We start from the raw sequence: 70,847 nt of genomic DNA, 5'->3' as shown, positions 1-70,847 counted from the left end.
TCTTATTGGGTACTGAGAATTCTTCATGGGCTGTGCTTATGAGTCCTTTTTTTGTGTTATGTTTTATTTTTTTCTTATCAGTGTTGGAGATGAACCCAGGGGGCTTTGGGCACATTAGGCAAACATTCCAGCACTGAGCTACATTCCCAGCCTGTGGAGCTAGACTTCTTAGAGGCCTGTACCTCTCACCACTTTGCATGCCTTCTTTAATCCCAGCACTCGGGAGGCAGAGGTAGGAGGATTGCCATGGGTTCGAGGCCACCCTGAGACTACATAGTGAATTCCAGGTCAGCCTGAGCTAGAGTGAAACCCTACCTTGAAAAACCAAAAAAAAAAAAAAAAAAAAGAAAAAAAAAAAGAAAGAAATAGCTTAACACTGCATTGGTTATGCCTACATCTAAAAGAAACAGCTTCTCTCTATATTTCTTTTTCTTCTGTTCTTTTCTTCTTTCTTTTTTTCAAGGCAGGGTCTCGCTCTAGCCCAGGCTGTCCTGAAATTCACTATGTATTCTCGGAGTAGCCTTGAATTCACAGAGAACCTCCTACCTCTGCCTCTCTGAGTGCTGGGATTGAAGGTGTGCGCCACCACTCCCGGCTTTTCTTTCTTTTTTGAGGCAGGGTCTCACTCTAGTTTAGGCTGACCTTGAACTCACTCTGTAGTACAGAAAGGCCTAAAACTCCATGGCAATCCTCCTACCTCAACCTGCTGAGTGCTGGGATTACAAGTGAGACACCATGCTGGGTTTAGCTTTTTTTTTTAAGGCAATGTTTTCATTTTCTACCACTCAGAGAATAACCACTTTACAGACACTCAAATCAGTCTTAGTTATGAAAGCAAAAAATAAGAAATAAACATTGCAAGGTGGCACATGCCTGTAATCTCAGCATTTGGTGGAGGCTAGATAATCAGGAGTTCAAGGTCATCCTCGGCTATATACTGAGTTCCAGGTCAGCCTGAGCTACATGATACCTTGTCTCAAAAACAAATTATAAACAACATAACGAAAGGAATACCACGTAACGATATTGTGAAGATTATGTTAGCAGTATAGGAAGACATTTAGGCAAAGGCTTTTGAATCAAAATGAAGTTTTGAATAAAAAGCCTTACACAGGCAGGGGAGATGGCTCAGGGGTCAAAGGCCCTTGCTTGCTTGCAAAGCCTGCCAGCCTACTGCCAGCACGGGTTCCATTCCCAGTACCCACGTAAGACAGATGCACAAGGTGGCATATGTATCTGGAGTTTGTTTGCAATGGCAAGAGGCTCTGGGGTGCCCATTCTCTATTTGCTTTTGTAGAAATCCAAGGCTCCTTCCAGAACTTTCTAGTGGAGTAGAAAGCTGATTTTATAGTCTGAGAGTTTATAAGAGGCTGGCTTTCCTTAGAATTGCTGTGTAGCTGAGGATGATCTTGAACTTTTTCTAAAAAACAAATATTTTTATCTGTTGATTTGTTTTTATCTTTAAAATGTCTTTCTTATTTATTTATTTGAGAGAGAAAAGAGAGAGAGAGAAAGAAGCAGATAGGGAGAGAGAGAATGGATGCACCAGGCCTCCAGCCATTGCAAATGAATGCCAGACACATGCACCACCATATGCATCTGGTTTATGTGGGTACTGGGGAACTGAACCTGGGTCTTTAGGTTTCACAGACAAGAGCCTTACTTGCTAAGCCATGTCTCCAGCCCTATTTACTTATTTTTAATCTTTTATTTTATTTATTTATTTACTTATGAGAGAGAGAGAGAAAGAGAATGGGTGTTCCAGGGCCTCTAGCCACTGCAAATGAACTCCAGACACATGTGCCATAATGTGCATCTGGCTTACGTGGGTTCTGGGGAATTGAACCCGGGTCCTTAGGCTTCACAGGCAAGTGTCTTAACCACTAAGCCATCTCTCCAGCCCAGTATTTCTATTCATTTATTTGTGAGCAGACAGAAATAAAGAGATGAGAGACAGAGAGAATAAGCACGCCAGGGCCTCCAGCCACTGCAAAAGAACCCCAGATGCATATGTCACTTTGTGCATCTGGCTTCACGTGGGTCCTGAGAAATTGAACCAAAGTCAGGCTTTGTAGGCAAAGGCAAGCATCTTAACCATCTCTCCGACCTGATCTTAAACTTTTTTTTTTCTTTTTTTTAAGTAGGGTCTCACTCTAGCCCAAGCTGACCTGGAATTCATTATGTAGTCTCAGGCTGGCCTCGAACTCACAAGGATCCTCCTACCTCTGCCTCCAACAAGCCAGGACCAAAAGCATGTGCTACAATGCTGGGCTGATCTTAAACTTTTGATCCATTTGCCTCCACTTTCAAATGCTGAGATTATAGCCTGGTAACAGCACACTGGGTTTTTTGCAGTGCTGAGGATCAGACCTAGGGCTCTTTACGTCGGGGTTAGACAAGCATTGTTCTGACTCAGCTAGCTGCATCGCCAAGTCTCCAGTTTACGTAGCTATTTATCCACGCTCTCTTATTTCCTTTAGTGATTACAAGCTGCCTTGGGTTGGGGGCTAATGGGGAGCTGGCTCCCTGGGTAAGAATGCTTGGCTCACACAGGAGATCCTGAGAGGACCTAAGACCACCTGAGTTCAACTTCCACAGGACCTGCATGAACAGCAGGGTGTGGCCAGGCATGTCTGCAGCCCCAGCCCTGTGGGAAACAGAGGTGACAATTACTGGGGCTCGTGAAAACTGTAGCTCTGAGTTCAGAGAGACTCCAGCTCAAGGAAATGTGCCGGACAGGACACCGGATGCACTCCTCTGGCCTCCATGCGCCTGTGAGCACATCTGCACGTATGCAGGCATGCGCTACATGCAACACACACACACACACACGTACATACGCACATGCGTGCACACGCGCACACATGTACATACATGCGCACACACGTACATACACACATACAAATGCACACACGCACGTGCGTGCACACACACACACAGACACACACATACACACAAAGAAAAGCCTTAGGATAAAGGTGAAGGTAATGTAAGACCAAAAGCTAGAAAAAAGAATCATTTGGGCTGGGGGTACGGGTCAGTCTGCGAAGTGCTTGCTGGGCGAAGCATGAGGACCTGAGCTCGGATCCCCAGTGCCCACATAAAAGCCGGCATGGTGGCTCACACCTGTGACCCCACGGCTGGGGAGACAGCGACAGGAGGATCCCCAAGGCTTGCTGAATAGCTAGTCTAGATGTATTAATGAGCTGTAGATTCAGTTTGAGAACCTGTCTCAAAAAATAAAGGGCCGGGCGTGGTGCTGCACGCCTTTAGTCCCAGCACTCAGGAGGCAGAGGTAGGAAGATCGCTGTGAGTTCGAGGCCACCCTGAGACTACAGAGTGAATTCCAGTCAGTCTGGGCTAGAGTGAGATCCTACCTCAAAACAGAAAATACAAAACAAAACAAAAACAAGTGGAGTGTGACTGAGGAAGACAATTATTATAGGGTCAGCTTTCACGTTGCAGGGATAGACTTTCAAACCAGCCACAGTTCATGGGAGGAATGGGGTTAATTTCAGGCTTACAGATCCAGGGGAGTTCCGTAATGAATAAAATAAGAAGCTGGCCCCCTTTCACAGAGCCAAGCAGAGAGACTCACTGCACACCGGCACCACAGGTGAACACAAAAACTGGCGGCAAACAGGGACCCAGGCAGAGCTCACCCGGTGCGGTGGTTGGATGCAGGGGTCCCCCATACGCTCAGGTGTTCTGAATGCTAGGTTCCCAGCTGATGGAGATGTGGGAATTAACGCCTCCTGAAGGCAGTCGGGGGCGGCTTATGGGCGCTATAGCCAGTGTCCCCTTGCTAGTGTTTGGCACACTCTCCTGTTGCTATTGTCCACCTGATGTTGGCCAGGGGGTGATGTCCACCCTCTGTTCATGCCATCATTTTCCCCTGCCGTTGTAGAGCTTCCCTTCGAGTCTGTAAGCCAAAATAAACCTCTTTTCCCCACAATCTGCTCTCTTGGTTGGGTGATTTCTACCAGCAATGCGGACCTGACCGCAACACTCGGCATACTTTAGGCTAGAATTCAGATCACCCAACGTGGACCTCTGGCCTCTACATGCATGTGGACATGCACTCATCCCCCCCCCCGACATATTCCCATAAACATCTCATACACACACATGCAAAAATTAAAAAAAAAAAAAAGGACCAGGAAGATGGCTCAGTAGTTAAAGGCACTTGCTTGCAAAGTCCTGGCTTAATTCCCCCATGCCCATGTAAAACCAGATCCACAAAGTGACATATGTGTCTCAAGTTCATTTGCAACAGCAAAAGGTCTGACAAGCCCATAGCATTTCCCCCCCCCTTACAAATAACAAATTTTTTAATATTTTATTTTTCTTTATTTGAGAGAGAGAAATAGGCAGGGAGAGAGAGAGAGAGAGAGAAAATGAGCACACCAGGGCCTCTAGCTACTGCAAACAAACTCCAGATACATGTGCCCCCTTGTGCATCTGGCTTACATGGGTCCTGGGGACTTGAACCTGGTTCCTTTGGCTTTGGAGGCAAGCGCCTTAACCACTAAGCCATTTCTCCAGCCCTATGTATACTTAAAAATATACATATACATATATATATATATATATATATATATGTATATATATATATATATATATATATGGATATATAAAGATTGAGTGTCACAAAAGCAAGGAATGGGAAGAAGATGACAGTGAATTTTTTTTTTTCCCCAATGTAGAGTTTCCAGGCTGACCTGAAACTCACTCTGTAGTCTCAGGGGATCCTTCTACCTCTGCCTCCCAAGTGCTGGGATTAAAGGTGTGTGCCACCACACGGGCCCTGAGAGTGAATGTTTAAATGAGAATTTAGCAGAGGAAAGCTACAACAGTGAACAAAAACCTTGGTGACAGAGCAATTTGTAAATCCAAAGGCAGCAGAGGCAAGATTAAGTCACAACCTGCTCGTGGCTGGAGTGTCTTTGAGAAAATTTTATAGCATGCCCAAGAAAGCTCTTCTCCACTAGTTTTGGATGTACATGATCTTCTTGGAAGGCAGCATGCCTTTCTTTCACAGACTCCTATATAATTTCTTCTGAATTTGTCATGTAATCAGATCCCATTTTGGGGCTGTGTGTATATATTCAGTGGTTTCCTTTACATTATATGAAGGAATAGTTCTCTGTTGTAACTTTTCTGCATCATTCCGTAATCCCCAATCTATAGTCCCTAAGTGAATGGAGATCCTTCTTAAATAGAAATGGAATTTAGGTCAAATTATGAAGCTTAGTGTCTTCTGTATCTTCTTTAGTGAGTAGGAGAGAACATAAAAGCCCCTTATGCCCCAAGTGAGCAGAACAAGAGATTAAAGTAACAGAAAATTGCGTGTGAGAGAGAGGGGGCCAGCAAGTAACGGCGAGGACAAAGCCAGGAGGAGAAATTCCACAGAGCTTTTTTTTTTTTTTAATATTCATTTGAGAAAGAGAGGAGGACAGAGACACAGACAGAATGGGCATGCCATGGCCTCCTGCCACTGCAAATGGATTTTTTTTTTTTTTTTTTTTTGAGGTAGGGTCTTACTCTGGTCCAGGCTGACCTGGAATTAATTATGCAGTCTCAAGGTGGCCCCGAACTCACGGTGATCCTCCTACCTCTGCCTCCCAAGTGCGGGAATTAAAGGCATGTGCCACCATGCCCAGCTTGCAAATGGATTTTAAATGCATGCATCAACTTTATGCATCTGGGGTAGTGGGGAATTGAATCTGGGTCATCAGGTTTTGCAAGTAAGCCCCTTTAACCAATGAGCCATCTCTACATTTCCCAGATAGTTTTTTTAAATATACAATTATTCTTTTATATTTTATTGTATTTACTTATGAGCGAGAGAGAGAGAGGATGGGCACTTCAAGGCCTCTAGCCAGTGCAAATGAACTCCAGACACATGCACCCCCTTGTGTATTTAGCTAATATGGGTCCTGAGGAGTTGAACCTGGGTCCTTTGGCTTTGCAGGCAAACACCTTAACTGCTAAGCCATTTCTCCAGCCCCAGATAAGAGTTTTTTAAAAAGTTATTTTAAAATTTTATTTATTTATTTATTTATTTATTTGCATGAGAGAGAGAGAGAGACAGACAGAGAGAGAGAGTGAGAGAGAGGGAGAGAGAGAGAGAGAGGGAGGCAGAGAGAGAGAGAATGGACTCACTAGGGCCTCCAGCCACTGCTAACGAACTCCAGACACATGTACCTCCTTGTGCATCTGGCTTACGTGGGTTCTGGGGAATTGAACTGAGGTCCTTTGGCTTTGCAGGCAAACACCTTAACTGCTAAGCCATCTCTCCAGGCCCCCCAGATAAGAATTTTGAAGTGGAGGATCAGCAACTAGAGAGGTGAAGCCATTTTCCTAAGATTTCAGACCAGAAATAATTCATTGAGACATTATATTATAAACATCTATATTACATATAAATTATATATATAATATAAATATATACTTATTTATATATAATATATTTATATTTATGGCATTTCTATTTCTGGGAAATTATTCTGCCATTGTTTCTTTCTAATTCCTTGGAAAGGGTTTAGGTTGATAGCCCCTGGAAATCCTGGAATGTTCTGGAAAGAAGTTTATCTGTGTGACTATGGCAGGAAAGCAAGGCAATGGCTGCCTCCAAGCTGAACAAGCCAGTTGTCTGTCGATCACTCGGACTGCATTTCCATTTCACTCAGTGCAGACAGCAGGCCTTTCCAGCGAGGCCAGCACCCTGTCTCCAAACAAAACTCCTGCTCCATACGGGTCACTGGACTTTGAGCAGCAAGGCTCAATCCCTCAGAGCACTGGGATGGGCTCACACGTCACGTGACCGTGTCCTTGGCCATGGCACTCCTACGAAAGGAGCTCCTCCTCAGCTGCTTTACTGTGGTTTTCACAGAGGAAGTGACCGTGGGATGGAGCGTGGGGTGTGGGCGCTGGCGCAGGGCGCGTTCAGCCCATCAAAGCCTGATTCACCAGAAGGTCGAGGGCCTCTGTTATTCCACTGTAGGCACCTGGGAGGTTCATGACCCGTCGATGGGTCTAAGCAAGAATTCCATGACAGGGACTAGGGACATGGCTCAGCGGTTAAAGCTGCTTGCTTTGCAAGGCCTGATGGCTTGGGTTCGATTTCCCAGCACCCACATGCACCTAGATGTAGGAGGTGTCACATGCATCTGGAGTTTGTTTGCAGTGGCAAGAGGCCCTGGCATGCCCATTTTCTCTCTCTCTCTCTCTCTCTCTGCTTGCAAGGAAATAATAAAAATGAAAATAGGCCAGGTGTGGTGGCCCATGCTTTTAATCCCAGCATTTAGTAGGAAGAGGTAGGAGGATCACCGTGAGTTTGAGGCCATCCTGAGATTTCATGATGAGTTCCAGGTCAGCCTGGGCTAGTGTGTGAAACCCTACCTCAAAAAATCAAAATAAATAAATAAATTCTACTGCAAAGGAATGGATCCAAGTCATTTCCAAGCTGAACATAGAGTAAGACTTTCGACCTGCAATGTGTTGGCATCCCTGTGCCCTCTCCCTTCCCCACCAAGAGGAGTTGATGCTTCATTCCTGTGAGCCAGCAGCGCTCAGTGAGCCCTGAGGAGAGAGCATGGGCGATGCTTCCTGCCCCTTCCATCATCAGCTTTCCTCTGGACCCAGGGAATCCTCTGTAACAGATGAAGGCTACGCTGCCCACGTGGACACCCACAGCTGGGTGGACAGGGACCATTCAGAAGAATTCTGTTCCCTCGTACCTAGCAACTAATCCCAGTGCAGTAAGGATGCAGTTTACAGTCTCTCTCTAGCCCAGGCTGACCTGGAATTCACTAAGTGGTCTCAGGGTGGCCTTGAACTCAGGTGATCTGCCTACCTCTTCCTTCCAAGTATTGCGATTAAAGGCCTATATCTCCACGCCCGGTCAGCACTTTGTTTAAAAGCAAAATCTAAATCTATGACTTAGAAACTTTGACATTCTGTGTTTGTGGACTTTTTTTTTTTGAAGAAATCAAGTGTTTAAGACCTTTATTAACAGGGACATTCTGTGTTGATTAATGATCTTGGAGTTGTTACTGTCGCTTGTTTCTGAGCCATTTGTCTAGTCAAGAAGTGTGTTTTGTCCTTTGTGTGTGAGGCTTTAGAACCATGCATCTGGGGACATCCCTCCATGGTGGCTTCACTGGGCACTTCTATTTCAGAAGGAAACGTTACTTTAAGGGTTCAAGGTAGATGCCCATCTGAGAGACAGACAAGGGACCAAGGGGTGGCACTCTGTGCTCATCACTTCATCTTAGTCCTGAGGAAGGACACAGCATGGAGAGGCAGAAATACTTCCTATGAAATGTCATGGTTGCATTAACCTGGGTCTCACTGTGAGCAGTGGAGCAGGATTCAGAGTCACCTCTTCTGCTGAGCCAAACTCAACTGGCTGAGTGGCCTTGAACAAGTCCTTAATCTCTCCAGGGTCCCTTTTCCTCTGGCCTTGGTGTGCTGAGTGGCGGACGTGGCCGTTTGTTGGATCAGCGTTTGAGTGCAGCGCATCCGCCTGGGCAGGCTGTGATAAGGGCTTCAATCCACCCTCTGTTCTCCTCGGCCTTGGCAGGAAACGCCAGAGGCAGCGAGAACCAGCCTTACCCTCTGGGTTGGTGCTCATTCCTCAGACATTGGGCAAAGCTAGGCTCCTACTATGAGCTCCCAGCATAGCTTCATTCATTGTGTGGCACACACAATTTATGTCATTTGTTGGAAGAGTACAGCTCTGCAAACCCCCAAAGGTATATAGAAGCCAGGCGTGGTGGCACACGCCTTTAATCCCAGCCCTTGGGAGGCAGAGGTAGGAGGATCACGGTGAGTTCGAGGCCACCCTGAGACTACATAGTGAATTCCAGGTCAGCCTGGGCAAGAGAGAGACCCTACTATGAATAATTTTAAAAAAGGATATATAATAAAGGGAACGTTACATACACACATACACACGCAGACACTACGGATGGTTCCAAGTTCTTTCCAAACCCGTCTCCAGTTCTGGAAATGATGCCCCCCCAAACATACCAGTGCTTTTTTGTTTTGATTGGAGAATTTTTATCCCCCACCCTGTATGTTCAGCTGATCTATAAATAGTGTTGACAAGTTGAAAAATGGTTAACACACTCAAATATTTGTTCAAGTTAAAGAAAGCTTTTTTTTTTTTTTTTTTGAGGAAAGCCCAACAGATTGGCTTTTTTTTAATTTTTGAGAGGAGTGCAAGAGAGAGGATGAATTGGCTCACCAAGGCCTCCAGCCACTGTAATAGAACTCCAGACGCGTGTGCCACCTTGTGTGCGTGTGCAACCTTGCACATGTATCACATTGTGCGTCTGCCTTACAGGGGCCTGGGGAGTGGAACGTGGGTCCTTACGCTTTGCAGGCCACCTCTCTGGCCCAAAGGTATCTTTTCTTAGAGGAGGAAAAGAACCCAGGCTGAGAATATCGACCTGTGGAGAGGCAGACCAGCAGACATAAAAGGCAGAATTTGCTTTTCCTAATGATACCTTCAGAACCAGTGAGTGAGGGATTTGTTCTCTCTACTGCCAGTTATCATAAAGTTCTGCCCTTTGGCTTTTCTAGGTAGTTTCACTCTAGCTCAGGCTGACCTGGAATTCACTATGTAATCTCAGGGTGGCCTCGAACTCATGGCGATCCTCCCACCTCTCCCTGCCAAGTGCTGGGATTAAAGGTATGCGCCAGCAAGCCTGGCTGTTGTTTTGCTCTTTTTTACAAAAGTATATTTATTTGAGAGAGCGAGAGAAGGTGCCACTGCAAATGAACACCTGGCACATGCGCCCCTTGTTGCCTCTGGATTTACATGAGGAATCAACCCAGGCTGTCACCGTCCAGCCTTGGCTGTGGCACGCTGGAGTCTTAATCTTCTTCCTGACCTCAAGGGCGGGCGGTCCTTCTCCGAGGTTATCACACGGGGTCAGACTCAAGGCGTGTGCCGTGGGGAGGCAGGGCTGTTCTCCCTCTTAGATCATGAATCTAAAAGATGTGCCAACCATTCTTGGAATTGGTATGATGCTTCAGAATTCACTGACCTCACCTGATCTCTGGGACTCAGAAAGGGAAGTTGGATGGCAAAGGCCGCTTTCACGGCCAAGTCATCTGCCAAATGACAGACACCCCCGCCCCATCCCCATCTTCCTGACAGACACCCCCGCCCCATCCCCATTTTCCCAGCCTCCATTCTTCACCCTGCCTTCTGTTCTTACGCTGTAAAATGTTTACAGCAAGTGGAGGAGTCCAAATAATACCTTGAAGTCACTCACACAGGCTAGCCCTGGGGCGCCGCCCACTACCTGGGAACACTGGAGCTAAGTTGACTTGCCTCTGAGCCTCTGCTGGGGAAACCAGAGCTGTTGTGAAGTTTAAAGCAATATTTGTGGCTGGAGAGGCGGCTCAGTGGTTGACACTCACCTGCAAAGCCTAAGGACCCAGGTTTGATTCTCTAGTACCCACATAAAACCAGATGCACAAGGGGTTGCATGCATTGCTTGCAGAGGCTAGAGGCGTAAAGTGTCCATTCTCTCATAAATATGTATTTTTTTTAACTTGGACTGGGCGTGGTGGCGCACACCTTTAACCCCAGCATTTGGGAAGCACAGGTAGGAGGATCATCATGAGTTTGAGGCCACCCTGAGACTACGTAGTGAATTCCAGGTCAGACTGGACTAGAATGAGACCCTACCTTGAGAAACCAAAAAGAAAAAAAAAAAAGCAGTAACTTGCAAAGTGGGCACAGGCCGTAGCTTATGAACCTACGCTCTGAAGACATTAGCAGTCGCCCTCATCCGGGCAGGCAATGAATGGCCTGCTCACTTCAAAGATGCCAGGACCTAGTCACCGGGGCGGGATAGGTGAGCCTCAGAGGGATTCTTGATTAGGTGAATTAGGTGGGAAGATACATCTTAAGTGCGAGTGATACTATTTTCTGAGCTGGAATCCTGGTGGTGCACGCCTTTAATCCCAGCACTTGGGAGGCAGAGGTAGGAGGATCACTGTGAGTTCTAGGAAACCTGAGATTACACAGTGAATTCCAGGTCAGCTTGGGCTAGAGTGAGACCCTACCTTGGGGAAAAAAAAAAAGGAGGGGGGGAGCTGAGCATTGACCCCGAGCTCCTGCCAACATGAACTGTAAACTGAAGTAAACCTGTTCTCCCTCAAATTGACTTATGTCAGGTATTTTGTCCCAGCGATAAGGAGGTAACTGACACAGGTGGTCTTAAATACATACCCTGCGGTGGCCTTTGAGACACTCAGGTTCCAGTCTGTTGATGGGTAGAACATCTGACTGAAGCCTTAGCCTGGGTGGCTCCTGACGGTGATTTCCGGTTTAAAGCTGGTTTAAAGCCAGATCTGGCTCTGGAAGTGACGCTGGGCTTAGGAAAGGTTTTGGTGACAGGCTGGGGAATGTGGGGGGGGGGGGGTTGGAAGACAGACTCAGCCTTATTTGCCTTGGTTAGAGGGACAGCTATCATGAAGCTAGGTCTCTGGCTCTAGGCTCCTATTTAGGTTCTTTGCTTAACAGCCTCTTTCCTTCAGCAGCTAATAGCTAATAGCTAATGAAAGGGTGTAAGAAACAGTTATGGGGTTGTTGAGATGGCTTAGCAGTTAAGGAACTTGCCCTGTGAAGCCTTAAGGACCAGGGTTTGATTCTCCAGGACCCGTGTAAGCCAGATGCACAAGGTGGGGTTTGCAATGCCTAGAAGCCCTGGTGTGCCCATTCTCTCTCTCAAATAAATATGTAAATAAAAAGAATAAATAAAGTTAGACATTTAGCTCTTTTGAATATTATACATGCATGCAAGTGGGTTTTCATTTTCTTCCACTATACTGTGTTTGTTTTTGGTGGGAACATTTTTTTTCCCTCTCCCTGGGGCACAAGTGAAGCTAACTGATGTTTATAATCTATTTTTGTTTGCTTAAGTGTCTCCCAGAGCTAGGGAAACAAATGATGGTATTTTCAGCTCCAATTCTGAGAAAATGAGCATGTATTGGAATGTAGAACTCACGTGAGTTAGAATGGAGGAAAAAAAGGGGGAAAAAAATAAAGCCCCAGGAAAGTAGTGCTGTTGGGCAGAAGCACAGAGGGGGACACGAGCAGATTTGGCACATTAACCCATCCCTGGCCGGAGCGTGGGCATGACATCACTGGAGACTTAGCAGAGCGCTGGCGGGAAACTCCCCAAAGCAGTGAGGTCACTGCACCAGGTCTCTTTGCCCAGGTCCCGCGGAAAGCTTGGCCACTTCAGCAGAGTCGAATCCTGCTGCCTTTGGCACTTCTGCCACGGGAGACCCAGCTGCCTTGGAATACCACCGCAGGAAACCCTGCACAGCAAAGGCAGGTAATCATCTGGCCGACAAGCTCACAGAAATGTCATGACAACGTACAAACGACAGGACCACCAGGTTTAGAAAATGTCTTACAATGTGCATTTTATTCCATGTCATTATACAATGTTTACATATACTTAAAACTCTTAAGAAAATGCTTTTTTCTTTACCAATGATGTATGTAGTGCCTAAATCTTTCACTTCGACAGAGACCTGGAAAGAGTGGAGATCCACACCGAATGCTATCCTGCACGGTCGTGAGGGGCTGCAAGTGTGTGGGTTGGAGAGGCAAGGGGGTTCTTAGGAGCAGCGTGGCTTTCAAACCCTTGGCTTTAATGAATACAGGTATACGAAACCCGGAGTCTCATCTCATTGCAAAACTCAAGACAAAATAAATTAGTGTTGGACAGAAGTCTAAATTGTACAATATCGAACAAAAGACCACAAGGGGACCTTTTGTTTAAAGTAGCACCAATCCATACCTGATCGTCCCCAACTTCAGTCTTCCCGTTGGCCCTACTGTTGGCACTCCGACTGCGGATCTTTCTGCCTTAGTGAGGATCCCTAACAGACTAAGCGGACTGCGTGGCTAAACTCTACAAAACGTGGCAATGCCAACCTGGGAAATGGCACACTGGAATCAGGAGTGTCCTGACACGGGCTTGTCTTTTTGTGTCTTTTCCCGCCCCCTGCCCTAGCTGGCTCTTCGCAGATGTTGTCAGTGACAGTGGTAAAAGTAAATTAAAAAAAAAAATGCATTGAAGGGGTTTTCACGGTAAGCAGGTGTTTAAAAACAACACAACAGAAAGGAAATGAAAGCGTGTGGCCGCGGCTAGGGAGGTTTTCACATGTTGTTTAGCTCCAGTAATGTCTGATCCAGCATCTGATGCATACTAAGGTTCTCCTCCTTGGCATGGGCCACTTTCTCTGTGGTGGGATTAGAAAATCAAGTCATGAATAGCTGTGCTTCGGACACAGTGGCGGTTCCTACACGTAGCAGGTAAACATCAATCACAAACACAGGATAAGGTGATTAGAAGTAGGCATGCTTTAAGACACCACTCATTTCCAGACAAGACCAGGGAAGGGAGGGGACGGCTCTGCCCTGCAGGAACCCCGGGCATGGCTCTCAGCAAACGGGTGCGCCTGCACCAGCTGTCCACCCTGAGGGAGAACTGCAGGGTGCGTCTGGTGAAGGGGCACCTACCGTATGCCATGGGAATGGGGAGAAGCAAGAACCAAACACGGGTGCAGCAATGTTACACACACTGGAGAAGTTAACACCGGCAGACACTTCTGAGTTACAGGCAGTTAAAGGTCTGGGAGTCATGTTGTAACAACACAACCTCACAGAAAATAAAGATGACATAAATAGGTTTCTGACAACTTTTTAAATGATTTATTTCGGTTGCTCATAAACAGCTGTCAACAAGTCTCATGCATACTTCATTAGGACATTCTCTTAATATTTTTATAGTGTCCTGTATATTATTAGCATGACATTCTCATCAAGTTCCAACAAAACTGTTAAACTGAATAGTGCGTACCTTTCAGACAACCAGGGACTTCTGACATGAACTCCTGTTTTCAAAAGTTATTTTGCCCAAGCATAGATACATTTAATCATATTTCAAATGCCATACCATATATGAAGAAATCAGCAATACAAATATGTAATATATATATTTAAATCAGGACTCACAGTTGTCTTGGGAAATTAAAAAAAATTTTTTTTGGTCCTCTTTATGAAACAGTTCAAAGAAGAGGTCCTGCTATTGCAAAGAGAGCTAAATCGGCAGGTGTAATTACATGTTCATATACATAATGTATGTTTTATCATAAAAGCTGTTTGGGGATTGAAGAGAAGTTAATCAATCCAGGTTCACAGAGGAAAGTACAGGCAAAGCTAGCCTTCCAACTGATTCCTACCATTTGCATTTCTGCAGAAAGCAACTGTTTTCAACCCTGTCAGCTGAAAGCTGGACAGTCTTAGAGATTTGCTGTACATGGGCTCCGTTCCTAGAATGCAGCCCAAGTTTTTCCACATTTAAGTTTTTAGTCCTCATTCAGGGCAAGCTTTAGTTCATTAGTTAGGCGGCGGTTTTGCTCAAGTTGATGGTAGAGTTGATCTGGACAGGCCCAGCAAGCAGGTTAGCAGAGAAGAAGAGACAGAAGAGAGGTTAGCGAGACTTGGTTAGAGGCAGTAGACACAGAACACAAGAGATATCGACGGGACAGCAAGCGTCCACCCTTACCCCACGGTCTTCTGTCCCGTGCCTTGCAAGGGTGGACAGTTTTAAAAGGCCTGGCAGAGTGAGGAAGGGAAGGAACCTCTCCCTTGATGGGGAGAAGGAAAAGGGGGTGCAGGACATGAGGAGGAGTGAATGTTTGACCCCGCCCTATGAACCGAGCCATGTGCAGTTTTCTGGCAACAGATGTGAGGACAGAGGGCAACCAACGCCATTGACCCCTTGCTGGGGCTTGGGGGCGATCGACTACCTGTGCCCCTGGCCAGCCTGTTTCTGCCCACTCTTGCTGAATGCCACATCCCTTCGGCACAGGATGCACGCTTTGCTTCCCCCCTCTGGTGGTACTGAGTGGCCGTTGTCCCTGCCCCTGCGCTGACAGGTTTTGAAACACACAAGCTCAAGGGCTGAGCTCTCATCTGACTCTGATAGCGTGTTACCCTAGTCAAACAGCAAAGAGCCAGCCACTGACCTCCACTCAGCACTGATCTGTTTGCCTCAAGAGGACGGTGTTCATGTTTGGCGTTCCTGAACGTGCACGAGTCACTAAGACGTCCAACATGTTCAAGAAGCCCAGCGTGGCACACACCTCACACACACCTGTGGTCTGCTCATGTGGCAAAGGTGGCCAACCCACAGGACTTGCCCATCTGATGATTCAGGGGACATCCAAAGACAAGCAAGAGTCTGGGACACACCAGTCCCAGAATATGACTGGGAGATGTGGGAATGCTGTGACCGTGTGGACTTACTCTGTTTGACCTCAGGACAGCTCACAATCCTAGCTCCTAGGGAGAACATGCTGGCTGAAGCAGCCCCGGGCCCTGTTGGGAAACTGAGCAGGTCTACCAATTTCCTTTCATGAATGGTAGGGGATGGGGGAGACACAACGCTTCCTGTGACAGGACATGCTCAGCACCTGCCGCCCTTCACTTACTCATTTCAATTTTCTGAATATTCAACCCCCCCCCATCAGTAGCTAGAAGTCGGAGTTTCTCTTCTTTCTTGGCTCAAAACATACATGACTATTAGCTTAGACTCACCTCGCTCTTCTGTCCCTGCACACGGCCAGCTCATCCCACACCCCAGCTATCTTCCAGCATCCCCCATATGGCATTTACTTGGGGGTTGCAAGATATAAATCCCCATTACCACATTCCCACTATTGTCATGGGAAACTGCTGCTGAGAGCAGGTGGCACGTTTGTTTGCTGAGCTCAAATGTTCAGTCAGCTGGAACAAGAGCATTGGGGAAATCTTAAGAGAACGCAGAAGACTACTAGAAATTTAAGCTTAAATGACATGTCCTGGGGCGGGGGGAGGCTGTCCCCTTTAGCTGCCCTAGAGCTGGTTAGTGTGCTAAGGTGATCTCAGGGCAGGGACTGGACACACTAGTGCAATGGTTTTCCCTATTCTACACTGAACCCCGGATGTCTGAGGCCTCTGGTGCTTCGATTCAGCCATGCTTTGGGGCCTGGTCCTGAGGGTCGAGCAGCGGCCGCCATGATGGGCTGTCCGAGATTCCCTTGCGGTGCATGCTAAGTTTGAGAAATGTGGAGGTGTCCCAGGAAACCACTGTGCTTCCAGGGCTAACTGAACGTCTGCCTGGCAGAACTTTCCGACTTGTCACTTCTCTGTGGCCACATTACTCAGAGAAAAGTCACTTCTATTATTCTTTTCATGTTTGCTTTATCTTGGTTTTTCGAGGTAGGGTCTCATGCTAGCCCAGGATGACCTTGAATTCACTATGTAGTCTCAGACTGGCCTCTAACTCACAGCAATCCTCCCGCCTCAGCCTCCCAAGTGCTGGGATTAGAGGTGTGCATCACCACGCCCAGCTAGTATTCTGCTTTTTAAAAAGAACAAGGCAGGATAATCCTGGTGAAATGGGTGTTGGAGGAGCCTTATGAAAAGGAAAACACAAGTCTGGAGAGAAGCTGCTGCACTCTTCAAGGGAGAGACACTGTTCAGAACCTAATATTAAAAGTTTACCATGAGGGCTGGCCTATCTGGTAAGGCACTTGCCTACAAAGATAAAGGACCTAGGTTCGATTCCCCAAGTCCCACAGTAGCCAGATGCACAATGTGGCACATGTGTCTGGAGTTCATTTGCAATGGGTAGAGGCCCTGGTGTGCCCATTCTCTCTCTCTCTTAAACAAATAAATGAAGAAAATATTAAAAAAAAAAAATGGGCTGAAGAGATGGTTCAGTGGTTAAAGCATTTGTCTGTGGGGCCTAAGCACTCATATTTCACTCTCCAGGTCCCACATAAGCCAGACGCACAGCACGAGCTGGTGCAAGCGTGCAAGGTTGCACATGTGCACAAGATGGTGCACACGTCTGGAGTCTGACTGTGACTGAGGCCCTGGCGCACCATGTCCAGCAAATAAAATGAAATAAAATCTAACATGAGCCAGGTGTGGTGGCACATACCTTTAATCCTAGCACCTGGGAGGTAGAGGTAGGAGGGTCACTATGAGTTCGAGGCCGGCCTGGGCTAGCGCGACACCCTACCTTAAAAAGCAACAGGGCTGAAGGGGTGGCTTAGCAGTTAAGGTGCTTTCCTGCAAAGCCAAAGAACCCAGGTTCCCCAGGACCCATGCAAGCCAGACGCACAAGGTGGTGCATGCATCTGGAGTTTGTATGCAATGGCTGGAGGCCCTAGCGTACCCATTCCCTCTACCTGCTTCTCTCTCATCAATAAATAAATTTAAGAATAACAACAAAAAAGTCTACCATACCATTACCAAATCCTCAAATTCAGAGCTACTTTGAGAAAGCACTTTCTCTGTGGAAGGCTTTGTATTTGATATTCTTTTTTAGAGTTTGTCCAGATTTCTTCTTACAGTGCAGTGGTATGTATGCCAGCCCTTCTTGGGCTAACAAATCCTATGCACAAAACCCAAGCTTCAAAAGCAAAAGAAATACAGCCAGACTGTCCAAAAAGGAGAGAACATTGGCAACTAAGAAACTAAAACATACATCATTTTAAAGTTCTAATTTTGCATGTTAAAAGATAATCACTGAATTGCTGTATGTGACATAAACTAATGAAGCCCAAATAAAATACAACTGTATCCTGAATAATTTCCACCAATCACTTTTTCTGGGGTGGGAGGGGGGAAGAGTATAGAGAGAAACCAACTGTAATGATCATATTTTTCAGATGTTTTGTAAATGTGGGAAAAACACAGCTATTAGTTAATTAAAGACCTTGTGAGGCCCACTGTCATTTTAGCTGAATTCCTATCAAACACATACCTACTATACACAATACTTACTAATACATGGTGTCTTTTAAGAATACAAAAAGAAACCATGACTCAAATACAGTCATGTTTAGAAGCCCTAAGATGTGAAGTTTGGGAAGAGGAGGATGGGCGGGCCTGCGTAATGAACACCTTACGAAAGCTTCCTGTGCCGTCCAAGCGTGAAACAAGAGCCGCAAGCTCAGTATGCCTGAATCCCAGCGCTCACACTCGCGGCCGCGGGGGACGGATACGCAGCCATTCCTTGGAGCCTTTCTTTCATCGCCCACTCATGTAGTCCCGAGCAGGGCCATCTATGTAAGCCAGAGGGGCTTCCAGGCTCCAAACTCCAGATCTTCCCCACCAAGCGCTGTTCAAAGCCCACGGGTTCTCAACCCAAGCTAGCATGCCACCCGAATTCCTAAAACCACAGACGCGCCGACCTATTCTTACTCCTGGAAACCCAAAACTCAGGGGGACATAAGCATTAGGTTTTATTCTTAAAAACTTCACAAAGAAGCTGGGCGTGGTAGCGCACGCCTTTAATCCCAGCACTGGGAAGGCAGAGGTAGGAGGATCGCCATGAGTTTGAGGCCACCCTGAGACTCCATAGTGAATTCTAGGGTCAGCTTGGTCCAGAGTGAGACCCTATCTCGAAAAACTAAAAAGAACTATTTACCTAGAAACACCTAGTATTAAGATATAACGTTTGGGGGGGTGGGGGAATTAACCCTTCGATGCAGAAACAGAATTAATAGTTTTCTTGTGTTGAGATGAAAATGTCAATAAATAGGAAGAAAGAACAGCCAACAGGACAGCTTGTAGTGTTTATTTTACACTGGACGAACAGCTTCTGTACAATAGAAAGCACAGTGTGGGCCTGGCCCTAAGGCAGGTGCTAAGAGAAAGCCAGGGTCAGCTGGAGAACAGAGAGACGCACAGCTCAGAGAGGTGGGCCATCCAGCTTGACGGAGCAGTCTTGGGAGGAGTGAAGGAAAGACACTTATCTGCGCGAAGACAAAAAGGTGAGAAAAAGAAAAAAGTGGCATAATGGGAAAAAAAAAAAAAAAAGGAAAGCAAACAGATGAGGGACACTTGAAATGCAGGCCAGTGGCAGGCATGCAAAACCCGTAGCCGGCTGCACCTTGGCGTGGGGAGGGGGAGGGCCATCCTTGGCCACTTACGTCTGCTCCCGAGGCTACCGAGGCCCCGTGTCAGGGAAGAACCCACGAACAGATTTTTAAAACCAGCCCCCCTTTCTGGGACATTTCATCATCTTCAATGCCAAGGTTTCCCCTGGGGAAGACTGTCTACACGGACGACCTGGCTCCACCCCTCGTGATAAACGGAAGAGAAGAGCCAGGCCTCTAAGGACTGTTTAATTTGAGTGTGTGGGGATTCTACAGCTGCCAAGGCGGCGGGCACATGTCACACTATTGAAGTTAGCGACATTCTCAGCTTTGGTGGAATCCAGTGCGATTAGAACCCAGAGACGTCCGCGGAACACTCCAGCGGTTAGAATTTTAAAAGGCAGGAAAATCTGGTTAGTACTCTTTAATCAGCTAGCTGGGTAGGTTTACGGGTCAGCTCATGAGCACAAGGCTAGCTACTCCAACTCTTAGCCCCTCACGAGAGCGAGAGCTGGGCCATCAACTTCCAAATTCATATTGTACGACACGTGTTTTTATTTCCCACAAGTGGTGGCAAGTGTCTACTGTGGGGTACTGGCATTCCCTCTAATGTAAACAGAGGAAATCACAGCCTAGCGACTCGGCAGGGCATTCACTTAGCCCTGGATTCTTGACAGTGAGGAAGAGATGACTGTTTACAGAACTGCCAATTTCCTTTTCCTTGAATCCTCAACCTGGTACTTTAAGGTTTCCTTGAATTTACAATTTGTTTTGCATGTCTGTGTGCACGTGGAGGCCGGAAGCTGGGAATGGCTGTCTTTCTCATTGCTTCCCCACCGTACTGTTAGGAGACAGGGTCCCACACTGAGCTGGACCTCACTGGACCTCAGACAAGCCAGTCAGCAGGTCCGAGGGATTGCTCCTGTCTCAGCATCCCCAGGGCTGGGATTACAGGCTCTGGCTGTCATGCCAGGCATTTTATGTGGGTACTGAGAGTCCGAACTCAGGTCTTCATGCTTAGTGTCAGGCATTTTGCATACTGAATTATCTCCTCAGCCCCAATTTTACGCTTTCTTAAGTGAAAATGATCTACTTCATAGAGCCCCAGGATGCATAGTGATTGATAGTTCTTTAGAACATCCTGTACAAATGCTTGACCTTCTAGTTGTTTAATCTTTTTTTTTTTTTCCCCTGAGGTAGGGTCTCACTCTGGCTCAGGGTGACCTGGGATTCACTACAGAGTCTCAGGGTGGCCTCGAACTCACGGCGATCCTCCTACCTCTGCCTCCCGAGTGCTGGGATTTAAGGCGTGCGCCACCACGCCCGGCTTTCTTGTTTACTGTCTGGGAAGGATAGCACTGGAGTTCACAGTTCAGTGGGAACAATCCAGTTCCACGCTTAGGGAATGAAAGGAAGCTGGTTTGTGTAGACTTAATCTACTTGGCCCGTGTATTAGTAGGATGTGGAAAAGGTAAGGGTTATCCTAGGTTACGCAAGAGAGCAAATGGAAGGTGCAAAGGAGGAGACCATGGGTCAGAGGGGAGCCGTGGTGAGTCCGTCACGTAAGCGAGAGGGCATGGGTGCGAGCAGGCAGGGCGCATGAGCATTTACATGGAAGTCATGTCGTTGAGAGCGTGGTCCAGCTCCTCGCTGATGGCCTTGTACTTCAGTTTCTGAGCATACAGCTCGTCTAGGAGCAGGAAGTGGAAGGCAGAGGTGCAAGGACATGGAGAATGACCAAGAGGATGGAGGGTAGGTGAGGGCGGCACGGGCGCCACCCCAACCCAGCAGCAAGAGAAAGGCAAGGCATGAAGGGGTTGGTGCCGCAGCAGGTGGCCAGTGCAGGAGGCGTGCATTTTGTTTTTAAATAAAATTGAAACAAAAACAAAGAGAACACAACCCATTAGAAAATAAAATTGAGAAAGACAATATGAAAAGCATAACAAATAGGGAAGGTCTAACGGGTGAGCTATGTGACTTCCCAACAAAGCTACGGAACACTGTCTCTCCTGGTGGGTCATGGAGCATCATTAGTTTTACAGAATTGTATTTTAATTATAGCGGTGTAGTAAGCCACCTGCAGCTATCAACAATGGGGAAAAAAAAGCAGTACTTTGGAAGGTACAATTAACAACTAGTACCATTGATTCTTATCTAGCTCCACCTTCAAACCACTCGCTTCCTGACCTAACCAGACCACGGGATACTGGCGTCTTGGTGGCACTGCCAAGAGCTCCTGTGGTCTTCCCACTCAAGCTGTCTGTAGCATAGGAGGCTTGAAAAGCAAAGACAGCCACACTTGTTACGGCAGCACTGAGGCAGGCTTCTGCAACCATTATCACTCTCTCTTCTCTACTACCTTGGACAGTAACTGCACTGCCCTCCAGGCCCTTCCTCAACCCCTGTGGGCTGTGGTTTTTTGTTTTTTTTTGGTCACAGGCAACCCTTCACAAGTTCCAAGGCTCAACTTTTAGGATTTCTGTGAAACAGCGTGGGTATTACTCAAGTACAACCTAAATGTCTTAGGGGAGGGATGCTTAAATAATCAAGGTACTACCATGCCCCCATCTTATCATACTTGATAATAAATCACTTAAAAAAAGATCCCTTCCTCTGAACCTGTACTTGGAAGACGATGGGCTCTGTCTAAAACAAGGCCACACTGTTCTGACCACTAGGAGGTATTACTGAAGACACACGGCCACCAGAGACACATTCACCTGTAATCATTTCACACACAGTGGAAAATACCCCCAGACTCACTTCTGAGGCACATGAAGTAAGGCCAGGTGGCATTTACCATGATGACAAGACACATGAGCTGCCTGGTGGCTGACACCAGAACTGAGGACTCAGGTCCAGGAGTTTTAGAGCCACAGGAGGGAACCCCAGAGGACAGTCAGAGGGACCGTGCGAGAGAAAAGCAGTGTACCAGGCAGGACGCCCTTGGATCGGATGACTGCTTTGCCAGGACAGTATGCGACCTGAAGGCCTAAATTTAAAACCATATTTAAGAACTTACCTTCTAAGTCATCAATGCTTTTCTCCAACTTGGTTACTGACCTCTCTGCAAACTCAGCCCGAGTCTCAGCCTGTAATGATTTAATTCATCTGAGTCAAGGTTGGGAAGGGTCAACTCCAGTAACTACAAACCCAGGGAAAATTAGAGGAAGGAAGAGATCCAGGGCATCCCGGGGGAAATGTCGGTTTGGGTCACTGCTGTGGAGCACACACCCAAGACGACCCTGAACGTGCCTGACTTGTGCCGCTCTGACTCACGGGCGACAGTCCCTGACCCACTCCCTGGAAGCAAACTCAATTCCATTCCCGCCAGGCTCCCCCACAGCTCTCAGTGCATTACCTCCTTCAGCTTGTCAGAGAGGACTTTGATCTCTTCCTCGTACTTGTCTTCCTTCTGTGAGTACTGCAATGAGAGAGAGCATTCCAGATGTCAGGCACGCCTTCTCACACAAAGAGCACGCCAGCCCAGCCACCAGATGTTGAGATCTCCGAGCAGGTAACGGGACCCCTGATATCAGATGGCACACTACAATATGCTCTCTGGCCTATTGTTTTACATAGGATAAGAACAAGAGAACGTGGCCACTTGGCACTCTATTTAAATTAAACTGATGAATTGCTCAGGTAGGATATTCTCTATTAAAACTTTTTTTTTTTTTTTTTTTTTTTTTGGGCAGAGGTAGAGTGATCACCATGAGTTCGAGGCCACCCTGAGGATACAGTTAATTCCAGGTCAGCCTGGGCCAGAAAGACACCCTACCTTGAAAAACAAACAACCCCCCCAAACCAAACAAACAACAACAAAAAAAACCCTCTTCCCCCCACCCCCATGCACATGTATGTAGGCCAGAGGTTGACATCAGAGGTCTTTCTTGACAACTCTCCTCTGTATTTTTACTGTAACAAGGTATTTACAGGTGGCCACTAGGCCCTTCTTTCTGGGCATTCATGTGGGTAATGGGGGTCCAAACTCCAGTCCTGATGTTTACAGGGCAGACACTATCTACTGAGCCATCTCTACACACCCAAATATGTTTAAAAAACAAGAGAATCTGCTCCCCAGTAGCCATCAGGAAATCATCTTCAATGCTGCCATTTACTAAATGCCTCCTGTGCTGCTGCGTTCCTCAGCAGGGCCTCTTGGAAGAGGCTCTTAAAGGGTGCCTTCCCCGCTCCTCGTTCCTGGCCTACCTTCTCGGCCTGAGCCTCCAGTGACTTCAAGTTGTTCGTCACAGTTTTCAATTCTTCTTCAAGCTCAGCACATTTGCTAATGTTTTCGATCAGAGGCAGAAAGGATGGGAGACAAGCCAGAGGAACGAGAAGAGAAAAAGGAGAGGGATGGGGAAAAAAGTGAAAAACCGAGTCCAAGAGACAAAAGGGCTGCCTCAAAGTAGCCAAGCCATCAGGAACGAAAGCACTTAAGTTTTACCCCCGGGCACTGCCCTCCAATCTCGCCACCACCGTGCAGGGGCAGGGTGGCAGAATCCAGAGACTCTGAATGAAGGGTGACGGCTTGGCTTCTCAGTTGGCACCCGCCGAGAGCATTTACGAAGAGCAAAAAAAACAAAGAGCGGACAGAGCGAGACAGGAACAGTGGAGGTGCGGTCGGTACACCCGAGCAACCAGTGGGCATCGGAAGCTGAAAGAGGTCTGGGTTGCAGTTAAATAAACCTGAAAACCACACGTGAGCCGTCAGTACCTTATCCTCTGCAGCCATTAGTGCTTTCAAGGTCTGATCCATTACTCTTAACTGCTCTTCCAGCTGTCGAACTTGGCTGTTAGTGGACACAGGAAATGCACAAGGCCATTCACAAAATCAGTGTGCAGGTAAGGCATGCAGGGACACCACGCATTCACACACAGACACCCCACATGGATCCTCTGCGGTCCACGCCCGCAGCTCATCCACGTCAAAATGAGCGCGAGGGGAGCCTGGAGCCGAGACAGGTCAACGTGCAGCTGCAGAGGGCATGCTGTTTAGTGGCTGCGCCTACAGCACCCGGCGCGTGGCGGCAACAGCCCCGCTTACCCTTCCGAGAGCTCGGCCCGCTCCTCTGCGCGCTCCAGGTCACTCTCGATGATGACCAGCTTACGGGCCACCTGCAGCGGGACACACATGGTACGGGCAACTGTGGGTTTGGGTGCTTTGTGTCCAGGAGGTACAGGGGTGGGGCTCCTGTCTGCAAGCAATGCTTTTCATTGGACTGGAGACTGGACAGAAGCACCTCTGGCCCAGGAGACTAGGCTTCAGTTCATCAGCACCAGAACGGTCAGCTCCTCCCCAAGTGGGGTCTGGAGCAGCCAGGCCAGCTTGAGGAATGAGACTGGAAAGATCTGCGCTCAGAAGTAGTAGTGTGATCACATGACGTGTCTTATACTGGAGAAGTGGGGACTGCCCGGATGACTGTGAGGGTACAAGGGCAGCTCCAGAGACGCCAAGCAGGGCTCTTTAGAAGCAATTCAAAAGCCAGCAAGACACCCAGCGGGGAAAAACTAAAGTCTGATGGACACACGGGCTCTGTGAGCAGAAGTCCTTCTCCTGTGGACATGACCAGAAGCTGACTCACCCGAGGGACAGCCTGTGTCCCTCTTCTTGGCTAAAGACCTTTGGTCCTGGCCTTTAGGGTGTGTGTGTGTTTGATCCTTTTTCCCAGTGCTACCGACTGGCTTCATTCATCACGGTAAGAATCACTTTCTGCAGACCAGGGGATTTTTGCTTTTCAAAACAACTAACGTCTGCCAGGGAAGCTGACTTGCTCTACCCAGGAACCAGCGGGTACTCTGCTCCCCGAAGCCCACGAGGCTCCGGGGCCCAAGAGCTGACCTCTTCATACTTGCGGTCGGCATCTTCAGCGATGTGCTTGGCCTCTTTCAGCTGGATCTCCTGGATTTCCATCTTCTCCTCATCCTTTTGGGCTCGGCTTTCAATGACTTTCATGCCTCTGGAAAGACAAGCGGGAAGACATGAGATTTAGAGCCGACCTCCCGAGGCCCGCGGCACTGCTGTGGTCTTCGAGGCTGGCTGCAAACGGTACCAAAACAGAGCGCAGCAATGTTTTTTTTTTTTTTTTCCTACAGCACGAAGCACAACTTTCTAGAACTAGAGGGGGAAAAAAGCCACACGTTCCTCGCTGGTCACTGAGTGAAAGCTCTGGGTACCCTGTGGGTGCTGGTGTCACCAGCCAGGCACCCCCTCCTCAGTGTAAGATACAATAGACCAGGACTCCATTAGCATCTAGGGAACAAGAGATGACAGCAGACTTCATCTGTTAAATATATGCAGGGATTTCTTCTCCCGAGGGGAAGCTTCGGTTTGAAAAATGGATGGATACTAAAACAAAAATGAACTCAGCAACATGCTATGGGGCGTGGTGGCTCGTGCACGCCACCCCGAACTGAGCCAGGTGGATCACAGTGAATTCAAAGCTATCCTGGGTTGCACAGTGAGTTCCAGGACAGCCTGGGTTAGAAATAGACCCTGTCCCCCCACCACAAAAAAGCCGGGCATGGTGGTGCACGTCTTTAATCTCAGCACTTGGGAGGCAGAGGTAGGAGGATGGCTGTGAATTTGAGGCCACCCTGAGACTACATAGTAAATTCCAGGTCAGCCTCGGCTAGAGTGAGACCCTACCTCGGAAAACAAAAACAGAAAAATAAAACAACAACAACAACAAAAAACAGCCAGGCATGGTGGTGCGGGCCCTTAATCCCTACACTCGGAAAACAGAGCTAGGAGGATCGCCTTGAGTTTGAGGGTACCCTGAGACTACACAGTGAACTCCAGCTCAGCCTGGGCTAGCGTGACAGCCTGCCTTGGAAAAACAAAAACAGACAAAATGCACCAGTTTCTTTTACTCCATCCACCACCAACAAAATGAGATCAGAGGAAATGAGACTAGAGGAAACTGGTGGTATTTGCCCACTTCAGAACTACAAAAGCAGCAGTTTCAATGGAATCAGATGAACTCTTCAGCTAAGAAAATATATTTCACTTAAACTGGAACTTCCTGCAAGCAGGAGTGTTGGGAGGCAGGATTGACACTGGCATGGCGTTCCATTTCAGAATATGATAATTGGTATATAGCGATTACAGATTTATGGCATAAACTGTGTTCAAATGGGAATGACTTAGCAGGGTGGAGAGACGGCTCAGTGGTTAAGGTGCTTGTCTGTAAGACCTAATGACCCAGGTTCAATTCCCCAGCAGCACATGCATTTGGAGTTTGTAGCAGCTGGAGGCCCTGATGCACACATTCTCTCCCTCTGATTGCAAATAAGTAAATAAATAGGCAAGCAGTAAGTGCGAACCCCCCACCCCCCAGTTTTCTTTTTTTGTTTTTCCAAGGTAGGGTCTCACTATAGCCCAGGCAGACCTGGAATCATTACGTAGTCTGAGGGTGGTTTCGAACTCACAGAAATCTTTCTACCTCTGCCTCCCAAAAGCTGAGATTAAAGGCATGTGCCACCATGCCTGGCTTAAAGCCCTATTTCTTGTTCTTGTTTAATTTTATTTATTTGAGAGCAACAGAGAGATGGGCGTGCCAGGGCCTCCAGCCATTGCAAATGAACTCCAGATGCATGCGCCCCTTGTGCATCTGTAAACCCCCCCCTTTTTTTTTTGGTTTTCTGAGGTAGGGTCTCACTCTGGTCCATACTGACTTGGAATTCACTATGTAGCCTCAGTGTGGCCTCAAACTAACAGTGATCCTCCTACCTGTCTCCTGAGTGCTGGGATTAAAAGCGTGCACCACCATACCTGGCTAGCTACTCTTTTTAAAAATAAGTTTAACATTTTATTTTTATTTATTTACTTGAGAGGGAGGGAGGGAGGGAGGGAGGGAGGGAAGCATGCATATCAGGGCCTCTAGCCACTGCAAAGGAACTTCAGATGCACATGCCTTCTTGTGTATCTGGCTTACATAGGTCTTGTAGAATCGAAACTGGGTCCTTAGGCATCGTAGGCAAGTGCCTTAACCACTAAGCCATCTCTCCAGCCCTGAAGCTACTCTTTATACACAGCACTAGGAAGAGGCTCACTTCAAAGATGGAGAAATGGACCCTTGTCTGCCCAGGTCCAAGACAGACAGGCATTCCTGCACTGTTTTGAACCCCACACTGTTCTGAATCCTGCACCCAGCAGGATGCTCTCCTGTCTCCGGGCCTGTTTCCATGCCTGGTGGCCAACACACTAGCTTGCATAGCCGAGCCCAGAGAAGAAGTCTTCCAGAACGCATGAGGTCAGTTGGCTAGTCTGTGTCCCCTTTCCTACAACAAGGCTGGGTCTTCAATGTGCAGGCAGGCTCAGAAAGTACAAGCAAGCCCCTGACCTTGACTCTGTGTATATATATGTTTTATGCGTATTAAGTTCAAATCATTTCACTTCTATAGACCCTATTTGTTTTATCTACGCTTTTTCTTCTACATGCTTGGTAACTGACAACTCACTTTCTTTACGTAGGCCCTAAGCCTCCTTGACATATTTTATAGAATTTTGTGTGTCTGTATGCATGCATGCACATACATATATAGGCACCACAGCTCTGTGGCCAGTAGGAACAAAAGAACCATGGTGTATTCCTGGAATTCCTTGTTTCCATGTCTTCTTCCTCTAAACTGTGCTTTTGCTGCTGGGATTAACCCTCTGGCATGCTAGGCAAATGCTCTGCCTCTGGGCAACAACACCGGAACGCCAAGAACCATAAAGTTCTTAAACCTCAACACTTGGAGGTATCTTCGGGTTCATCCCACCAGGGGGCAAGGCTTGTGCAGGCGGTCGGGGTGAGGCGTTCTCACCTCTCGCTCTCATCTGCAGCCTTCTCAGCCTCTTCCAGCTTCTGCAGAGCTGTGGCCAGACGCTCCTGGGCACGATCCAACTCCTCCTCAACCAGCTGGATGCGTCTGTTCAGAGAAGCTACGTCGGCCTCGGCCTAGGCAGACAGAGCAAAAGGCACGTCAGCGCTGGGGAGAAAGTGAGGGTGGTACCTTCAGGAAGTGGCCAGGACTGAAGGGCCGCTTTCAGACAGGAAGTCTAGACTGTGGGGTGAGGTCCCTGAAGGTGCACTACAAGCCCTAGCCAGCGCTGGAGTTCTTTACACAGAGGGGGCACTCAATTCTCACTGGACAGGTACTCTGTTAGCAAACACCCTCATACACAGCTGGCCCTGTTCTCCCAGAGATCCCAATGCTCTTAAGGAGAATTTTGTCATAGCTACACCTCAACCATTTTTTGGGAGTGGGGAGCTGGAGGTGTGACAGACACATGACCCAGCACTGACAGACAGTCAGCAATCGAATCCCACGCTCCTTTCTCTGAGCCACTTTTTCTCAAAGGAGCCTTATAAAGGAACTCGGTATTTAAGAAGTCAGTGGTCTGTTAAATACATACCACCTGGAAGACCGATGCCATCTAGAAACTCCTGCTCCACCCCGTCTTTTCAGTAACCCCTTCAGACTAACTGGCTACATATGGAACACAGCCAAGATAATCTCCCAAGGGTTTCTGACCTAAGCATACTGGAATTTCTTAAAAATCAAGATTGTAAGGAAAGTATCATAGGTCTCAGGAGAAAAGCAATGCAGACACTGTTTTCACTTGCAATTCAGCTTTGAAATAAAATGTTTCTTTCTTGAGGGAGGCAGTGGCTGACTATCTCAGGTCCTGAGCGCTTGTTACTATGAGCCTGGGAAGGTCACAGCCGGCACTGCCCACATCAAAGTGAGGGTGGAATTCCCTAATTAGGTACCGCTGGTTTCATCCCCATCTACTTTGAACCATGAATGATTCTCAAGACATCTGGCAGTTTTGTAGCAATTTCAAGGGTGCTTCAGAACCCACACAGGAGTTCTCTAACTATATTGGTCTACTGAACTGTATGCTGTTGACAGCCAGGGAATCAGCTCTCGAATTGATCACAGGCTCAGTAAATGTCTACTGAACCGTGTAAGAGAAACCAATTTAAAATGACAGCCAGCTCATCAGAGAGCTACAGCTGTGCACAGAATCAGAGAGAGGTTCCAAGTTTTATCTGGGGAAGAGCACTGAACAAGGCATCTCCCCCAGTGGAAGACAGTCTTAATTAAAACATTTAAATACACTCATCTAAACAAAACAAAACAAAAAACCTATGTAGTTGCTGGTTCCTGGAGGCAGGAAGCAGGGCGCATGAGAAGTGAATAGGAGTGGTTACGCGGAACCGGAACTGGCCCGCGGAGTCAATCATTATCAGAGCGCAGCTCATAACTGGGCAGAGCTGGGAATGTGGTGGGTGAGGACCGGGTACTGGTTAGCTTTCTTTGAGGGTAAGGGCAACAGGGATGCAAATTTCTTTTTTAAAAAATTAAAAAAATTTTTTTTTGGGAACAAACTTCGTAAGTACAGGGAACTGCTTTTAATAATCACTCCTTTTGTTTAAATTGAAAAGGTGGATACATTAAAGCTATAGTTTGGGGTCAAGTTAGATTCTTACATTTTCTATACTTTCCTTTCCCAACAAATTCTATTGCTTTTAAGAACAAGGGGTATGGATAACGATGAACAAGCAACTCTCAAAACGGAAACAAAACTGGAAAGCGAAAAAAATATATCTGTGGAATGTAATAGGCCATGTTCAGAAGTAGTTTTAAAATAATACAATTATCACTAAATATAAAGTCAAATATCCTTGCTACAGATACTGTGGCACATGAGAGAAATATTGACAAGATTCTTTCTTCCTTTTTTAAATCTTTTTTTTCCTGACAAGATTCTTACAGGCCTTGTCAGCAGCCACCAAATTCTAAATTCCCTGCTCCGCTTCAGATCTGAGCCCAGACTTCAAGGACTGACTCTTTATTCCCGGAATGACTGTTCACACTCAGGTTCCTGTGTTTATGGGAACAGCCTCTGGGAGACAGGTGGGTTTGTGACTCCAGCTCTCTCCACCGCTGGAACCCCAGGGAGGAGATGACACCCCTGTGTTCACTGCTGCCTCTGCACTCACGATCACCCCGTCCCCATTAACCTGCTCCTCTGGCTGCCCCTCCCCCCTCCTTAGCTTCACTCCCCTTAGCCATCAATACTGTTGCAGGATGCTATTTTGCAAATGTTACTCATGTTCTTTCTTTGGGAGCTTTCGGCAGAGCCCTAGACTCTCCAACGCCAGGAGTGCGTCCTCCAGTAACACCAACCAACAGGGCCCCATTCAGAGCGGCAGCCACATGGTGCCTGGGCCCAGAGACTGTCTCTAGGAGCCACTGGAAGCCTACAAAATAGAGTGCATCTCTCTCTCTTTTATCTGGAAGAGGCCCTGGGCATCACCCATGTCCTAACACTGGCAGGGAGTGAGAACCAACAAGAAGATGTGTATTGAAACGAGAAATTCCTAGCCGGGCATGGTGGCGCATGCCTTTAATCCCAGTACTTGGGAGGCAGAGGTAGGAAGATCCGCCATGAGTTCAGGGCCACCCTGAGACTACCGAGTGAATTCCAGGTCAGCCTGGGCTACAGCGAGACCCTACCTTCAAAAACAAAACACCCCCCCCCAAAAAAAAAAACAAACCAAAATGTAGAAATTCCTGAGGCTGAGGAGACAGCTCAGTTGGTAAAGCACTCTTGCCGGGCAAGAGGGGCTGGGTCTGGACCTCGGCAGCTGTGAAAATGCTGGGTGGGTGTAATCCCAGTGGGGCGGGCTGGCCAGTAAGCCCAGCTGACCTCTAGGTTCAAATGTGAGACCCTGCCTCAGTAGCTAAGGTTAAGAACAATGGAGGAAGACCTCCAACACCAACTTCTACCCTCCACAGGCCGGGTACACACCACACACCTGTGCACATACAGGCACATAAGAGGGTGTACACACACACATCCTTGCCCCCCCAAAAAAAGGAAAAACAGAGAAAAAGAAGGGGGGAAAACACAGCACTCAAGCCCCATTCCTAGAAACGATTCAAGAGGTAAGTGGGAAAGGACAGGAACTGAACTGTAAATGAGCAAGCTACTCCACCCCTCTACCACTACCCAGAGGACCCACCAAATCCTGTGAGCGGGCCACCTAATGCTGCTGTGACAAGGAGGTGGGGGCTGGAGAGATGGCTTAGTGGTTAAGGCTCTTGCCTGCAAAGCCAAAGGACACAGGTTCAATTCCCCCAGGACCCAAATAAGCCAGATAAACAAGGTGGCTCTGACGCCCCATTCTCTCTCTATCTGCTCTTTCTCTCTCTCAAATAAATAAAATAAGTTAAAATAAAAAATAAATTAAAAAGAGGTAGGGACTCTGACCCCAAGCGCTCTGGCATGCTTCGGTGGTACCATCAGTGCTGTGTGAGGCAGGACTGAAATCCAAGTCCCCTGGCTCTCTGGGTACTGGAACATCACGGACATGTTGGGATTGGTGGTCTTTCTCTCCCCTGACATCAGAGTGGAAAGTTTTCTCATTTCTACCTACCCAACTCCCCAAGAAGTGCTTGAATGGACAGGCCCTACCCAACATTAGAACAGAAAACCAGTCCTTAGACAAGCCATCTCAATCCTCTTTAAATGAAGGCAGAACGTGTTTGGGGTTAACAGCTCCTGTTTGTTCTCTAGCCCAGATCACAAAGCCTACTGGCCCAGAGATTTCAAAGCAGGACAAGGACCAGAGAGTGGCCAGCATCTGGGGTTCAACCACGCACAACCACCTTAGGGAATTCCTGGACTCTGGCTCCGTGGGCTATTATGCTGGGCTCATAGAAATGGATTGGTCCTCAAAATTCAAGGCCAAGTTTCATTTCATAATTAAAGCACTTTCTTATCCCCTCCCCCCACAACTCTCCCTTGGATTTTGACACAGGGTCTCTTTCTAGACCAGACTGGCCTTGAACCCATGGTAATCCTGCTGCCCCAGCAGCCCAAGTGCTAAGCTTACAGGTATGAGACTTCCTCCACCTCCGATTTACTATGCTCTGTGTTTTATTACGCTCTATGTTCAAAGGCTGAAAATGTCACGAGCTTTTATTTCTGCCCACCACCCTCTTCCACTGAAGTTTCTCCAGATATTGTCTTAAGGTCTTTACCTCACAGCACGCACGTAGTCTTAAGGACCTGCTGCTGTTTATCAAGTCCATAACCACATGTCCATCTGTTATTTAAAATCAGATAGAGGGCTGGAGAGATGGCTTAGTGGTTAAGGTGCTTGCCTGCAAAGCCAAAGGACCCCAGTTTGATTCCCCAGGACCCATGTAAGCCAGATGCACAAGGGGGCGCACGCATCTGGATTTTGTTTGCAGTGGCTGGAGGCTCTGGCATACCCATTCTCTCCTCTCAGATAAATAAAATATATTAAAATCAGACAGCAAAATCACAAGGCATTTGGGGGCAGCCAAGACCTCGGGTGCACACTATTTCTACGTCAATCACCACTAAGTTGGCTTTCTTCTAACAGTGGCCCAAACAAGGCTTTGGGAAGCTAGCTTCTTTTACTCAAAAGTAGTATTGTGGTGCCAGACGTGGTGGCGCACACCTTTAATCCCAGCACTCGGGAGGCAGAGGTAGGATTGCTGTGAGTTCGAGGCCACCCTGAGACTCCACAATGAATTCCAGGTCAGCTTGGGCTAGAGTGAGACTCTACCTTGAAAAACCAAAAAAATAAAAATAAAAAATAAAAAAAAAGTAGTATTGTGCCCAACATGTGTAAGCTACTCAGAAACACTGCCACAAAACAGGGCTACCTTCCAGTGAAAACCACCAGCCACACAGTGCCCTGCACTTGTGAGATCTTTATGGTTGTACCGGTGCTCTCTCTGCCTTTGCAGGTAACCAGCTACCTACAGGGAAGTAAGCTAAGAGAACTTACCATTCCTCACCCTTGGCCTTGCCCCACCCCCAAACAAGGAACTGGCTCCCTACAGAGAAACAAGAGCGCACACAGCAGCCCCCACCCTAGGAGGTAGTATGCAGAAATCAGAACATACCATCCAAGGACAGCAAAATGCTCTCCAAATCAGATTTAAAAAAAAAAAAATCTTTTAAGTCTAGTTTGTTTTTCCACATGAAATCCAAGTGTTTTTGTCAACACAGAAAGGGGCAAATAGCATTATGTCCTTAAAACCAATGTTCTAGAATATGTTTTCAAAGTCCTGCCTAAACCAGAACGGGGCATGAGAGGATCAAAGGTCAGAGCTTTTGATTTCATGTAAACTGTAGTTATACAGTGAGGGTTTCGGCCGACTTGCTGTGTAAGACCAAGTGACTAGGGCCAAGTTAAACTCCTGCCCTTATATGGTCAGGAAAGGGGAAAAAAAGTTACGGGCACTCCCATGGACAGCAGATAAACACAGCCTCATCTATCTGAGCAGAGGCCTATAATTTATAAGGCACGTGTGGGTGACTGTGGCAAAGGGACAGAGGCCAGGTACTGAGGTCCCTCAGCAAGCAGAAAGCCCAAGTGCAGTATAGATTCCAGTGACAGACACTTGGGAAGTGCCCATGTAGCAAGCATCGAATACACTCACTTTCCCCGTTCCAGAAACAGTCACCAACTCTAAGGAGGAAAAGGACGGGGACGTTTTGGGAACTGGTTATTTCTCATGATTTAATAAAGCCAAATCCATTAAGTACCCACTGGCGGCAATGGTAACTTTCCTCCTTTCCTGGGTTCTGCCCAGAAATGGGGGGGGGGTAGAAGATGATGGGCTTTAAAAAAAAATAATCACCATATGAACATATAAACATACAAAGGCCTTACAGGTCACTAGACTCAGTCAACAACCACTGCAAGGAGAGAAGCAAGCTGCTTCACTGCATGGGTCTGAAGGGCCCACACACCTTGGGAAAACAAGCTGGGAGGAATGGGGTGGGGGTAGCTGCTCTTTTTCCAAGGTAAGTAGTGGGCCAATGGTAAGACAGGGCCAATGAATGCCAGCCTGTCTGACTCTGAGTACCTGAACCTGGGCCAACTTGCCAGTCAAATATGTTTTTGCAATGGTTCATGGCTTTGCCACTAAACTTTTATCTCTGCTGCCAAGAGAAACTGATACTGCCAGCTTAACTCACAGCCCGAGTCATGTGTACTAACTACCTAGACTTGCTACACTCACAGCTAAGCTTCAGTTTTGAGGTGACCAATTTGAACTCTCGACTTGAAAGTCTCTTGTCAGGGGTCTTACCAGGTCTCCAACTTGCTGCTTTACAAGAGTCTGGGTCCAATTGCACAGAGACAGTTTAAAAAAAAATGTTCTGAATGATTTATACTACTTTAAATAAAGACATAAAGCCTGGAAAAGAAAGCCTTGTCTTTATCAATGAGCACAAAAGTGCTGTTATAAAAATGATGTACAAAATAGGTGTGCATAAAAGTGCAACAGCCTTTATAAAGTTTGTCTTTTGTGTCCAACATCAGTCACCAGGCCAGACCATTAAGACCCTATCACGAAAACCACATCACCCCACCCAAGATTCCTTCCATATACATATGCCAAGAAAAAAAAATTATTAAAAACATTAAATGGGACTGGGGTGATGGTTCAGTGGTTAAAAGGCACTTACTGGCCCAGGTTCAATTCCCTAGCACCCTCACAAAGCCAGATGCAAAATTCGGTCCACGCATCTGGTATTCATTTGCAGTAGCAAGGGACTCTGATGTACCCATACACACACACACACACACAAACACACACACAGGCCAAAATAATTCTTGAGAAACCATTAAAGGTGGTGTTTTGTGTGTAATGAAGTGAGTACACTATCTTCAAGAGTCCTTGCAGGGGGTAAAACGGAGGTAAAGAGAGACGGTGCTGGATAGGGGCCACACAGAGAGCTGCTCCCCCCTTTGTGGTGCTGAGTGTCACTGAAATCACTTGGCACAGTCACCTCAGCAGGCAGATGGCATTGCCAACCACATTTTACCTGTAGAAGACCAGAAGCACTAACAGGGCAACTGTCCCCAGCTAGGAAAGATTGGAGCCAGGATTCAACTCCATACAAGCTGGGCGCAGAATTCCTCCCCATCTTCACACCAACAGCGTTTATGGTTTCAGGACAGTGGCTAGCTAGACAGAGAAGGACTGGCACCTACTTCTACACCCATCCAAGTTCAGAGGCTTTCACTGACTTGTCTGCACCAATGGATACCAAAAACTACCTTAATTTCCTTACTGGTGCCTTTATTTTACCTCAAACTGCTTCTAGTTAGGACTTCCTCTGCAGACGGCTCAGTTACTTCCCAGTATTTTTTTTTTTTTTTTTTTGGTTTTTCAAGGTAGGGTCTCACTCTGGTCCAGGCTGACCTGGAATTCACTATATAGTCTCAGGGTGACTCAAACTCATGGCGATCCTCCTACCTCTGCCTCCCGAGTGTGCTGGGATTAAAGGCGTGTGCCACCACGCCCGGCCTTCCCAGTATTTTCTACAAAACATGTTTGAATTTTCTGTGGGATTCCATAAGGCCACTAACAAGCACTTGTCCAGCAGGAATTACTCAATTCCAAATAGTCCCCGGGGGTAGATTAAGCACAGCTGGACACCATCCTGTCACTTGTCATAAAATTCCCCAAGGTGAGTGTCTTCACACACACACACACACACACATACTCTCTCTCTCTCTCTCTCTCAACATCGATAAAAATCCAATATCCTAACTCCCTTTGAAATCCTGTTCCAGTTTGTTGGTTACATTTGCCTTACAGAAGGAAAGGAAATCAGGTATTACATTCAACAAGAAGGGGAAGCCGGCAGGAGATACACCCAAAAGCCGCTGACATTTGGCCAACTATTTTCAGGACTTGGTAACAAAGGAGTATCTATTTGTGGAGATAACTTGGGTGAAGGGGCTGCATGCTATGCAAGACAGCGCTTCCACCGAGAGACGGTGATGTCTTAACCCCCGCTGTATACAGACAGCCTCCAGGAACCATAGGAGCAACAGGGTACTAAGCCAGCAACCCCAGGCCCCAGAATCCCGGGGGTGCCTCTCCCCACGATGGGAGGGATCTCCAACCTCACAGTAAATTGCCCGCCGCGCCAAGTGCACATCCCGGGGACCCAACACGACCACCTCAGCGATGGAGCCCCACCTTCCCCCTCCCTTTCCAGGTTAAGTGCAGCTACCAGAACCTTCTCCATATCCCTCTCTGCCTCCCTAGAAGTTTGGATGGAGAGAGGCAAGGCTCCTCCCCGGGGAGCCGGGCACCAGCTGGCCCAGGTGCACCAGGTGCATGGAGCTGGTGGTGTGTGTGTGTGTTGGGGGGGGGGGGTGTTGGCGGAGGAGGGGCGGAGGCCGGCCGGCCTGCCGGAGTGGGGGAGAGGCCCGGTGCAGGGGTGATGGGTGGGGTCCCTTACGGTCTCCCTGAGCTTCCGCTCCTGGTCCAGCTCGCGCTGCAGGGTGCCCGCGCGCTCCTCGGCGGCGTCCGCCTGCTCCTGCAGGCTCCGGATCTTCCTCCGCACCGCCTCCAGCGAGCTGCTCCCCGCCATGGCGAGGCGGTGGCGGGCCGCGGCTAGAGAGGGGCCGGCGGCGGCTCCGGCTGCTGGTCCTGTCCGCCCCACCCCGCCCAGGCTGCCCCGTGCAACCGCCGCTGCAGCCCTGGCGCGGCTCAGGAGCAGCCCGGAAGTCACGGCCGGCGGGCGGTGCCGGCGAACCCCGGGCGGGCGCGCGCGCCGGGGCGGTGGGGAGGGGGAGGGGCCTCGGGAATGTGCGGCCCGCGGAGGCGCTGCGCATGCGCGCGGGAGGGCGGGTAGTGGGGGGGTGGGCGGGCGCCGGGCACGCGCATCGGCGGCGGCGCGGGTACCTGGCTCCCTCGGGGTCGCGCGCAGCTGCCGCGCCACCGCCCGCGCGGCCAAGTGGACGTGGGCGCGCAGTGCCCCTCGCTGGGCGACGGCGGCGCTGACTCCGGGATAACGGGCCCGGGGGCGGGGGGGGTGTCGGGATGATGATGCTCAAGGCGATAGCGACTCCTGCTGGCCGACGGAGCTCTCCGGAATGAATCGGGATTCCCACGCCCCCCCCCACCTCCCCCGCCAGAAGCTGAGTAAGGGGTGAGGGCTTAGAACCCGAACCCTGAATGTGGCCCTGGGGTGAACACAGGATCCTAACCACAATTACAACGTCCCCTCCCCCCCCACCCCCAATTAGCTAACGAAGCGAAAACCACTATTCTACAAAGCACAATGGTTAGACATGTTCTAAATACAACCTTCCTAGTTTTGATTCTGGCCCCTAGAGTTCCCTGCGGGCTGCGCGACTTTGGGTAAATTAACCATCTGTGGGCTTCCTCTGTTTAAAAAAAAAAAAAAAAGTCAAGATAATAGGGGCTGGGAGAGATGGCTCAGCGGTTAATGGCGCTGGCTTATAAAGCCTGACAGCCTGCGTTCGAATCCCCCAAAGTCAAGTCAGATGAGCAAAGTGATGCACGCATTTGAAATTCGTTTGCAGTGGCAAGAGGCCCTGGCTTGCCCAAACTCTTTCTCCATCTGTCAAATAAGCGTTTTTATTTATTGTAAGGACTATTCATGAGGCTATTACGATATAAAACTCTTCACAATGCCTTGTATATAGTTAACACAAATGATAGGTATAATTAAATGAATACATAGGCATTACTTTGAGTTTTCAGCATCCTTTCCAGTTATAACTGTCCCTGGTTTTAATTCAACCTAAGATCTTCTGGACTGGGACGGGCCAGCACCTCTGGCCACCATCTGGTCCACCGCGTGGACACAATCTGTGAGAACCTACCTCTGCCACTGCCTCTTGGGGCTGCAGTTTTAAATGCCTTTCAAGTCTCTAGACTTTCTTTCCACACCTTTATCACAGAGGGACGTTAAAGGTAGTCCCTGACAAGTTTAGATGCACGGGGGGGGGGGGGGAGAAATGGAAATGAAGTTAGAGCTCCTCCCTCCAAAACCACCTTAATGACAAGCCTCTTTTGCTTAGGGGCTCATTTTCTTTGGAAGTCCTTGCCCTCAACCTCAGAGCAGGAACCCTGGCATCCGGTAGGTGGAGCCTCTCACTTGATTTCCAGATCGGCTGGTCTGGTTTGGTGTGGTGATTACAGCTCCGCCCTAAAAGCGCTTAGACTGTCAGCCTCACCAAGCTAGAGGATGCAGGGAAAGGGCCAGTCAGCCGTCCTCCCTCGAGGCACAGACCGCCAGGGAAGCTGCCAGCCACTTGCAAAAGCTCTACGTAACCACCTAGTGACTTCATTGACCTGCTTTCCCAAACACTTAAGTTCCTTTTCGAGCTAATGTGATCACTGAAGCTCAAAGGGTTGGCTGCAGGCTGGGGTTACCTGAAGGAAAACTGCTGTCCGCCCCCAGAAGATCCTGGTGTGATTGGCTTAGGGTACAGCCCGAATTTAAAAACCCTAATTAGGACTGGAGAGATGGCTGAGCGGTTAAGGCGTTTGCCTGAGAAGCCAAAGGATGCAGGTTTGAGTCCCCAGTACCCATATAAAAGCCAGATGCGTATCCTCTCTTGTAAATAAATATAATTAAAATCCCTAATTATATATAGATAAGTTTAAGAATCACTAACTTAGGATGTAAAAAAAAAGGGGGGGGATAAGGTGTATCTGCAAATAGTTTAGGGGAAAGGGCTGAGGCCAAAATAATGGAGTCTTACACTCCCTGGCTCACTTAGATGGAAAGCCAACAAAAAAAATTCAAAATAGATCTTCATGTATGCTAACTCCTGAGCGACAGACAACTGTTTAAGCTAGGAGAAACTCACTTCTGGAATTCAATTTGCAGAGTAGGTCGGTAAACCAGAAAGATGGTTTTAGTAGTAAGAAAAAAAATCTAAGTGGTGGTGCACGTCTTTAATCCCTGCACTCTGGAGGCAGAGGTTGGAGGATTGCCTTGAGTTCAAGGCCAGCCTGAGACTCCATAGTGAATTCCAGGTCAGCCTGGGCTAGAGTGAGAACCTACCTCAAAAACAAAACCAAAAAAAATCTAAGAATGTTTTTTATTGTGGTAATAATGACAGTGAAATGTACTCATTCCAATCACTCAGGAAGCTGACTCTCTCCCACCTCTTTTTTTCCTAGTGACATCTGTCTTTTCCCCCTCGAGTCTTAACTATTTATTTAGAGTGAGTCAGGATCACTCTAAATATAACCTTTCTTCACAAAGTTCTCAACATCCCTTTAGTCTCCAAACAACTGAAAATGTCTTAAAGGGGAAGTTGTTACACTAACCAAAAGAAACAAGAGAAACACACACACACACACACACATCTTATTTAGGGACAGCTTTCCAGTGCATAAAAAGAACCCAAACTGGTTTTAAGAACCTCCCTCCCCTGTTCCCCTCCCCAGCGGAAACTAAATAGCCTCTTTTCCATTTATGCCCTACCTCATTCCAAGCACCCCCCCACAAGAGTTTTCATTAAAGACATGACGACACCATTTACTTACACCAATTATTATCTCTTATCCCTTTAAGAATTATAGTAGCATTTTCCTCTCCCTTCTGCCTTCATTCTGACTGGGCAATTTTCAAATTCTCTGCATTCTTTCCCTTATAAGGACTATCTCTCCTTCATCTATCAGCGGCTCTTTTGAAAAATCCAAATAAACGTCCTGTGAGAGGACTTGGGGGAGACGGGTCTCCATGTAGCATGTAAAGCAGACATCTGATCTGCATTAGGCGAAGCAGACTTACAGTTATAAGGGAAGTTTTCCCCCTTCCCCCTAAATTCAGGTAGTTTCGGCCAAATGAGTGCCTCCCCACGCCCCCTTTCCAAGATAACTCCTTCATTGTCACTGAAACTTATTTTTGTCCGACTCCACTCACTGGCTGCAGTCAAGCCTTCCACACCACAGAAAGCCTATATACTGAACCCAAGACCTTTCAGTAACTTGCATTTTACTCTAAAAAAAAAAAAAATTCTGCTGTTGCGCTTGGTGGTGGGGGGGGGGGTCCAACTTCTGAGCATAGCTTTTTCTGGTGCTCATGCATTCTTGGAATTGTTATCAGCTTCCCAAGGAATTCGTTTCTCACAGAGCCTCTAGGCTTAATTAGCTTCTCCAAAGGAATTCAATGGTGTGAAAAGAAGTCAGTCCTTTGGAAATCTAATCCTTTGCTTGACTTCCCAGACAGAAAAGGACAGAGGGCTTGCAGGGGCTGAGAGCGCGGACATCACTCCCGAGAGTAGCTGGCGGCGGTCAGATGGCAGGTGGGGGCGGGGCCCGCGGGACAGCCAGCTTCACTATACCATATAAAGCCCTGAGCTATATATAACCGACTCGCTGCTTGCTCTTTGGATCTAATGCGCTCAAGACTGCAGACCCAAGCATGTATCATCTTCCCAGGAATATCTAAGGGCTGGGATTAAGGCTCCCCTGGTGAAGACGTCCCTGTATTCCTCCATTAAGCTTAGCCTTCCAAGTCAAAGCACCGCTATGTCCAGAGGCCAGATACTCTGTACCCAGACAAGACCCACCACCCCAAACCAGGTCTTTCCACCAACTGAGGATGGGAACAACAGAAAAAAAAAAAAAGGGAGGGGCGGGGAAAAGAAAACTAGGCATTCTGTTTGCACAAACCTTGGCGATGACACACACCTCAGGGTTTTTTTTTTTCTACCACCAGGAGGCGAAGTTCACCTCTGGAGTCCAGTTTCCGCGGCTGTATTCTGCCAGCTTCTCACCCAACCCACCTCCAACCCCAAGGGGCAGGGGATGTAAAGAAAGAGAAAAAGAGAGAGGGAAACGAGAGAGATGAACGGAACGTAAATGAACGTGTGCAGCAGCAGCAGCAGCAGCAGCAGCCAGAGGCGGCATCCAGTGGTCTGGGCCACAGCCAGGGTGCGTGCAGGTGTCTAGCAAGAGGAGGCCGCCCTCCTCGGTGGCTCTGCGGCCCTTCCGGCGACCCCAGAGCGGTCCACCCGAGCAGGAGGCGGTGTGAGCGTGCACTTACATCGGTGGCCTTTTTCTCCGCCAGCTCCAGTTTCTCCTGGGCATCTTTGAGAGCCTCGGAGTATTTGTCCAACTCATCCTCGGTGCCCTTGAGCTTCTTTTGCAGCGACACCAGCTCATCTTCCAGCTGGGATTCGGCCGGGAAGTAACCGGGAAGGGGGTGGGGGTGGGGAGGTGCGGCAGGCAGCGTGATCCCGCATGGAACCGGGAGCAGGGGTGGTGGTGGTTGAAGGTGCAACAGGACAGGGACAGCGGGAGGAAGAGAGGGAGAGACAGGGAGGAGGGAGAGGAGGAGAGAGAGAGAGAGAAAAAAAACAAGAGTTAGCCATCCGTGCGCCGCGCGGCAGTCGCGCGCCCCGGGTACCTTGGCGGCGGCCTCGTCGGCGGCCAGGAGGCTGTCCTCCGCCTTGTGCAGGTCCTCCAGCACCCGGTCCCGCTCGTCCTCCGACGCCCGCAACAGCTTCTCCTTGGCCGCGATGTCCTCCTCCAGCTGCGGGGCGCGGGCGCGGGCGCGGGCGGCCGCAAGGACCGGGTGGGACACACAAAACACATGGGCGCCAGGTTGGCTGGGGCCCCTCGGGCTGCGGTGGGGGTGCGAGGGGGACACCCCTAGATATAGCTTTCTCTCGTCCCGAGCTGGAACCGCTCCGTGGATCGCCCTGTAACCCCCCCACACCCCCGCCGAGACCCCACATCCCAGAGATAAGACTCTCCACGGGCCAGACCTATCACTTGGGGGTGGGGGGGGTTGCAGAAGTTTATGCCAGTTTGACTGGCTGGTCCGGTCGTGCCATCCATTCCGTCCCTATCTCTTTCTTTCTTTGTTTCTTTTTTTCGAGGTGGGGTCTCACTCTAGCCCAGGCTGACCTGGAATTCACTATGGAGTCTCAGGGTGGCCTCGAACTCACGGTGGTGATCCTCCTACCTCTGCCTCCCGAGTGCTGGGATTAAAGGCGTGCGCCACCACGCCCGGCTCTTTTTTTTTTTCTTCTATCTATCTATCTTTCTTTCTTCCTTTTTTTTTTTTTTTAAAGGAGACAATGCCATGACGACCCTCTCCTCCCTTAAAGTCTCCATCCCAAGTTCAGGTCCCTTTCTCTCCAGCCAAAAAAAGTTAAATAACTTCTAAGGATGTGGAGTGTTCCCCCCCCCCTCCCCTCCCTGTTTTCAAACATCCCGGGAACCGGTGTTCTTTTCCCCTTCCTTTCCCAAAAGTTTTGATTCCCAAGTCCCAAGCATCTTAAGTGGACTTCGCGGTCGTCCCGGGGAGCCCGAGAACGATCAGGCTAGAAGCGTCCGGAGACGAGACGAGAAAGTTAGAATCATCCCCCAGTCTCGCGCTTCTCCTCCCAGGACGCCCTGGGGCTGGCTGGGGAGGGGGTGGTGGTACGGCTCCCCAGATCCCGGGGATGCTAGCTCGGTTCCCGGGGCTCGGGATCAGCTGGGGGGGCGGGGGTCGGACCCCGCGGGGCTCGGCGGAGGCGCAGACCTGCTTGCTCCGGTCTTCCGCCGCTTTCTTGTCGGCCTCGGCCTGCTCGGCTCGGTCCAAGGCGTTCTCCTTGTCGAGCTTCAGCATCTGCATCTTCTTCTTGATGGCGTCCATGGTGGCGGCGGAGGTGGCGGCGCGGGGCCCTGGGACGGCGGCGGGGAGCGGAGGCGCAGGAGCCCGGGCGTCGGCGCGGCGCGGAGGACGCGGTGCGGAGCGAGCGCGGAGCCGCCTGCTGCGCCCAGATATGTACTTTCCCGAGGGGGCGACCGCATTCCTCAAGGCAGCCAATACTTTTTTGGAAAAGCTTTCTCCTCCGGCCCCCTTCCCTCCCCCTCCCAGCCCTCCGCTGCCTCCGCCCCGGGCCCCCTCCCCGCTCCTCCCGCGGGGGCGCGCTCGCCCATTCGCTGCCGCCTGCCCGCCTCCCACTTGACGGTGGACATGACTATATATGGACCCGAGCCTCCCCGGGCCGCGGCGGGGGAGAGGCAGTCCTCTGGCTAAACCTGGGCGCCAGGGAAAGGGTGCCCGGGCCTCTCTGGGCTCCAACCTCCGCCCTCTGCCCCCCGCGCCCCTCCCTCCCCCAAGTGCCAGCGCTGGGCCCTTAGGGTCCCCAGCCGAGCCCTCCCTTGAGTCAACCACCCGAGATCCTGAGAGCAGGCCAGGTGGTGTGTAAACCTGGCTCCTCTTGGCCTGTAGACCTTGGGGAGCTACAGCCTAAAACTCTGCTGTGTGTTTGGGGGCCCCTGGTCACAGCCCTAGCTCCCCAGATGTAGTCCTGGGAGCTCTCAGCCCCCAGCTACGCCTCCCTGGTAGCGCGCAGACTTCCAGGTGTCATTTAGGGCGCTCATATTCTGGAAATTCAGCAGGGACGGAGAAAGGGACAGTTGGAAATTCGGGGGGTGGTCTTTTTCGTGACACTGGAGTTGTTTGGGCGGGTCAGAAGGGTGGGTGGACACAATGCAACACAAAATGTCTCTCTGGGTCTTTTTGTCCAATGGAGGCATGGTCAAATACCCCTTGGGGACTCAGCACCCAGTTGGTTTAGTTTTGAATGTGCATATGCACCCCCCCCGTGTGTGTGTGTGTGTGTGTGTGTGTGTGTGTGTGTGTGTGTGTGTACAGGGTCAGTGTGTTAGTGTGTACAGCTTGGGGTAATGAACGTTGAATTTAAACTCAGGGCAGTCTGGTGTTTGGTCTGTCCTGTCACCAGCAGCTGTGTGACCTTGACTAGTGACAGACTGTAGTTTCCTTGTTTAAATACAAGGTGTAAAGGATCCCTAAGTCTCTCCAGTTTAACTTTTTCATCCTTTTCCTTACACTGATGAAGAAAAGGTTAAGGAGGTTCTCCCGTGCCAGGTTGTCAAAAACATGGGACAAACCCTGTGTGGGGGCGCACACCTTTAATCCCAGCACTTGGGAGGCCAGGTAGGAGGACTGTGCTGAGTTCGAGGCCACTCTGAGACTAGAGTGAATTCCAGGCCAGTCTGGGCTCAGGAGACACCCTACCTCGAAAAACCAACCCCCCCCCAAAAAAAAAGAAACCACATGGGACAAACTGTCCTGACTCTCTCTACCTACAGCCTGAACTGGGCAAAAAGAAATGCGCAGTCTGCCCTGTGAGCTGTGCTTGAGGGCAGGAAGATTTTCCAAGCTGTCCTCCAGACCCCATGAAGAAAAGATGATTCTTCTCAGAGCTTCAGGATGGGGGTGGGGTGGGGAGCAGTGAAGCTGGCCCCCGCCCCAGGTCTTGGCTGAGACCAGGTATGGAAGAGTTGGTGAGGGTCTTGTGAGCCACCCCCATGGGATAATTCGGTCTATATTCCATGGATACCGAATATTCCCCCAGACAGCATCCAAGCAGATTAGGCAGGCCCAACAACTTGTAAGTCTCTTCAGAGAAAGATCAAGTTCCTTTCTAAGATTTTATTGGGTTTCTTCCCACCAACCCAAGGAGTGAAGAAAGTATCCTGTCCCAATGGACCGACAGCACAGAAATTTACCAGACCCTTAATCACCACATGTCGACCTAGCCAGTGGGTTGGAGCAGTGACACACATTTCCAGACCTGTGAACAAAATTCTGTTGTCTCTCCAGCTTAGAGTTTAGTAGAGGGCACAAGATAGGGACATCAGGGGCTGAGTGGTTAAGGTACCTGCCTGCCAAAGCTCAAGGACCCAGGTTCAGTTCCCTAGGATCCACGTAAGCCAGATGCACAGGGCGGTGCATGTGTCTGGAGTTCATTGCCCTGGTGTGCCCATTCTCTCTCTATCTGCCTCTTTCTCTCTCTATTCCTCAAATAAATATAGAAAAATAAAATAGCTTTTAAAAAAGAACAGGGATATCAGACATCTACATTGCACCCTCCATGGAACACTGTAGATGAAGCAGCAGAAAGAACGTAAGAGCCAGAGATGGGGAGGAGTGCTTTGGAATGCTGTCTTCCAGACAGGAGGTGCCCATTACAATCATGACTGCACAGCGACTGTTGTTACCTGTACAAGATCCAATATTAGGCCCATCACCATATCATCAACACATCATTGCGGATGGTGGAGCACTAGTTAGGAAGAAGTTCAGTGGAAGGGGGTCGGCTGAGAGGAACAAAAGAAGGGAATGGGAGAGGATTATGATCAAAAGACATTATGTACATGTATGACACTGTTAAAAAGAGGTTTTTTTTTTTTTGAGGGAGAGTTTCACACTAAACCAAGCTGACCTGGAACTCACTATGTAGTCTCAGGCTAGCCTTGAGCTCACGGCATTCCTCCTACCTCTGTGTCGCGAGTGCTGGAATTAAAGGTGTGTATACTCATGCCTGGCTCAAAAAAAAGTTTTTTAAAATTATTTATTTGAAAGAGAAAGATGCAGATACACAGAGGGGGGATGGGTGAACCAGGGCCTCCAGTTGCTAATAAATTCCAGATGCATACGCCACCTTGTGCATCTGGCTTTATGTGGGTACTGGGGAATTGAACCTGGATCCGTAGGCTTTGCTGGCAAGTGCCTTGACCTCTAAGCCATCTCTCCAGCCCCCAAAAAGAGTTTTTAAAGGCTAGTGACTCAGGGGTCGGAGGCTGAGACCCAAACCTGGTTACAATGTAGTTCCTTACAGTGTAACCTTAGCTATATTACAACCGTTCTAAGCCTCAGTTTTTTTTACTTCATAAAACGAAGCACAGAAGTAGAGAAGTTTTTGTCTTCCATCACACCATTGCTTCTGATATTTTATATGAGTGCTGGGCATCTGCACTCAGGTCCTTACGCTTGTGAGCCATCTCCCCGGCCCCTTAAGCTGAATTTAGAGGAAAGGTAGGGAGAAAGGGTGCCTGGGTGTGAACCAAGGAAAAGAGAGAGAATGCTTAATGGTGGTTTGACAACAGGCTTTCTTGGTCATGCGACTAGAAAGCAGCATGGTACTAGAAAGTGAAGGGCCTGGAATTCTACATTATTCTTGAACTTCTAGCCTCCTGGCTCTGCCTCCTCAATGCTGGGATAGCAGGCATTGGCCATCAAGCCAGGTATTTGTGATTATGTGGGGTTTTTTGGGGGGAGGGGGGCAAGCCCAATAGACTGGCCATTTTTTTTTTTAATGTGAGAGAGTGAGAGCGCCAGGGCCTCTAGCCACTGTAATTGACCTCCAGACACATGCGCCCTTGTGTGCTTACGACCTCGTGCGCTGGTTTACATGGGATCTGAAGAGTTGAACATGGGACCTTAGGCTTCGCAGGCAAGCACCTTAGCCACTAAGCCATCTCCCCAGCCCATATAGGTGTTTTGAAGCCATAGATTTCTTTCTGCTCCTTCTCTTTCTTGCCCTCTCACCTAGGGCTATCTTCAGAGGCTGGAGTCTGTGATGTTTAAGTACCCAGACTAACTTCATTATATACACTTGAGAAAGAGAGAAAGAGGCAGATAGAGAAATTGGCATGCCAGGGCCTCCAGCCACTGCAAATGAATTCCAGATGCGTGCACCACTTTGTGCATCTGGCTATCTGGCTTTACGTGGGTACTGGACAATCAAACCCGGGTTCTTAGGCTTTGTGGGCAAAAGCCTTAACCACTGAACCATCTCTCCAGCCCAAGAGCAACCTTTTTAAAGGCTAGCTGTCTGTCAGAGGTACAGAGATTTAGGATATAGCACACTGTTCGCTGGCCAAAACTCTTACCCTTTTTTGAAAACACTACTCTGTTGTTATTTTTAAATTTAATTAATTAATTTATGTATTTTTTTATTTGCAAGCAGAGAGATAGAGCGATGGAGAGAGAGGAGAGAGAGAGAAGAGGAGAAAGAGAAAGTATGGGTGTGCCAGGGCCTGTAGCCACTGCAAATGAGCTCCAGACACATGCACCATTTTGTGCATCTGGTTTTATATGGGTAGTGGGGAATCAAACCTGGGTTGTTAGGCTTTGCAGGCAAGTGCCTTAACTGCTGAGCTCCAGCCCCAGAACTAACTTTGTAAATCTATTAATAGCATGTCATCACACCCTAGACTGATGGGTTAATATATCTGATCCCTTCATTCAATTATTCCCATTGGGTCTTTGCTGAAATTCTACCCCCACAAATAACCTGTCAGTAAGTGGGTGCCACTCAACTTCATGGACCGTACCAACTATGACCTTTTGGCCATCGTGACTTAAGCAACAAGGTTTCTGTTCTGGACAGGTCTCTTGGTCTCTGGAGAGGACCAGGAGTTGGGTGGACAACCACGTGCTACGTTGTGCATCTTTGTTCCCCAGTGACTGACCACGAACAAGGACAAGTCCAAAGAGGAACCAAGGGCCGAGCTTGTGGACCGTCAGGCAGAGATGAGCTGCATCCTTCAGCTTCTCTCTCACTGCAGGTTGAACTAAGGAACATGGGGAATATGAATTGTCAGTGATGCCTGCCGAAATAAAGTGGGTTTGCACGTGTTGGGCTGGTGGGACCGTGTCCAAAAGTAATTAAAGTTATTTACGAACGTTTGGGCTTTCTCTCTTTGTAGGATTGCACATTCTCAGCCAGGCCTTAGGTGCTTGCTTTGATCAAGGAAATGTGAGTGAAAATGACTTATACTGAATAGTTTAAGAGTTAGTATATGCTCACCATATTCAGGTTTTTTTTTTTTGCTTGTTTTATTTGTTTGTTTGTTTGTTTTTTTCAAGGTAGTGCTTCACTCTAGCTCAGGCTGACCTGGAATTCACTAGGTAGTCTCAGGGTGGCCTCGAACTCACGGTGATCCTCCTACCTCTGCCTCCTGAGTGCTGGGGTTAAAGGTGTGCACCACCACACCTGGCTGAAATTCATTAAAAAAGACAAACTTATTTATTTGCAAGCAGAGAGTGACAGAAGAGCAACAGAGAATGAGCATTCCAGGTCCTCTAGCTTCTGCAAATGGACTCCGGCGCACAGGTGCCACTTTGCGCGTCTGGCTTTATGTGGGTACTGGGGAATCGAACCTGGGTCCTTAGGCTTTTGCAGGCAAGTGCCTTAGCCACTGAGCCATCTCTTCAAGTCCCATATTCAGTTTTTAAGATTGCGATTTCTCCATCATTTCTGGGTTCCTAAGTGACTCCCTTCAACCCAACTAACTCTTGGTGAATGTGTAGCAAGAACAGGATAGTGGTCTTTGTTATCTTTGGTCGCTGAAACCTGGGGTTGTTTGTTACTAAAGTAGACCTTTTTCTGATACTCCACCACAGGCCATTTCAGACAGGGGGGAAGCCGAGAACTCTAGTCATGAAATATGAGAATGGAGGAAGCACGTCAGGGTGTGCAGAAAGGGCCACTCCAAGAAAGATTGGTGGCTATCTAACTACCAACATAAGGTGTTCAGATAGCTACCATTTCCTGAGGAGACGTGGAAATGTCTGTTCCTTGATAGTAAACAAGCGAGCTGGCCAGCACACATTTAATCCCAGCAAGCAGGAGGCAGAGTTAGGAGGATCGCTGTGTGGCCGTGAGTTCAAGGTCACCCTGAGACTATATAGTGAATTCTAGGTCAGCCTGGGCTACAGTGAAACCCTACCTCGAAAAACCAACCAACCAAACACACAAAAAAGCTGACCAAATCATGGTGGTGTGGAAGTAGGCACACGCAACACCCCTGGTCCAGAGGCTCTGGATGAACACTGGAGACACACTTGGAATTTCCAGACTTCTCCACTACTTGGTATTCCGTCAGCTCTCCAGAAATACTTGTTGAATGGTTTTGTTTTTGACTTTCGGCCCTATAAGTGAAGATGTAGTAAGGGAACAAAACTGGGTGGAAAATTCCTTGTCTTCATTCACAGCATGGGCATTTATTTAGTGTGGTGTATGTGTGTGTGTGTGCGTGTGTGTGTGTGTGCGTGTGTGTGTGTGCGCGTGCGTGCGTGCGTGTGTGTGTGTGTGTGTGTGTGTGTGTGTGTTGTGCGGCGGGGCTGGGGTGGGCATGGGCGGTGTTGCTTGTAGTGGTCAGAGAGGAATGTTGAGTGTCCTGCTCCGTAGCTCTTCTGTCTGGTCTTGTTTTTTGAGCCAGAGTCTTTTTGTTAGTTGGTTGGTTTTACTGTTTCAGAAGCTTTCTATGGCTCTTCTGATTCTTGGCTCTCTGTTCCCCTTTGGGACCAGGGTTATAGGTACGTGTGGCCACGTCCAGCTATTTTATATGGGATCTGGAGATTTGAAGTCCCCTCAGGTCCTATGCTTGTGTAGGATGCACATCTAACTGCTGAACCATTTCTTCAGCCCTGGATATTTATTTTTTCTCCATACTTTATTTAGTTATTTATTTATGTGAGAGAGAGAGAGAAAAAAAAAAGAGAGAATGGGCACCCTGGGCCTCTAGCCACTGCAGAAGAACCCCAGATGCATGCACCCCTTTGTGCATCTGGTTTATGTGGTTTAGGGGGAGTCAAACCTGGGTCCTTAGACTTCATAGGCAGGCATCTTAACTACTAAGCCATTTCTCCAGCCCTGGACTAATTTTTTTTTTTTTACTATTTTGATTTTTCAAGGTAGGGTCTCACTCTAGCCCAGGCTGACCTGGAATTCACTCTGTAGTCTCAGGGTGGCCTCAAACCCATGGTGATCCTCCTACCTCTGCCTACTGAGTGCTGGGATTAAAGGTGTGAGCCACCACGCCCAGCCTAAGATTTATTTTGACTCACAATTTTGGAGGGTTCAGTTCATGGCTGACCTGCACCCTTTGGGCCTGTGAAAGCTGGCTCGTCACTATGGGAAGGTGAAATGGAGGAGGTCTGTTCACCTTAAGGTAGCCAGGAAGCAGAGACGGAAAGAGTTCATGGTTTCACTGTCTCTTTCAAAGACATGTTTCCAAAGATACCCATCCATCCATTGGCTCTACCTTCTAAATCCCAATAGCACCACGAGCTGGCTAGCAAGTCTTCAACACATGGTTATTAGGAGACATCCAAGATCCAAATTATAGATGAGACGTGTGGTAGTTTGAGTGGATGGCCCCAATATATTCAGGGTTTTATTAAAGTTTATAATTTAGATCTGCAGCCACCTGGCTAGAGGAGGTATCACCGTGGGTGGATCCTAGAGCCCAGCCCTAAGGTGTGGGGATAGATTTGGAATTCCAGTCTAATGATACACAAAGTACCTGAGCTTTGCTTGGAGTTTGAGGAGTGTGCTTGCTTATGGTGGTGGCTCATGGCTTTTTCTCTCCCTGTTTGAAACGGTGAAAGCGGGCCAGCTTCTTCTGCCATTATGGAACTTCCCCAGGATCTGTAAGCTTCAATAAACACCCCTTCCTCCATAACTGTGCCTGGTTTGGAAGTTCATCTCAGTGACCTGAGGCTGTCTACAACAGCATGTGTATTATTCTCCAGGGAAAGTGACAATGCATAATGCTGGGTAAAAACTCTCTCTTTGGAGTTATTCAATGTGTATTTCCATTCCAGTTACCACTGGCCCAACTGGATGCCTGGGGTTCCCTATAGTCCTGAGAATAACAGATCCATTTTCTTCTTCTCTTCCTTTCCCTTCCCTTCCCTTCCCTTCCCTTCCCTTCCCTTCCCTTCCCTTCCCTTCCCTTCCCTTCCCTTCCCTTCCCTTCCCTTCCCTTCCCTTCCCTTCCCTTCCCTTCCCTTCCCTTCCCTTCCCTTCCCTTCCCTTCCCTTCCCTTCCCTTTCCTTCCCTTCCTTGCCCTGCCCTGCCCTGCCCTGCCCTGCCCTGCCCTGCCCTGCCTTCCCCTCCACTCCCTTCCCCTTCCCTTCCCTTCCCTCCCCTCCCCTCCCCCCCAATTCCCTTCCCTTCCCTTCCCTTCCCTTCCCTTTCCTTCCCTTCCCTTCCCTTCCCTTCCTTTCCCTCCCCTCCCCTCCCCTCCAATTCATTTCCCTTCCCTTCTCTTTCCTCCCTCCCTTCTCTCTCCTCCCTTCCTTTCTTTTCCCTTCTCCTTCCTCTCTCTCTCCTTTCCTGGCTCTCTTTTATTTCTTTTTCTCTCTTTCTCTCTCCTTCCTTCCTTTTCCTCTCCCATTCCTTTTTTCCTTGTTCCCCCCTTTATTTATAGTGGCTTGCTAAATTGCCTAAGTTAGCCAGGCATGGTGGTGTACATCTTTAATCCTAATACTCAGGAGGCAGAGGTAGGAGAATTGCCATGAGTTCGAGGCCAGCCTGAGACTACATAGCAAATTCCAGGTCAGCCTCAGTTATAGTGCAGCCCTACCTTGAGCAAAAATAAATAAGTAAATAAATTGCCCAAGCTAAACTCAATCTATAACCCTGGCTGGTCTTGAACCCATGACCCCCTTACCTCAGACTTCCCAGATCACAGGCATGCCTGACCTGGGCTAGCTCAGTTTTTCTGTGAGCTACTTTCCCATTGCTGAGACCAAATACCTGACTAGCAGCTTATGGAAGGAAAAGGTGTGATTCAGTTCACAGTTCCAGAGGGCAGAGTCCATCATGGTGGAGAACGCGTGGCAGAACGGGAAGCTGGCATCACATGAACACGTTGACAGGGAGAGAGAATGCTGGTGCTCAGCTATGGGAGGAGTACGTCAGTAGGTTCAGGCCAGGGCATATGCTGAGGCCGTCCATGCATGGAAACTTGGCATTTTAATTTTGATTTTTCAAGGCAGGGTCTCACACTTGCAGAGAGATGCGGAAACTTGGCAACCCTTTCCTGCAGTCTGGGACTCTCAACCCATAGAACGGGACTGGTCATAGTTAGCGTGGGTTTTCCCACCTCAATGAATCGAATCTACAAAATCTCTAATGGGCATGTCAAGAGATTTGTTTCCATGATGATTCTCAATCCCATCAAGCTGACAACCAGAGACTGACTAACCATCCCAGGGCAGTAGGCTTTGTGTAAAGCAAGTGCTTTTAACCACTAAGCTATCTCCCCAACCTTCCTAGGAGAGTTTTACGAGGAATGTACTGACCCTTTCCTTGCATAAAAGCGCCTACTTCTTGTCTTACTGCGTTCCCCAATATTTAGTTACAAAAGAGAGTCAACACGAGCAGAGCTTCCTAACATGACACCCTCCACAGGAATGCTCCTTTGAATATGTACATCAGGGATTGTTTGTTCTAGAATACAAAACCCAACTCTCATTACCGGATAGTCACACCTTGTTTAACAGCAATAGCTCTCACCCCTGTGTGCCCCGTGACTCCCCCAGAGTCAGCCATGCTGACTCAGGTAATTAAGGGAAAGTGAAGAATCTATAATTAAATCAGGAGACAATGCTTCTTCCACTAGGTTCTGGAATGCAGCATGTTATGCTCCTGGCTCATTGTCCCATGGAACAGGATACAGCATGCTCTCCTCAGACACTGGGGAGTTGTGTTTCCCAGGGGTACGCTATGCTACCCATCAAGGACCCATGGAAAATAGCTTTTGCCTGTGGAGGGTGAGGCAAGAGCTCTGAGAAAGGCCTTTAGGCCATTGTAGAGGCCTGCCTTCATTGTTCAGTGGTAAACAGCTGGCTCTAATTCTGTTTGAAAAACCCTGAAGTATGCTTGCTTCCTGGAGCGCTTGCATGGGCAGAATGGTTTTCCCAATACATTAAAAGGGAGGTGGGGGCTAGAGAGATGGCTTAGTGGTTAAGGCACTTGCCTACAAAGCCAAAGGACCCAGCTTCAGCTCTCCAGGACCCACATAAGTCAGATGCATAAGGTGGCACATGTGTCTGAAGTTTGTTTGCAGAAGCTAAGGGCTCTGGTAGGCCCATTCTCTCTCTATCTCTAATAGATAAATAAATAAGTTTAAAAAAAATCTTTCAAAAAGGGAGGTGGGTAGAAAAGCATGGTTGTTTGGAGGTATGGATCAGTTGGTAGAGTCCTGGCCTGGCATGCACAAAGGCCTGAGTTCAATCTCCAGCACTGCATAAAACCATGTAATGGCACACACCTGTAATCCCCCCATTCAGAAAGTGGAGACAGGAGGATCAGAACTTTGAGGTCACTCTCTACCACATGATGAGTTTCAGGCAGTCTGGGATACATGAGAATCTATCTTAAAAAAAAGAGACAGAGGTGCCGGGTGTGGTGGCACACACCTTTAATCCCAGCACTTGGGAGGCAGAGGTAGGAGGATCGCCATGAGTTCGAGGCCACCCTGAGACTACATAGTGAATTCCAGGTCAGCCTGGGCTAGAATTAGATCCTACCTCAAACATCAAAACAACAACATATTATAAGGTAAAAACAAAAAGAAATGGACATACCAGGGGTCTTTTCTACATATAAAACATGATACTGAAAGCAAGGCATGGTGGTGCATGCTTTTAACCTCAGCACTTGGGAGGCAGAGATAGGAGGATCACTGTGAGTTCGAGGCCAGCCTGAGTCTACATAGTGGATTCCAGGTTTACCTGGGCTACAGTGAGACCCTACCTCGAAAAACAAAACAAAACACAACACAACAAAATAAAAAACATGATGCTGAAGAGGCGGAGAGGTTAAGGGTGTCTTATCATGCATGGATGGCCTCAGCATATGCCCTGGCCTGAACCTACTGACGTACTCCAAACTGATGCGGAAACTTGGCAAGAAAATGAAATCTCGTTCCACTCCCATGTTTATAGCCCAATATATGGATAATGTGGACATCATCATGAGGATAGAAAGATGGTGGGAATCTTAATTTTATCCAAAGGGATAAAAGAGAGAATTTGAGGAAATCACTTAAAATCTATTCCTCCTATATTACTCCCAATCACTGTGGCGATATAACTGACAGAAACAGTGCAGAGGAGGAAACATTTCTCTGGGCTTCCAGTTTCAGAGGACTCAGGCCAGCCTGGCTGGGAAGGCGTAATGGAACAGAGCTGCTGAGACGCTTCCTGGGGAGCAGGACGTGGAGAAAGAGGGAATGTTGGCCCTTTGTTTCCATTTTGTTCATGCCCCAGCTCCACATTCAGGGAGGGTTTCTCCTTTCAGTGAACCCTTTCTGGATGTGCCTCACCAGTCTCCTGGTGGAGTCTAAGGCCAGTCAAATTGATTGCGTAGATTAACCATCAAGCCTCCTTTCCCCTGTATCCTTAGGAAAGGACTGAGCTACCAGGTCATCCAGGCAGTATGTGTGCAGGGAAACGAGGAATCTGTGGTAGGGACGGCACCCTGGGCTTCCTCAGGCTCTGTGGTCCAGAGACTCCAGCGTCTCTCAGGGCCCACATCTGTTAGTTCATTAGTTCCCGGCAAACCCCACATTCTTTTTATATTGAAAGCCACCTGTTTGTTTTTGTATTTTTATACTTGGTTCTCAAGTTTCCACTGATGTACTTACCAGGAACACATGTGGAAGTGACCTCTGCAGTCTCTGAGTGGCAGGCGGGGCTCCACCCTGACTCTGCACCCACAGAACCCAATGCAGGCATGACCGCAGAAGCGCCGCGATGTGGCCGGGATGGTGGAGCGCTTGCCAAGCGTGTACGAAGCCAGGGATTTGGTCCCAGGACCACGTAAACCTGGTATGGTGGGGCACATCCATAACCCCAGCACTCAGGGGTGGGAGACAGGAGGATCAATGTTCAAGGTCACCCTCAGCATTATAGTGAGTTTGAGGCCAGCTTGGATACATGAGATCCCTGTCTAACAAAGGGAAGGAAGGAAGGAAGGAAGGAAGGAAGGAAGGAAGGAAGGAAGGAAGGAAGGACAGAAGGAAAGATGGAAGGAAAGAAGCAAGGATGGAAGGACAGAAGGATGGAAGGAAGGACGGACTGAAGGAAGGAAGGAAAGATGGGAGGAAGGAAGGACAGAAGGATGAAAGGAAGGACGGAAGGATGGATGGATGGAAGATAGGAGGCAGCCATGAGGGCGGCTGGCCCAGGTCGCAGGTGTCCCTTGTCATCCTGGCCATCCAGGTATGACTTACTTAGGGGACAACAGACCAAGGTCTTCCTGCTGCACTGCAGACCGTCTCTCACTGAGGCTCAGGGAAGGCTGCCGTTCTAAGCTGTGAGGCTTCATCTCAGTTGTCAACTTGGTTGGCTCTAGGAGACAATGTTTTTTTGTTTTATCTGCGAAGGAGTTTCTAGACTAGGTTGATTAAGGTGGGAAGACCCACTTTAACTGTGGGCTCCTCGGCTGGGGCACTAAACTGAGTAGAAAGGAGAAGTTGCAGCCAGCAGTGAGGACTGAGGACAACTAGAGAGCTGACTCCCTGGCAGGAGGTGCCCCACCCGTGCCAGGGCCCGGGTGAGACCGCAGACCCGAGAGACGAGCGAGAGCGCTGCTTCCACGCGAGCCTGACAGCCTGGGTCAGCGTGGTGGCGACAGACGCTGAAGACGCTGCAAGTGCCACCAAAGCAGGAATCCGGAAGCTGCTGAGAGCTCAACCCTGCGGTAGTCTTCAAGCACACCCACTATGGCTCGGAGAAGTTTCCGGAAGAGGGAGCAGAAGGAATGTAAGAACCCCAGAGTGGGAGGGAACATCCAGAGCTCTCCCCACCATAGACTACTGCTCTCACGACTCACAATCCACAACTACGTGGTGAAAACCAGCAACTCCGCTAAGGAGGGTCCTCAGAGGAGTGCGGGCAGGGAGAAGGGAAATGATGGCACTAACATACGGTGTGTCCATACAACGCTTCTACTTAACGAAAAATAATAGCGATGGGCTGGAGAGATGGCTTAGCAGTTAAGCACCTGCCTGTGAAGCCTAAAGGACCCCGGTTCAAGGCTCGATTCCCCAGGACCCACGTTAGCCAGATGCACAAGGGGCACACGCACCTGGAGTTCGTTTGCAGTGGCTGGAGGCCCTGGCGTACCCATTCTCTCTCTCTCTCTCTCTCTGTCTGTCACTCTCAAATAAATAAATAAAAATAAACAAAAATTAAAAAAATAATAGTGATAATCAGGAGAAGCTGAGCTGAGCATACTAGCATGCACCGTCCTCTGCCTCCTGACCACAGATTGGAGGTAGCCAGTCGCTCCTGCTGCCTTACCTTCCCGGCCTCAATGGACTGTGTCCACTCCAACTGTGAACAGAACAAAACCCTTCCTCTTTTACATTGTCAGGTATCACAACAAGGACAGTAAGTGGTAAATGAGGAAAATCAAAAGTACATTTAGGGGTTGAGGGCCTCGCAGTAGAAGGCCCAGGATTTGGTCCTCATCGTGGAAAAGAAAATTCAGATGACTAGCATTTTGTTTCGGGCCCGTGTCCAACCGACTGCCAAGAGCTTCGTGTCCAGTGGAAGTGGTTTGGTTGGGATGCCTATGGGCGGGACTAGGTTGTTGCAAGTAAGCACTGGACTTGCTTTTTGTATTTGTAAAGATTCCTCTTGAGTGACCAGTGAGTCCTTTTCCCCAAGCACTTACTAATGAGGCTCTGGACTCTCTTTAAGAGAACCTGTTTTCTTGCTTTCATAAAATTTGCCATTCCTTAAGAAAAATTCAAGCATTTTCTCCCCAACAGCCATTTCCATGTCTTGCACGTCGGCAAGGGTGTCTGACCCTCCTTGGGGCTTGAGGCAGAGGAAACTGTCTGTTCCTTTTCTGAGGTCCTCTGCTGGAGGGAGCCCCATCCTCCAGGCTCTTGGTGGAGTTCCAGAAGAGACCAGTATTTTTAGCACAGCCTTCTTCACTTCCCAGCACCTGCCGTGATCTGTAACCCAAGGGGCTACTTAAATGCCAGCGAGATGACTGAGGACAAGGCAGCCTGAGCTAATGTCCTAAAATACCACCCAGGAGAGCTCTTCCTGACAAGGGCCATCCCATGTCTCGCTCTTCTTCCTTTCTTGTTCCTTCCTAAATGGTGAGGCTGTCACAAGTACTGGTTGAGATGTGTGACAACTGCTTTGGAAAGATGCCTGCCTGAGATGCCACCATTGGCTCCCAACCCTAATCTTTCCACTGTTCATACCAACAAGAGAATATCTATACAAATTTCCCTGAAGCAAAATCTTTGAGCGGGGGCTGGTGGTAGGGGGACTGGAGAGATGGCTCAGTGGTTAAGGCACTTGCCTGCAAAACCTAACAACCTGGGTTCAATTCCCCAGTATCCACATAAAGCCAGATGCACAAAGTGGCACATGCACATGGAGTCCATGCACAGTGACCGGAGGCCCTGGCATTCCCTTTCTCTCTGCCTGTGTTTAATTTTTTTTTTTTTTTTTTCCGAGGTAGAGTTTCACTGTGGCCCAGGCTAACCTGGAATTAACTATGTAGTCTCAGGGTGGCCTCGAACTCATGGTGATCCTCCTACCTCTGCCTCCCGAGTGCTGGGATTAAATGCATGCACCACCACGTCTGGCTTCTGTCTCACTTCTATATCTCTCTGCTTGAAAATAACTAAATAAAACATTTTAAAATTATTAAAATAAAAGAAAGAATGTGGGGCTGGAGAGATGGCTTAGCGGTTAAGGCATTTGCCTGCAAAGCCAAAGGATCCTGGTTTGAGTCTGTGGGACCCACGTAAGCCGGGCGCACAAGGGGCAGATGTGTCTGGAGTTTGTTTGCAGTGGATGGAGGCCTTGACGTGCCTACTCTCTCTCTTTCAAATAAATAAATAAATAAATAAATCATATTAAGAAATTAAAAATAAAAGAAAGAAAGTGAGCTGAGCGCCAGCCTTCAGCTCTGTTTCCCGACGGCAGAAGCAGTGTGACCAGCACCTCCCACCCCAGCCGCTAGGCTTTCTTCCCATGAGCTGCAAAAGTCAAGAAACGCTTCCTCCCTTCAGTTGCTTCTTGTCAGAAGTTTGGTCACAGCCCCAGTGAAAGTGGCTAATGCTCCAGATAATGACAAAGGCATTACAGACCTCTTTCACGGGGCGGGTCGAACTCATTTAACTCATTATCTCCTGGCCGTGGTACAAGCTGAGAACAGAAGTGTGTCCTCAAGAAGTCCAATACAAGTGCATCTTGGGTCATGCTGGATAACGAGAAGGTCTTAGGATGTCTCTAATACCAGAGGTGGGTATCAGTGCATGCCATCCACAGCGTTCCGTGGTGTTCCTGCCAGTACCATACTAGGCCGATAAAGTTTGGAGCTGACCCAGTGTGGAAACACACACGTGCCTTTTCTGATTTCTCTGGCTACTTAAGTTTTTTGTTTTTTTTTTTTTCTCCAAATGCTCTCATACAAAATGCCACTGGTATGAAGTCAATAGCTTATTTGAAAAGAAGTGAACCAGGGGCTGGGATTGCTTAGTGATGAAAGGCTCTCCCTTGCAAAGCCTGCTGGTCCAGGTATGATTAAATACCTGTGCTGTGGTGCTCTGAATCAGATGTCCCCCATAACTCATGTGTTTTGAATGCTTGGCTCTTAGCTGGTGTCAGTCTGGGAGGTGGAGCCTTGCTGGAGGAGGTGTGTTATTGCGATGAGTTTTGGGTGTTCTAGCCAGCTCCCCTCCTCTTGAATCTGGCTCACTTTCCTGACACTGTTGTCCACCTGCTGTGGCAGAGGTGATGCCCACCCTCTGCTCATGCCACGCTGTCCCCTGCCATCATGGAGCTTCCCCTTGAGACGATAAGCCAGCATATACTTTTTCCTCCCATCAGCTGCTTTTGGATACGTGTTGTTCTCCAGTAGTGTGAAAGTAACTACAGCAAGACACAGTGAAAAAGCTTGGGAGAGGCGCCTATCAATCTGGTAAGTGAATATAAGAAACAAAGACCTAGCAAAATGTTGACTATAGCTTTCCAATATAGGGTTATAAGACATTTCAGGAGGCAGAGAAATGGCTTAGCAGTTAAAGGGCTTGCCTGCAAAGTCAAAGGACCCAGGTTTGATTCCCCATGACTCACGTAAGCCAGATGGACAAGGTGGCACATGCATTTGGCTTTTGTTTGCAGTGGCTAGAGGCCCTGGCACACCCATTCTCTCTTTCCCTCTCTCTTCCTCAAACAAACAAACAAACAAACAAACAAACTGCCAAGCCATCTCTCCAGCCCTACTTTCTCTATTTTCACAGTTTTAAAAGTGAGCCTATTTTACTTTTAAAATTATTATCAACCAATAAATATTGCTAAATAATTCCATCACCCATCAGTAGCAACGCTTTCTCATTAACTACGAAGCCTTTGGAAAGGGCAGTGCCTTTAACTCTGAGTTATCTGTGATGTTCCATGTCATATTCTGCCTTTTTATTTTTATTTTGCAATCACAGGCTATTTGTAAGAAGGACTGTTCTTTGAGGACGGTGTCTCTCCCCTCAGGGGACATTGTAGGACTTCCGCTGGTGGCAGTGACCTCGCTAGATTAGCCTTGAAGGAGGGTAAGATCTGAACCCAATTCAGTCACTAGCATTCATTTTCTCATCCACGAGAGTACTTCACCCCTTCACATGCGCGGTGGGAGTAGACCCACCACATGTGTTAGCCGAGTGGAAGATTTCCCATGTTCATTAAAGAAGCCGTCTGGGGGCCGGAGAGATGGCTTAATGGTTAAGGCGCTTGCCTGGGAAGCCTAAGGACCCAGGTTTGGTTCCCCAGGACTCACATAAGCCAAATGCACAAGGTGGCATGTGCATCTGGAGTTCGTTTGCAGTGGCTGGAGGCCCTGGCATTCTTTTTCTCTCTGTCTGCCTCTCTCTCTCTCTCTCTCTTTCAAATAAATAAAACAAAATAAATGTTTGTTTTAAAGAAGTGACCTGGGGCTGGAGAGATGGCTTAGCGGTTAAGCACTCGCCTGTGAAGCCTAAGGACCGTGGTTCGAGGCTCGGTTCCCCAGGTCCCACGTTAGCCAGATGCACAAGGGGGCGCACGCGTCTGGAGTTCATTTGCAGAGGCTGGAAGCCCTGGCGCGCCCATTCTCTCTCTCTTCCTCTATCTGTCTTTCTCTCTGTGTCTGTCGCTCTCAAATAAATAAATAAATAAAAATTAAAAAATTATTATTAAAGAAGTGACCTGGGCGCTTTTTAGCCACTGTCAAGCACAACGATGGGTAGAGCCAGCAGTCGGCTCTTTATGAGAGGCGAGAAAGCAAAAGTCACCCCAGCCTATTTTCACCGCTGCTCCTCTCTGTGGGTCTTGCATGTGAGTATGGCTGGGGAGCTCATGACTCACATTCTTTGCTTCCTCCAAGTGTGTGGGCACTGGAGCAGCCATGACTCACGGAGTTTGCTGAGCTGGTGGGCCCGAGGGCCTTGGAAGGACCAAAAGCACTGAAACAGCGTATGAGCCGTGGTAGTTTTTTTTTTTTTTTTTGAGGCCAGCCCAACAAACTGGCTTTTTTATTTTATGAGAGAAAGAGAGAGAAAGAGAGAGAGGGAGAATTGGCATGATACCAGGGCCTCCAGCCGCTGCAATCAAATTCCAGATGTATGCACCCCCCCTTGTGTCTGTAAGTGACCTTGCCTGCTTACGTCACTGTGCGTCTGGCTTATGTGGGACCTGGAGAGTTGAACATGAGTCCTTAGGCTTCACAGTCAAGTGCCTCAACCACTAAGCCATCTCTCCAGCCCTGAGCTGTGGTAGTTTGAATGTGATAGTGTAGATGTTTGGCCCCATATAGACCCAGTCTTTTTTTTTTTTTTTGAGGTAGGGTCTCGCTCTAGTCCAGGCTGACCTGGAATTCACTATGCAGTCTCAGGGTAGCCTCGAACTTACAGCGATCCTCCTACCTCTGCCTCCCAAGTGCTGGGACTAAAGGTGTGTGCCACCACACAGAGCGAGAATTAGATTTTGTCATTTAGCAGTTGAGTAACATTAGCCAAGCCACTAAATCTCTCTGACCCCCAGTTTTCTCACCTTAACACCAGAGATAATAATATTACCTACTTTATCAAGAGCCATTAAATGAATGTAAACCATAGTACCTGTGGTGGTTTGATTCAGGTGTCCCCCATAAACTTAGGTGTTCTGAATGCTAGGTTCCCAGCTGATGGATATTTGGGAATTAATGCCTCCTGGAGGGAGTGTATTGTTGGGGGTGGGCTTATGGGCTTTATAGCCAGTTTTCCCATGCCAGTGTTTGGCACACCCTCCTGTTGCTGTGGTCCATCTTCTGTTGGCCAGGGGGTGATGTCCACCCTCTGCTCATGCCATCGTTTTCCCCTGCCATCGTGGAGCTTCCCCTCGAGCCTGTAAGCCAAATAAACCTCTTTTTCCCAGAAGCTACTCTTGGTTGGGTGATTTCTACCAGCAATGCGAACCGGACTGCAACAGTACCCATGCCAAAAGATTCAATAAGTATTACATTTACAGTTACACACTTATTAAGAGGACCAAGTCCGGGCTGAAGAGATGGCTCAGAGGTTCCGGGTACTTCCTGTGCAAGCACCAGGGCTTGAGAGGGCCTGAGACTGCTCTCGTTTAAATTTCCAGGTCTCACTTCAAACAGCTGGCCACATGCACCTGTAATCATCAGGGGAGCAGAGGCCCCAGAATTCATGGAGCCCCACAAGCTCTGGAAACAGTAAAAAGAGACTCTGTCACAAAAATAAGACCAGCCGGGCGTGGAGGCGCACTCCTTTAATCCCAGCACTCGGGAGGCAGAGGGAGGAGGATCGCTGTGAGTTCAAGACCACCCTGAGACTACATAGTGAATTCCAGGTCAGTCTGAGCTAGAGCGAGACACTACCTCAAAAACAAAAACAAAACAACAACAAAACACCAGGAGGATAAGGGACAGAGTGGGACACCTGATGTCCCACTTCAGCCATTGCAGGTGGGCAACTTCCTGGCTTCCAGTAAGTACATGAGGCCTGTCAATGGCACATACACGTGCGTATGCCACAAAAAGATGGAGATAATGTGTATATGCACAGGCATGTGTACAAACACAATATTGTTACCACACCCTTTTCTTCTCAAATTCTCCTGAGAAATACACAGATCCTCCTCCATGAGGTGTTTTCTGGATTTTTTTTTTTTTATTGGCGGGGGGGGGGTTTCCGAGGTAAGGTCTTGTTCTAGTCATGCTGACCTGGAATTCACTATGGAGTCTCAGGGTGACCTCCAAGTCATGGTGATCCTCCTACCTCTGCCTCCCCAGTGCTGGGATTAAAGGCGTGCGCCACCACGCCCGGTTTTGGATTGTTTTTTAAAAAATATTTTATTTTTATTTATTTGATAGAGAAAGTGGGGAGAGAGAGAGAGAGAGAGAGAGAGAATGGGCACACCAGTGCCTCTAGCCACTGCAAACGAATTCTAAGGTGCGCCCCCTTGGGCATCTGGCTCACAGTGGGTCTTGGGGAATTGAACCTGGGTCCTTTGGTTTTGCAGGCAAGTGCCTTAACCTCTAAGCCATCCCTCCAGCCCTGGATTGTTTTCTGTCTTTGTTAGTTAGCTGGTTGTGCTGCGGATAGCACTCAGGCTCTAGTGCACCCTACCACTGAACCGCACCCCTAGGTTGGCATGGGTTATCTATTTTAACCATATAGCACTTGTGTGCAAATGCCAGGGGTATGAAATCTCAAATTCTCTCCAAGGCAGTGTCAGGTGGTCTTTGGGAACAAGTCAAGACCTGCCCTCTGTTTGTTTTACCTTTGAGCCTTCTGCTGACATAAACCATACACAAGAGACGCACGTATGTGACACACATCCAGATCATTGAATTTTCATGAACTCAACAGACCAGCATAACCAGTACCCAGTTCAGGAATCAGAACACCCCAAATCTCCTCCTTCCCCTTCCACATACCATCTCTGTGAGAGCTAACCATTACTCTGACTAGCTTTATCTTTTTTTTTTTTTTTTGGTTTTCCAAGGTAGGGTCTCACTCTAGCTCAGGCTGACCTGGAATTCACTGTGTAGTCTCAGGCTGGCCTCGAACTCACGGTGATCCTCCTGCCTCTGCCTCCCAAGTGCTGGGATTAAAGGCATGTGCCCCCACGCCTGGCTTTTATCTTGTTTTTGAACTTTGTGAAGTCTTGCACCTGGTGGCATTTGTTTCCCCCAACATCCATTCTGTGATTAGGTCTCCACCTGTACTGAGTGACTAATTCAAATGTCAACACACTTAGCTCACACCTGTGCAAGGCACCAAGTTAGTTACCTAAAGGAAACGAGGCAAAACAAGTTCCTTGTCAGCCGGGCGTGGTGGCGCACTTCTTTAGTCCCAGCTCTCAGGAGGCAGAGGTAGGAGGATGGCTGAGAGTCTGAGGCCACCCTGAGACTACATAGTGAATTCCAGGTCGGTCTGGGCTACAGCAAAACCTCAAAACACCATAAATAAATAAAGATTCATTGTCTTTGGTAAGTGGTGTGTGTGTGTGTCTAGGTAACGTGTGTGAAGCTCAGAGGACCACCTTGAATGTCAGTCCTCTACTTTCTACCTTGTGTGAGACAAGATCTCGTTTATTTTTATTTATTTATTTGAGAGTGACAGAGAGAGAGAAAGAGGCAGAGAGCGAGAGAGAATGAATATGAATGGGTGCGCCAGGGCTTCCAGCCACTGCAAAGGAACTCCAGATGCACGCGTCCCCTTGTGCATCTGGCTTACGTGGGTCCTGGGGAATCGAGCCTCGAACTGGGGCTCTTAGGCTTCACAGGCAAGCCCTTAACCGCTAAGCCATCTCTCTAGCCCGGGAGACAAGATCTCTTGTTTGGGGCTGCATTCACCGGGCCAGCTGACCTACAGTCCTCTCTAGGCCGCCTCACAGCTTCGGTAGGAACACAGAGATTTTAGACGTTCACACTATTGTGACTGGCTTCATGTGGGTTCTGGGATCTGAACTCAGGTCCTCCCGCTTGCCCAGCGAGTGCTTTACCCAGCGAGGCGCCCCCTAGCGCTGGTACATGTTACTGCAGCGTGTTACTGCGCCTCCTCATGGTGAGTCTCCAAGGAACGAGCTGCGGGCTTTCCTTTCTTCTCTCTTTTCTGGATGAAACTATAGCCCTCCATGAAAGTAAGGCTTCCTGGGTAAAGATCCTAACAGGGCCAGTACACCCCGTGTTCAATTCTAGAATTCCAGAAGGGCAAACTTGACAGACCTGGCTTGGTTGATCGTGTTGACTGTGCGGAGGGGTTATGGTCATGTGATGCTGAAAGGCTGGGACCAATCCTGGAGAAGAAGGGGTGCTGCTGATGAAGGGTTGGGTGTGACTTGGAGATTTGCATGGAGACTTGAGTCTGTAAACAGGCCCCTTCCAACTCCACCTTTGATAGTCTATAGTGTCCTTATCTTATTTTTTTTTTTTTTTTTGCATGAGTGTGTGTAGGCCAGAAGTTAACATGGGGTGTCTCCCTCAGTCTCTCTTATTATTATTTCTTTCTCTCTCTCTCTTTTTTTTTTCCTTTTGGTTTTCAAAGGTTGGCTCCTGTTGTAGCCCAGGATAACCTGGAATTAGTCTCAGGCTTGCCTTGAACTCATCGTGATCCTCCTATCTCAGCTTCCCTAGTGCTGGGATTAAAGGCATGCACTACCATGGTTTGGTAGGAGTTGAGTGTTCTCTGTGTCTGTCTCCTTCACCTTTGTGCTGGTACCAGGTTCACCAGGCTACCTAATTTTTGAGACAAGATCTCTCACTGCACCTAGGGCTCACTGATTTGACCAGACCAGCCAGCCAGTGAGCCCCAGGGACTGTCTTGTCCAGCACTGGGATTGCAGGCCCACGACCCCGTGAGCCTGGCTTTTCCCGTGCGTTCTGGGAATTGAACGCAGGGTCTCATACTTGCGTGGCAAGCACTTTAGCTATTGAGCCGTCTCCCCAGCCCTGCCCTTGTCTTTTCCAATGCAGAGCCTTGACCCGACATCTCAGTGGGTGTATTTGTTCACCCTCGGTGCCGAAGCTGAACGGAAGCCTCCAGGTGACACCAGCCCCGGAGGACTGTCGCTTCCCGTCTGCTGCCGCGGGGCCTCGGGGAGGTGGCTCCTTGCTCTGGCTGTGAGGATCAGCGGTGGATTTATGGCCACTCGTGCTGCGCAGCCCCTCCCGCGGCGTTCCATCACAGCACAGGCCTGGCCCCTGGAAACTAATTTCCTGCATGCGGAGACCTCAACTGTTTATGATTATTATTATTATTGCAGACCTTGGAATTCCTGCCAGGTTCCAAAAGTGCTCTCCCCAGCCACCAGCACCCGTGGAGGACGGTTTGTAGAGCGTCCTGAGTCTTGCGCGATGCACGGTCAGAGGGAAGAACATTAAGTTGGATCTCCTGGCCAGTCCAGGTTCAGTTTATTTTTTGTTTTCTTTGCTCTTGTATTTCTTTCTTTAAAATATTTTTTTATTAAGCCAGGCACGGTGGCGCATGCCTTTAATCCCAGCACTCGGGAGGCAAAGGTAGGAGGATCGCCGTGAGTTTGAGGCTGCCCTGAAACTACATAGTTAATTCCAGATCAGTCTGGACCAGATGAGACCCTACCTCGAAAAACAAACAAACAAAAAAAATGCTTTTTATTTATTTGCAAGGAGAGAGAGATTAATTGAGAATATGGGCATGCCAGGGCCTCTTGCCACTGCAAATAAACTCCAGATGCATGTGCCACTTTGTGCATCAGGCTTTACAATGGGTACTAGGCAAGTGAACCCATGTGGACAAGCTTTGCAAGCAAGTGCCTTAACTGCTGAACCATCTCTCCAGCTTCTTCCTTTCTTCTGTTTCTTTCTTTCTTTTAGTTTGACATAGTTTCATGTAGCCCAGGTTGGCCTTGAACTCCCTGTGTAGTCAAAGATGACCTTGAACTTCTGATCATCCTGCCTTGGCCTCCCAAATGCTGGGGTTACAGGTGTGTGCTACCACACCGTGTTTATGCACTGTTGGAGACTGAACCCAGGGTATTGTGGATGCCAGGTAAGCAGTCTACCAACTGAGCCATCTCTCCAGCTCCAAGCTCTGGGTATGACATGTGTGGGGCCAGAGACAGGCCAGGGAATGTGATCAGTTTTCAGTGCACACATGGTCTCATTTCATCTTCATTGCAAAGCCAAGAGAGAGACAGCATCACTGCTCCTGACCCTGCGGGTGCGCAAGAAGGCAGAGGCTGGCTCAGCGTGACCCAGGGGAAGCTCGTTATCATTCACACAGTGCCTTCCTCCTATTCCTCATCTACTAACCCTCACGAAAGCCCGTTTTACAGGTGATTTTCTTGTGACTCACTTTCCCCATTTTGCACAGCTCCTGAGTGCCAGAGATTAGACAGACGCGGACTTAAAACCAACTCCTGTCTCCTGAGGCACATCTACAAAAGAACTAAAGTAGAAATAGATGGTGAGGAACACCTCTGACAAGCCAGGTGAAATTCTAGGTGTTCTGGGGGAAAGGTGAGATCATATATAACAAATGAGGGAAGCAGGGGGTGACTGACCTAGTTCTCATAGCCTGGGGCAGGGTAATTGGATAGGCATATTTGTAACAAAGGACATCCCAAGAGGAAACATCAGCATGACCCAAAGGCTGGGGAGGGTGTATGTTGGGGGAAATAACAGAAGGGGTACGACGCTGGAAAGCCAGTTGAGTTCTCCACTGGCTGTGGCAATTATGTCTTTGTCAGGTTGGACAGATGGGATGATGCGCCAACAACCCACTGCTAGAGGTGTGTGACCTCAGGAGAGCCCCTGGGTGAGGGGAGGGGATGGAGAAGAGCAGGACTGGGAGGAGGTTTAATCAAAATTTAAGATGTATGAATAAGCCATACGAAAACCTACTTCTTCACCAGATATTAATATACATGTTAAAAAAGAGAGGGCTTAGCCAGGCGTGGTGGTGCACACCTTTAATCCCAGCACTTGAGAGGTAGAGGTAGGAGGATCGCGTGAGTTCAAGGCCACCCTGAGACTACATAGTAAATAGGTCAGCCTGGGCTAGAGTGAGACCCTACCTCAAAAGAGAGAGAGAGAGAGAGAGAGAGAGAGAGAGAGAGAGAGAGAGAGAGAGAGAGCGTGCTTAGGCAGAAGTATCTTGTGGATATAGATAACGTTGTACCCAGAAGCCATAGATTGTAACTAGAAAAATTTCAGTGCTAGGGGTCAGATACTTTCCAGTGAATTGTTGGCCAGGGAGGCCCCTGATGACCTCAAAAAATATTCCAGGCTATTGTCAAGGCTCTTGGTTTCCTACCACAACTAGATGGCAAGACCCTATTGCTGAAGACTCCACATGCTTGGGGTGCAGGTGACTGAGAAATCAAACTGGAGCTGAACTAGCAGCCTCCTCTGTTGACTAGCTGTCATGATGCTGGAAAGAGCTATGTAACCTGCTGGGGGAGAAAAGTCATCAAGGGACTTAAGCAGCAGGGGACCCTACAGGTGGTAATCCTGGCTAGCCAAGGCAAATGTACCAACCGGTGCAATAGTGGTATGTCTGCCAGGGGGGAAACCAACTGCTCTCTGCTTAGACTTACGGCCTGCTACCTACACAAGACCTGCATAATAAGAGAAAAAAATGATAACATCAAAATAGAAGACAGACTAGTTGGGAAGAAGAGATTCAATGGAGGGGAGATTTAGAAGGGAGAGAAGAGTGGTGGGAGGGATTATGATCATTATATGTTGTTTATATTTATAGAAGTTGTCAATAAAAGAGCTTTAATTTTTATTTTATTTATTAGAGAGAGAGAGAGAAAGAGGCAGACAGAGAGAGAAAGAGAGATAGAGACAGAGAGAGATCATGGGCACACTCGAGCCTCCAGCCACCGTAAATATACTCCAGATACATGCGCCACCTTGTGCACCTGGCTTATGTGGGTCCTGGAGAATCAAAACTGGGTTCTTTGGCTTTGCAGGCAAACGCCTTAACCACTAAGCAATCTCCCCATCCTAGAACAATAAAACCTTATAGATCATAAAGAATCAGATGTTCCTTTAAGGTAGGGTCAGATTGTGTGTGTGCGTGTGTGCATGCATGTATGTGTACACGTGTGTACTGTTAGTTTGCAGGTCAGGGAGAGTAGGGAGCAAGCTAGCCAGTGGTTAGCAACCTGGGGTTGGGTTCCCATCTCTAGAAGTGAGGTTAATGGGGACTGGTACCCTCAGTTTCCTCATTTGTGCAATGAGACACCCCAAGGCCTACCACCTAGTGAGAGGGTCAGGTAGCTTCTTGGTTAGTCAATTAGGGTGACTGGGGCCCTGATAGTAAAAATCAGGAATGTCTTTGAGCTTTGGTAGAGATCAGAGAGGAAGCTAGCTCCTTCTTATCTCTTGCCTAAAGGAGCTCCCTAGATCTGTTTTCCCACAATCTGAGCCCCTCTTGAGAGGGAGGTGCCCTTTCCTAGAATTCAAATCTAATCCTGACACTTTGATTGGTCAAGTTCAGCACCCAGAACTTGGTGTCATTTAATAGTTATCCTTCTCAGTCTTATTTTATCCAATTCTTTGGTCAAATGTAGACATGACACCCCATTTCACTAGGATTGCTGCATGAATCCTGTGATGTTATCTTGACTGTTATTTCATATGATCATTAAACTCAAATCTTCCTATGGGTAATACCTTCGCGTCTAGACAATAAACATCCTTACAGGTAGGGACCATGTCATTCCATCCTTCAGTCTTTTAAGGTGCCTAACAAATGCCAAAAACATCGTTCCAACAAACGAGCAGATACCTAGGCCCCTGGCAGAGGCCTCAGTGGTTCTCTTAAGCTTGGTCTGAAGTCGTGTTGAGCTGGGTCTCAATGAGCGGACAGAAGCAAGGCAGGTCTCGCACAGTCCACCGACACCGGAACAGCAAGCCTGCACGTTCCCACCCGTGCCTGGCGACAAGCGTGTGACCCATCCACTGGACCCTCTGCTCTGAAGCAAACAAGGTTTTCGAATCCAAACCTTGAAATGAGTAATGGTAAGTTGAGGAGCCATCTTATGGAAAAGTGAGGGCCTTGTTCCCGCTGCTCCCGCAGGCTCGTCAGGCATATATGTGTTATTTATTCAAGAAAGAGTGAGGAATATACAGAGACGGTGGGCATGCCAGCGCCTCCAGCCACTGCAGACACACTCCAGATGCATGATCCACCTTGCACTTCTGGCTTTACGTGGCACTGGGGAATTGAACCCAGTTCCTTTGGCTTTGCAGGCAAGCGCCTTAACCGCTAAGCCGTATCTCCAGGCCTTCTTTGATATATTTTTAAAAAGCAGGAGAGGATACAAAACCGCAGGTAGTCTCTGTACTATTAGGAGGGAGTTCAGATTTCTCATTACATCACCTTCCCTTGTGCAATACTTTCTAAGAGCGAATCTAGTTTTTGAGAAGGCAATGGGATTTATGGGATGCGAGGGACTGATCTTGCTTCCTCTGTATTTTATGTCTGTTCCGTTATCCCCAGAGCTCCCATGTTAAGCCCATAGTTCACTGCTGGAATCATGCCTTGGACACGGAGGCTTAATATTTATTGGATACATGGGTGAATGAACAATAAACATTACTTTCAAGAAATGCTTTGTAGTTTATAAAGTCATTGTTTGGGTTCCATGCAATTGGATCTGTCTGAGGTATATAGGGTAGGTATTATTAGTACTATCTTTTATTTGTTCATTGGTTTTTGCTTTTCAAGGTAGGGTCTCGCTGTAGGCCAGCTGACCTAAAATTCACTCTGTAGTCTCAGGGTGGCCTCGAACTCATGGCGATCCTCCTACCTCTGCCTCCTGAGTGCTGGGATTAAAGGTGCGTGCCACCACATCTGGCACTATTAATGCTATGCTATAGAGGGAATCAGCATATAGTCAAAATACTCTTATGGAGGAATTAACACTTCCCCTACATAAGGCCTGGCTCAGAGTCATACAGCCCCTCATGTGATGTTTTTACATCATGTTTAACTTCTATCCCATGATCCTTGTGGGCTGCGAGGTGGGTATCTTGAAGGTGGCTTTCCATTTTATGGGTTATGGGGGAGGATTTATTGTGAAGCCTGTGACTTGTGTGTGTGTGTACATATGTGTGTGCATGTATATACATCCCATGTGTGTGTCTGAGTGTGCCATACATGTGCCTGCAGCCTGTGGTGTATTGCTCCTTCTAGTTGAGCCAGGCAGTGGACCCAGTGGTCTGGAGCTGCCTACAGGCTTACGACCACCTAGAGCTTCCTGTGCCCCACGTCACCCAGCCTCTCCCTCGGGAGCCAGGTAGGAGTTCTTAAGGCTCGAGCCAATAAACAGAAACCCAGAAGAAACAGTCTGTGTTTATTTAAGAAGAATGTTTGCAAACCCGACTCCTTTCTCCTTCACTCTCAGAAGAACTTTTGTCTTCAGACCAGCCCAGCTGAAGTTATTTTTCTTACCATCTGTATTGGGGACACTTACAAGAAAATAACTCTTGGGACAAAGGAACTGTGAAAATGTTTAGTCTCCAGAGAGGCACGCAGACTCTAAGCTGTGGCAGGGGGTCTGCAGCTCAACTTTGGAGAGGGACGTCTCGTGTGTGTGTGTGTGTGGGTGTGTGTGTAAAATGTGCACATGTGTGTATTCATATTCATGCGTGTGGATGGTGCATATGCATGTGTGTGGACCCTAGAGGACAACGTCAGGTGTCATCCACAGGTATGCCATCCATCTCCTTTGTGACAGTGGCAGTGGCAGTGTTTCTTACTGGCCTGGAGCTCACCGGTTAGGCTCAACTGGCTGGTCAGAAAGCTCCTGTCCAGTGCCGGGAGTCCAGGTGCTTGTCACCACACCTGGCATGTTTGCCTGGGCTGTAAGGATCAAGGCCAGGCCCCCATGTTTGCAAGGTTAGCACTTCCCTGACTGAGTGAGCTCCCCAGCCCCACTGTGTTGTTTAGGAAACAAGCCCCCCTTGCTTTTCGCTTGTTACGCTGGTGTCTGGCCCCCACAATTCATGACGACCATCCCGTGGGGTGTTACAAGAGATCTATTGGGGTGGGACGCTACTGGAAAGTCACAGAATTACCTCAGGGGTGGGGTTGGGGAAATTGGCCTGTGTTTATAAAGGCTCTTGTCTGCAAAGCTGGTTAGCCTGGGTTCAATTTTCCATCCACCTACAAGAAGACAGATGGGGGATAGAGAGATGGCTCAGTGGTTAAGGTACTTGCCTGTGAAGCCTAAAGACCCAGGTTTGGTTCCCCAGAACCCACATAGGCCAGATGCACATGGTGGTGCATCTGGAGTTCATTTGCAGTGGCTGGAGACCCTGGCATGTCCAGTCACTCTCTCCCTAATAAATAAATATTTTTTTAAAGCTAGATGGGTGTTGGTTTGTAGCACTGAGAGACTTTGGTGCACCCAT

General features: G+C 48.5%; 1 protein-coding gene across 22 annotated transcripts; it reads right to left on the bottom strand.

Moving 5' to 3' along the window:
- Positions 1 to 12,430: 12,430 nt before the first annotated feature.
- Positions 12,431 to 42,523, bottom strand: Tpm1 (tropomyosin 1). Of its 22 annotated transcripts, none has more exons than XM_004662517.2 (10): positions 42,350 to 42,520; positions 41,225 to 41,350; positions 40,862 to 40,987; positions 27,793 to 27,926; positions 24,824 to 24,941; positions 24,029 to 24,099; positions 23,191 to 23,266; positions 22,340 to 22,402; positions 22,001 to 22,070; positions 12,431 to 13,281 (listed from the first exon to the last, which is right to left on the bottom strand). In XM_004662517.2, the coding sequence occupies exons 1-10, from the start codon at positions 42,461 to 42,463 to the stop codon at positions 13,199 to 13,201; spliced, it is 981 nt and encodes a 326-aa protein (XP_004662574.1). In that variant the 5' UTR covers positions 42,464 to 42,520; the 3' UTR covers positions 12,431 to 13,198. The 22 variants fall into 22 exon arrangements, with proteins under 22 accessions (XP_004662574.1, XP_004662580.1, XP_004662578.1 ...); XM_045160634.1 differs by lacking the exons at positions 12,431 to 13,281; positions 23,191 to 23,266; positions 41,225 to 41,350 and adding exons at positions 13,727 to 14,483; positions 20,590 to 20,668; positions 23,699 to 23,774 and having other exon boundaries at positions 42,350 to 42,522; XM_045160633.1 differs by lacking the exons at positions 12,431 to 13,281; positions 40,862 to 40,987 and adding exons at positions 13,727 to 14,483; positions 20,590 to 20,668 and having other exon boundaries at positions 42,350 to 42,521.
- Positions 42,524 to 70,847: the final 28,324 nt, after the last annotated feature.

The sequence above is a fragment of the Jaculus jaculus genome, chromosome 10, assembly GCF_020740685.1.
Source record: "Jaculus jaculus isolate mJacJac1 chromosome 10, mJacJac1.mat.Y.cur, whole genome shotgun sequence".
In the NCBI taxonomy this organism is placed as follows: Eukaryota; Metazoa; Chordata; class Mammalia; order Rodentia; family Dipodidae; genus Jaculus; species Jaculus jaculus.
The sequence above is the reverse complement of the archived record's forward strand: the minus strand, read 5'-3'. Positions and strand labels throughout refer to the sequence as shown.

Bases quoted from the DNA above. Each gene is read 5' to 3' on its own strand.
- Tpm1 (XM_004662517.2), bottom strand. From the start codon at position 42,463: ATGGACGCCATCAAGAAGAAGATGCAGATGCTGAAGCTCGACAAGGAG. The intron at 27,927-40,861 runs GTAAGTGCACGC...CTGTCTGCCTAG, and splicing joins CGGAGAAAAAGGCCACCGAT to GCCGAGGCCGACGTAGCTTC. The intron at 24,100-24,823 runs GTCAGCTCTTGG...GTCCCGCTGCAG, and splicing joins CCGACCGCAAGTATGAAGAG to GTGGCCCGTAAGCTGGTCAT.